This window comes from Euphorbia lathyris, chromosome 10 (assembly GCF_963576675.1).
Source record: "Euphorbia lathyris chromosome 10, ddEupLath1.1, whole genome shotgun sequence".
Taxonomy (NCBI): Eukaryota; Viridiplantae; Streptophyta; class Magnoliopsida; order Malpighiales; family Euphorbiaceae; genus Euphorbia; species Euphorbia lathyris.
In genome coordinates, this window is record NC_088919.1 from 76,077,944 (window position 1) to 76,150,032 (window position 72,089).

The 72,089-nt window shown below is 38.7% G+C and overlaps 1 protein-coding gene, 2 long non-coding RNA genes and 1 pseudogene across 3 annotated transcripts; 3 read left to right on the forward strand and 1 right to left on the reverse strand.

The window, feature by feature from the left end:
* Positions 1–30,689: 30,689 nt before the first annotated feature.
* On the forward strand, positions 30,690–32,552 carry LOC136208467 (uncharacterized). The gene is made up of 3 exons (XR_010677160.1): positions 30,690–31,105; positions 31,314–31,436; positions 31,520–32,552. It is a non-coding gene; the product is annotated as an uncharacterized lncRNA (long non-coding RNA).
* A 9,941-nt stretch (positions 32,553–42,493) lies between these two features.
* Positions 42,494–46,519, forward strand: LOC136209670 (small ribosomal subunit protein uS3m-like). The gene is made up of 2 exons (XM_066001216.1): positions 42,494–45,875; positions 45,961–46,519. Exons 1-2 carry the CDS (start codon positions 44,237–44,239, stop codon positions 46,350–46,352), a joined length of 2,031 nt encoding a protein of 676 aa, XP_065857288.1. The 5' UTR covers positions 42,494–44,236; the 3' UTR covers positions 46,353–46,519.
* A 6,666-nt stretch (positions 46,520–53,185) lies between these two features.
* LOC136208224 (DNA (cytosine-5)-methyltransferase DRM2-like) lies at positions 53,186–55,887 on the forward strand (annotated as a pseudogene).
* Positions 55,888–67,922: 12,035 nt separating this feature from the next.
* Positions 67,923–70,739, reverse strand: LOC136209368 (uncharacterized). Its single transcript, XR_010677508.1, has 4 exons — positions 70,311–70,739; positions 69,339–69,675; positions 68,286–68,390; positions 67,923–68,109 (listed from the first exon to the last, which is right to left on the reverse strand). It is a non-coding gene; the product is annotated as an uncharacterized lncRNA (long non-coding RNA).
* Positions 70,740–72,089: the final 1,350 nt, after the last annotated feature.

Sequence of the window (72,089 nt, forward strand, 5' to 3'; positions counted from 1 at the left end):
GATTGATAGGGGCGTTTTACCCCTATCTTTTAGCGTGATTTACGGTCTAATTTTGGATGAAATAAATAAGTTTAATTACAAAAATAGAGTGTTTTAATAAAATAACGAAATAAAAATAAATTCCGTACTTTCGGTTAATTTTCCTTATTTGTGATTAATTTAGAGAATAAAACGTCAAGCTAACTCAACTCTCGAGAATTGTATTTCAGGTACGAGCAAGGAGTGAAAATCCACCCATATACGCGGGGCGTATCACCCTTCACGCGGGGCGTGGAACACTTAGTCAGAAATAATTGCCTTATCCACAGGCACCACGTGGAATCTAGTCACCAATACGCAGGGCGTATCAACCACCACGCGGGGCGTACGACATATGTCAGAAATGATTAGTCTAATCTTGAAAGTCAGACTGCATGGTCTCCTCGAGTCAACTACTCCTATGTGGGGCGTCCCACCTTACATGCGAGGCGTGTAAGGAAGTTCTCCAACCAAAATGACTCAGAGACTAATTTACGCGAGGCGTGCTTCAGCTACGCGCGGCGTAAAAGACCCAATTCAAGCAATAAAAACTCAGAGACTCAACCACGCGAGGCGCACTCTAGTATACGCAGGGCGTGGTTGAGACAACAAAATCTGGATTTGGTCCACATGCAGGAGATTTCTGACGGAATGGGCAAATACGCAGGGCGTCCCCCACCATACGCGAGGCGTGTTATGGGAAATCTGCAGAAAATCATGTTCCTCCATGCTTGTACCTTGTGAAATTACAAATCTACCCTAGCTTGATGTGTATAAATAGGAGTGACTAGCACTCATCTAAATAACTTTGGAAACTTTTGATCCTAAGCTTTTGATATACAACTCTTTGTGTAAATTAAGCTCTTGTTATATAGTTTTAGATTTTGTTTTTAGGCTTTATATAGCTAAACTCTATCACCTTGAGAGCTTGTTCGATGATTCTGGCATCCAGTCAAGTTACGTTCCATCTCCGTTCACCAAGCTTGAAAGCTCCACCTCCAAGTCCTAAGAGACGGCTTTGAGTCCGGTTAGCTAGTTCCGAGGGTGGATTCTTCCCTTTTTACTTGCTAATTAGCTTGTACTCTTCCTATGTGCTAGGCTTGGTTGTATTTCATGTTTACATTCTCCATATTTATAATTTATGATTCATAATCTCTTTTTCTATATATGTGTTGATGTTTGTTACTTGTTTTGATACTCGTAATTGATTATTGTGTAGGAGAACGCGATTTCCGACGCCATTCGGGCTATCTTTAGGGATTCATATAGGTGTTGCCTTACCGGAAGTGACGCTCCGGAAACCGTAGGAATTGACAAGCCACGGAACTTACGGGCCCTAATTTCTGGTCCCAAGCATTAGACACGCCTTGACTAGGAACCACGTAGTCTAAGTACTTCACGGGTCGGTCACACTACACATAGTCGTCATTGCAAGAGTAAACCATTAACCATATAAATATTGGGAGTCATTGTTTATCGTATTTATAACTTATCGTCATCCATATCATTTCATAGAGTTTTGTTATATAAATTTGCCTAATTCGTAGTTAGGAGTAGTTTGTAGTTGTTCCCCAAACCAACTCAAAGTATTCACCGCTTAGATAACATACAAAACTGAGTCGTTTAATACTTGCAGTTATAAATCCCGTGGATTCGATACCCGGTCTTAACCGGATTATTACTTGATACGACGGGGTACACTTGCCCCTAAGTAGTGGCGTCTAGTAGACATAGAGCATTTAGGAAGATCACATTCATAGTCGTAACGCACTTATCATAATATATATTTCATCGTCATAGAAACTCTACCTAGGCACCGTGCATCAGCGATTATCGGTATAACCGGCATCGGAGACATTCTGAGAATCTTTTGTCATGATTCTTAGAGAAATTTGAGAGTTTAAGAGTTTTGGGATTTAGAAAAATAGAGAGGATTCGAATACCAGAAGTTTCTAAGCGTAAAGAGGCAAAGATGGGAAATTGTCCACTATTTATAGAGATGTCGAATAGATCTGAAGCATTGAGATGACCGTTTGACCTCGAGATACTAAAACGACACATATTCTGGCATTTATGACACATTCGGCGCATGTATTTTCTAATTATAGCACATACATCATCCTAGGAGGCTATTTAATTTTCGTGCAAGCATTTATTACACAACGGATATCTTACTCAGTGTTTAAGAATGCAAAGCTTTTAATGTTCTGAGTAGTCAGCTTTACGCAAAGGAATAATTCGTGTGATTAGTCATTCAGTTTGAGATAACCACACAGCGTGCATATTTACTCGGCATGCAATTTATATTGATTTAGCATAGATAACTCAGCATGCACATATCATAGTTTATACTTGGAATTTACTGGAGAGGATTAAACATACCAATGGCTTCCCTTAGTATGTTAAATTGCTCACGATCCAGTGGCTTTGTGAAGATATCAGCAAGCTGCTCATCCGTTGGGACATAGGTCAGCTTGATCTCCCCTTTGAGTACATGATCTCTGATGAAGTGATGCCTTATGTTGACATGCTTCATCCTGCTGTGCTGGATTGGGTTCTTTGATAGGTCAATGGCACTTTTGTTGTCACATTTGACTTCAATCATTTTAGTCCGAACACCAAAATCTTCAAGCTGTTGCTTAATCCAGAGGACTTGAGCAACACAGCTTCCAGCAGCAATGTACTTGGCTTCAGTGGTTGACAGGGCTACTGACGACTACTTCTTACTGAACCAAGATACAAGACAGCTTCCAAGGAAATGACATCCTCTTGAAGTGCTTTTTCGTTCAAGCTTGTCTCATCCATAGTCAGCGTTAGTGTATCCGAGAAGTGTGAACTCCTGAGTATTAGGATACCATAAACCTGCATTCACTGAGCCTTGCAAATATCTAAGGATTCTTTTTACAGCTATGTAATGAGATTCCTTAGGGTTAGATTGATATCTAGCACAATAACATACTGAGAACTGGATGTCCGGTCTACTCGCTGTTAAGTAAAGTAAAGAGCCTATCATACCTCGGTATAATTTGCTATCTACTGACTTACCACTTTCATCAGCACATAGGATAGTGTCAGTGCCCATGGGAATAGATATTGGCTTACAGTTGTCAAGTTCATATTTCTTCAATATCTCCTTAGCATACTTAGATTGACTTATGAAGATGCCATTTTTCCCTTGTTTGATTTGAAGTCCAAGGAAGAAGTTGAGTTCTCCCATCATTGACATTTCAAACTCAGTCTGCATCTGCTTGCTAAATTCCTTGCACGTGGACTCATTAGTGGCACCAAAAATAATATCATCAACATATATCTGAGCCAGTATGGTATCTTTACCCTTCCTCTTAATGAATAAGGTTGTATCAGCTTTACCTCTGACATAATTTCTAGTCAGCAGGAAACTGGTCAGCCTCTCATACCAAGCATGTGGTGCTTGCTTGAGACCATACAGAGCCTTTTTGAGTTTATAAACGTGGTTTGGAAACTTAGGATCCTTAAACCCTGGAGGCTGATTAACATAGACTTCCTCGTTTATAACTCCATTAAGAAATGCACTCTTAACATCCATTTGAAATAATTTAAAATTCATATAACTTGCATATGCACATAGAATTCTTATAGCCTCTAGCCTTGCCACTGGGGCAAAGGTCTCACCGTAGTCAATACCTTCTTGCTGACTGTAGCCCTGAGCTACGAGTCATGCTTTGTTTCTGACTACGTTTCCTAGCTCATCAAGCTTGTTGCAAACGACCCATCTTGTTCCTATTGTCTTCTGATTTTTGGGCTTTGGCACCAAGTCCCACTTCATTTCTCTTGAACTTATCAAGTTCTTCTTGCATTGCACCCATCCAGTATTCGTCATTCTCAGCTTCTGGGAAGTTCTTTGGTTCCAGAATTGAGACGAATGCTACGTTGCTGAGGTATCTCCTGAGTTGATTTCTTGTCATCAGGGTGTTCTCAGCAGCATCAAGAATAGCACTCTCTGAGTGTCCTCTTGGTATTCTGATCTCCTTTGGTAGAGTGATGTCTTGAGCTGGTTGTGTTTCAACAATCTCTGCAAGTGTAGATTGGTCAGTGAAAACAATTTGAGTTTCGCTTTTACCTTTGGTCACCCCTTGAGGTAGTGACTCAGTGGCTGTCACTTGGTCAGCAGATGCTGAGTATGGATCATCCTCAATCAGCGGCTTGTCTTTTCCTGCAGGGTTAGTTTCATCGAACTCAACATGTACTGACTCTTCTAAGACTTGAGTTCGTTTATAGAAAACTCTGTATGCTTTGCTGTTTGTTGAGTAGCCTAAAAAGATAGCTTCATCAACTTTTGAGTCAAACTTAGCAAAGCTGTCTTTAGTATTTAAAATGAAACATTTACAGCCAAAGGCACGAAAGTATCCAATGTTGGGCTTTCGTCCTTTCCAAAGTTCATAGGGGGTTTTCTTTAATATGTGTTTGACTAGAGCCCTATTAAGTATATAGCACGCTGTGTTGACAGCTTCTCCCCAAAAGTACTTTGGAAGCCTATGCTCACTCAGCATTGTCCTGGCTATTTCAACCAAGGTTCTGTTTTTCCTTTCAACCACCCCATTTTGTTAAGGCATTCTAGGAGCAGAAAAGTTATGGTCAATGCCGTTGGTTTCACAGAATTCAATAAACTGTTGATTTTTGAATTCTCCACCATTATCACTTCGGATGTGAGCTAACTTAAGGTCTTTATCGTTTTCAAGTTTTCTTACTAGTGTTGAAAACATCTCAAAGGTTTCATCCTTGCTACTCAGCAAGATGATCCAAGTGTACCGAGAAAAGTCATCTACAATGACCAAGGAAAATCTTCTGCCACCCAAGCTCAGCGGTTGAACTGGACCGAAGAGATCCAAGTGTAGTAAATCTAATGGACACTGAGTTGAGACGATGTTTTTACTATGAAAAGATTTTCTAGTTTGTTTGCCTTGCTGACAAGCATCACATAATTGATCTTTTTCAAACTTAAGTTCTGGTAGTCCCTCAACTAATTGCTTTCTTGCTAATTTGGCCAGGAGGTTCATGCTCACATGACCAAGTCTCCTGTGCCATAGCCAGGAGTTTTCCTCCTTTGACACTAAGCATATAGTTTTTGAAAACTTCTTTTCTAAGTTCAGCATGAAGACATTATCAATGCGAGGGGCAGTTAAAATCAACTCATTTGTTTTACCCTCAAGTATTTTACATCCAGTGTTGTCAAATATAACTTTTCTCCCATTGTCACATAGTTGAGCTACGCTGAGTAAGTTATATTTGAGTCCGCTGACTAGGGAGACTGACTCAATAGTAGGATTGCCACCAATGGTTCCTGACCCTACTATCTTACCCTTTTTGTTGTCTCCAAAACTTACACTTCCTCCTCGTTTACGCACAAGTGTGATGAACTGAGTTTCATCACCAGTCATATGCCTCGAGCATGCGCTGTCAATATACCATATCTTTGACTTCTCAGCACACCTCAGGCTTACCTGCAATATAGCTAGTTACTTTTAGGTACCCAATTCTTTTTGGGTCATTGCTTGTTAGGTTCAACAGGTAAAGCATCATATTTAAGTTTGTGACGACATACTTGGATAGTGTGTCCATTTTTCCCGCAGAAGTCGCAACTGACCTTCCGTTTGGGATGTCTCACTGACTGGTCAGCACCCCAGTGCTGAGCATGCCAGCACACCTTTGTGGTGTGTCCTTTCTTCCCACAGAAGTCACACTGGACATTCCGCTGAGGATTCCATCTCTGCTGACTAGTACTTCGGCACTGAGTGTTCAGAGGAATATTTCTTTTATTCGGAACCATAAATTGATTCTGAATAGATGTGACGTCCTTTCTCAGTTTCTTAGAATCTGATTGGACCTCCGAGACAAACTTATGCATAACATCTATGTTGCTATGCAAAGTTGAGTTGTCTTGGAGAAGATATCGAAGGTCACTAAGTTTGACCTATTCGACCTCGTCACATCGCCTGCTGAGTGCTCTAACCTTCTTCTTACACTTTTTGACAAGTGTGTAGAGGTCACTCAGGGCATTAATCATTTCATTTCTGAGCAAAGGTAGTGATATTACCTCAGTTGAGTGCGCCTCATCATCAGATGCAATGGAGGGGTCAGCGTGCTCAGAGGTACAAGGCTCAGCAAGCTCATCTGCCATGAAACAGATCTTTGCTGACTCAGTGGAATCAGCTTCAGATGATGAGGACTCATCACTATCACTCCAGGTTGCCACCATTGCCTTCTTGCCGTTCTTCTTTTCCTTTCTCAAGGTAGGACAGCTTGATTTGATATGGCCAGTTTGATGACATTCAAAGCATGTAATGGGCTTTGAGCTGTCCTTCTTGTACTTATTGTCGCTGGACTCAGCTTTGTACTTATCAAACTTCTTGTACGGCTTCTTGGAATATTTATCATTCTTTCTGAATAGCCTTTTCATCTTTCTAGTGAACATTGCCATTTCTTCATCGTCTGTTGAGCTCCCATCAGTGGAGTCAGCTTTCATGACAAGAGATTTTTGCTTCTTGTCTTCAGACTTTTCCTTCACCTCAAAGTTCTTCATTGAGATCTCATGGGTCAGAAGCGAGCCAATGAGTTCATCATATTTGTAGGTGGTTAAGTCTTGAGCTTCCTCAACAGTAGTTTTCTTTGCTTGCCAGCTTTTAGGAAGACTCCTAAGAATCTTCTTGACTTGCTCTTCCTCAGTGAAGATCTTGCCCAGTCTCTTGAGCTCGTTGATTATGTTTGTGAATCTTGAGTTCATGTCAGAGATTCCTTCATCATCGTTCATTTCAAACAGCTCATACAACCTAATGTGCTGGTTCACCTTGGACTCCTTGACCTTGTTGGTTCCTTCGTAGGTGACCTCCAGTTTCTTCCAGATCTCCTGTGCTGACTCACAACCTGAAATTTTGTTGTACTCTGCAGCATCCAACGCACAGTGAAGCATGTTTATAGCCGAAGCGTGATTTTGTAGCTTCTTGAGGTCATCCTCTGTCCATTTAGTCTAAGCTTTAACAACCGTTTGGCCGTCAATGATTTCAACAGGAACAAATGGGCCTTGGACTATAGAAAGCCATGCACTCATATTTATAGCCTGAATGAAATTCTTCATTCTGTTCTTTCAAAAGGTATAGTTAGACCCGAAGAACAGAGGAGGCCGAGTAATGGACAATCCCTCAGGAAGAATCTGAGTTGTCAGATTTCCTGAGAGGAAACGAGTGCTGTTCTCAGCCATAGTGGGGATCAGCTCAAGATAGTTATATCTTGCTCAGTGAGCTTTTAAGCTCTGATACCACTTGTTGGTCCCTTATAACGTAACAAGATTAGTTCCAAAGGGGGGGATAGGAACTATTTAAAAATTTATACGTTAAGGCTGACTTCTTTTCTCAAGAAAAGGTTTAAACAGCGGCATTGAGTGATTCTAAGACACAAGCTTAGTCAACTGGTGACTAAGTCTGTTTCTTTCTTTGAGTCAGGATATAGCACGTTGAGTCTATTCCTGAACTCAGTTTCTCAGTGCACTCAGCTCAGCGTGAGTTTGTTACTTAGTCAGTTTTATAGCAAGCAGTATATAAAGGAGTTTAAAGGTTAGAAATATGTTACTCAGCAGACATATCCTGGTTCGGCCTCTTCGCCTACGTGCAGTCCCCGGAACTCGTTCTGAGCTTTTTGAATCCTCTACTGAGCTCTTTAAAGGTAGAACACGAAACCTTTTACAATAGAAGCTGAGTATACAAGAGTACCTTCCTCTATATCTCTACTCACTCCTATACTACCGCTGAGTACTATAACCGAGTACTCAGCCTCTCCTTTCTATTCTTCTAGAAATGATAAGGTGTTTGTCCTAAACAACAATTGCTAAGACACTTTAGATGAATTGAAATCACTCTAGACTTTTACACGATGATTGGAAATTGGTGTAAGATTTTTGCTTTTCTTTTCTCACAGAACTTCAAGTATGAATCAGGTCAGCGTTTTTACTAGTTGAAGATCTGCATCGAATGAAGCAAATGAGAGGCCTTTTTATAGTGACACTTCAAGCACCGGTAATTTCGAATTTTGAAATAACCGTTGGAGGCAAACGGCTTCCTGTCGTTGTCACTCAGTACGTGCTTAGTGTCGTTGGCCAATGAAATTCTTGCATCTTCTGTCTTCGACAGTGCTCAGCATCTTTTCGTCAGATGAACAGAATGTTTCGACATTTTCGGCAAAGTCTTCCAGACAGCTTCCTGTGTCTTCTGAACTTTACTAAAAGTAGAAATACTTTATCTAGAAGTTGATTCTGTTCTGCCGCTGTCCTGACCGTATTGTCGCTCCACTCAGCAGCTTCCTCTTGAAGCTTTTGTTAGAAGGCTTCTCGATCCTTCTTCATGCTGAGTCGTCGTTTCACTCGATACGGCTGCGCTTTATCTTCTTGGGCCGTGATGTCTTGATGTGTTGACTTGGGCTTGACTTCCACTTATGGGCTTTAAGATTATTTATCTTTATTTCTTATAAGTCAATAAACTCAACATTGAACAAACACATTAGTGTGAATAAATCAAAGCATTTAAATTTAATGTGTTAGAATATTTCTTTATCAATTACTTAAATAATTTTGTCAAATCAAAATCATGTGGAAATGTGTTTCAACAATTGATCTCATGGAATTAGACGCTTCCGCTCAACCAATATTGGAAAGGGTAGCTGGCTGCAAACAATAAATTTAAGTAAGTTCAAAAACTAAATAAAACATTTTTAAAGTGTAGTCGCAGTTAGACTTTTTTTTCTAAAAAATGCAGAGAACTAAAGATCTATTAAGGCTTTTTCTTTTTTCCTCCTCTTTGAGCTTAATTATTTGGTGTAGGATTTGAGATGAGAGTTGGGTTTAGATTGGGTCACTTATTTAAATGGGATATAAAAGATGCTTGAAACCAGGTTAGGATGCAGCACAAGTTATGATAATAAACTCGAGGTGAATGATGAGGCTACCTCTGGGAGATCATGAAGCCACCAAGGACACATATTAATAAGAGGACAAGAAATCCAAATGTACATACCGAGCTGACTGATGTATTGCAACGAATGAAAAGTACTGTTTGAAAAACCTGAAAAAAAATTGAGATGCATCAGTACAAGCTTTAACAGAAAATTCATTGGCCTCAACTTGCAAATTTCACTACACCACAATTTCCCATACTTAAGAAAAACATCAACAATCATCAGCAAATCTATCAATGCCAAAACCAAAACACTTTGAAGCACTTAAATTAGTAGATGAATGGAAAATAAAAATAAATTTATATTTATTCATAGGACTAATCCCACCTCCCCTTATGCGGTTCCTAGGAAAACTAATAAGCATTCCTCATCTGGCTCAAGTAGTGCAACTTTGTTCCTCCCAACATATACCATATTTTATTTCCTGCACTGATCAAGAACAAACTTCTCAACACTCAAAGGAGGTTCTCCTTCATAAGCCCCATCAACTTGATGAATCTTCTCCATCAATTTCGCGCTCGTGTAACTATTTTCAGGCACTTGTGTCCAATGAAAGCCACCATTTATAGCCAATGGAGGCACCAGAACAAGGGGAAACCTCTTATGAATTTGAAGATTATGAATGTATCCCTTTTTCTTTGTTGCACTACTAATATGTTTTGAATCAACATATTAGTGATGCATCAAGGAAAAGGGGATACATTCATAATCGTCGAATTCATAACATGTTTCCTCTTATTCAAATGCCTCCACTGACCATAAATGGTGGCCCACGAGTGCCTGAAATCCGTTACCAGAGCGTGAAATTGACGGAGAAGATTCGTCAAGCTGTTGGGGCTTATGAAAGAGACCCTTCTTTGAGTGTTAAGACGTATGTTCTTGATCAGTGCAGGAAATACAATCTGATATGGGTTGGGAGGAACAAAGTTGCACTACTTGACCCAGATGAGATAGAAATGCTTCTTGGTTTTCCTAAGAACAATGGGAAGTGGGATTAGTCGAACTGATAAATATAAACTACTTGGTAACTCATTCCATTTTATAGTTTAAAAGTTTACAAATACGGTTTATGGGTGTTAGTTAACATAATATTCCTTTAGTTTTCCAATCTAAGTTCAGATGATGTTCCAAATTCATCAAAATTGAAGTTCCATTCATTGAATAGTTGATATCTTTACATTTCCAGATTGAATCTGTTTTATAAATTATTGACATCAATTTATTGAAGTTCACATTATTAATTTCATCAATTTAAAAGTTCAAGGATCAAAGTCTAAATTTGACCAAATATAAGGATACAAATATTATTAGTTATAAACTTGTTTAGATTGACATGATTAATTTTCTATGTGTTACAAGATATTTGCATAGTCGAACCACGTACCGCTTAAAACAAATTTAAAAACTAATATGTCACTTTAAACAAGTTCAAATGTCAATAAATCACTTTAACCAGGTTCAAGGATCAAATAGACCACTTAAAACAAATTCAGGAGCTAATATGTCATTTTAAACAAGTTCATACTTCAGAGGCTAATAAATCACTTTTACTAGATTCAAGGGACGAATAAATGAATTACAACAAATTCATAGAGCTAATTAATATTTGACCAAGTATGGAGACTTCCTTATGCATTAAGTTTCTATCTGGCTCAATAGATGAGGCCCCTCAACTTGACCAGAAAAACAAGTTGACTTCTTAAACTTTAAAGTTGTCTTGTGAGTCTTCTGATTTTGCTTACAATCATATATTGACCTCTAAATTTTCTTAAATTGACATATCGGCCCCCTAAAGTAGTTAGGATAATATGTTAGCTCACTGAACTTGTTTAAAGTGATACATATTTTAAATTGATGAAGTCTCTTCTTGTTGTCCAGTTGCCTATCGACTTTTTTGACAAGTTGATGTGCTTATATTTTAAGCAAGCTCATGAAGATAACAGATTATAATAATCAAGTTTAGGAGGCAAACTAGTCACTTAAGAAAGTTTAAAGATATAGATTGATCTAGTGGAATTAGACGCTTCTGCTCAACCAATATTGGAAAGGGTAACTGGCTGCAAACAATAAATTTAAGTAAGTTCAAAAACTAAATAAAACATTTTTAAAGTGTAGCCGCAGTTAGAATTTTTTTCTAAAAAATGCAGAGAACTAAAGATCTATTAAGACTTTTCCTTTTTCCCCTCTTTGAGCTTAATTATTTGGTGTAGGATTTGAGATGAGAATTGGGTTTAGATTGGGTCACTTATTTAAATGGGATAGAAAAGATGCTTGAAACCAGGTTAGGAAATGCAGCACAAGTCATGAGAATAAACTGGAGGTGAATGATGAGGCTACCTCTGGGAGATCATGAAGCCACCAAAGACACAAAACAATAAGAGGACAAGAAATCCAAATGTACATAGCGAGCTGACTGATGTATTGCAAAGAATGAAAAATACTGTTTGAAAAACCTCAAAAAAAAATATGAGATGCATCAGTACAAGCTTTAACAGAAAATTCATTGGCCTCAACTTGCAAATTTCACTAGCCCACAATTTCCCATACTTAAACAAAACATCAACAAATATCATCAGCAAATCTATCAATGCCAGAACCAAAACACTTTGAAGCACTTAAATTAGTAGATGAATGGAAAATAAAAATAAATTTATATTTATTCATAAGACTAATCCCACCTCCCCTTATGCAGTTCCTAGGAAAACTAATAAGCATTCCTCATCTGGCTCAAGTAGTGCAACTTTGTTCCTCAAAACATATACCAGATTTGATTTCCTGCACTGATCAAGAACAAACTTCTCGACACTCAAAGGAGGTTCTCCTTCATAAGCCCCATCAACTTGATGAATCTTCTCCATCAATTTTGCGCTCGTGTAACTATTTTCAGGCACTTGTGTCCAATGAAAGCCACCATTTATAGCCAATGGAGGCATCAGAACAAGGGGAAACCTCTTATGAATTTGAAGATTATGAATGTATCCCTTTTTCTTTGTTGCACTACTAATATGTTTTGAATCAACATATTAGTGATGCATCAAGGAAAAGGGGATACATTCATAATCGTCGAATTCATAACATGTTTCCTCTTATTCAAATGCCTCCACTGACCATCAATGGTGGCCCACGAGTGCCTGAAATCCGTTACCAGAGCGTGAAATTGACGGAGAAGATTCGTCAAGCTGTTGGGGCTTATGAAAGAGACCCTTCTTTGAGTGTTAAGACATATGTTCTTGATCAGTGCAGGAAATACAACCTGATATGGGTTGGGAGGAACAAAGTTGCACTACTTGACCCAGATGAGATATAAATGCTTCTTGGTTTTCCTAAGAACAATGGGAGGTGGGATTAGTCGTGTTGGGGTTTTGTCTCCTATAGTCAATTATTGCAGGATACAAACTTATTGTAAATGAATTGTTCTTTATATCATTTGTTTTAATGAGATATATGTTTTATAACTATATAAAGGCAATCCCTTTTAAGCACTAAATAAAGTCTAATAAAAGGAAATCCGTAAGTTTGTTTAAAGTGATTATAAAGTGTTCATACAAGCATGAAGTGAGACAAAACTTTATAATAAACTAATAAACTTAAAACCACCCCAAGTCAAGTGATATATTTAGGATTGATGTATCACAGTTGAGACTTGTATGTAACAATGTCTTCTGTCCGACAGAAAGCTGATCTCACAAGCTTCACATATATAGATATCTGGACAGTTACATAGATCCGGTGAAACGTTGTTCATTAGGATTGGGGATCCGACTTGAGATAACAGGATGGGTAGATTCATCCTTGTCAACTGTTCATCTCATTGGTATTAATAGGTATAACTAATCCTCAGACTCAAAGGAATGTTAATTGGTCATCCTGAATTACTGAATGTGAGACTTTTATCCTGTGGTCCCACGATCCTTAACAGAGATGACTCTGGGGTGTGAACTGCAAAGGTTGGGTGTCACAGGAAGTAATTTCAGGGTAGTTATACATTGGATTGAGCATTTATCACTCCCGATTAATGGGAGATACATCCAAGGATCGCTTATGTAAGACTCGACTCTAAACCCTTGCAAGGTGATAGCTTAAGAGTAGAAATTCGGATTTCACTTAACCTATCTTTTTGAGTTGACTCGGCCAATAACAAGTAAAACGAACGTCTCGCTATATGTGACTTGACATTACCCATAGTCATAAGATTCAGTTCAAGGATGTAGTTGATAAAGGATCGTATTATACCGTAACTAATACGGAAGGGTTAACGACAGAATCAACCTGTCTTCTTAACGGACTCCGGGGGAATGATTACGGACTTGCCAATAACATATTCTGTACATCATTCCGTTATGCAAGGGATTAAATATAATTCTTGAAGAAATTAATTTAATAGGTTGCATACGGCCAGAAGTAGTAAGGACCTAATGGATCACACATAAGACTTGAAACCAAAAGAGAGATGGATATGATTAATAGATGGAAGCCCAATTAAGCCCAGTAAGGCCCAAATACAAGGAGGGGGCCGAAATTTATATGTATTAGTAAGGAATTAATTTTATTCCATTAATCCTAATTAGATTAGGATTATGAATTAAATTAATTAAGAGATAATTTAATTAGGAGTTTTAATTAGATTAATATTCTCCTATTATTATCCAATTAGGTTATTTATTATTATCCTAAATATATTAGATATATAGTGAGATAATAATTAGGAATCCTTTTCCGAATTGGATTCTTATTAAGTAACCTATTCCTATCTAACTAGGGTTTAGATACAAGCTAATATATATACCCCTCCCTATAGTGAATTTCGTCTAAGCCTATCCCTCCCCTATAAGTGATTTTTGAAATTGCTATTTTAGAGAGAGAAAAGAATTCTATTCCTAAGTTCGTGAACAAGAATTCATACGGCATTCCATCGATTGATTAATCTTATTCATCCCTCTTTCTCTTTGATCTTGTGTTGGTTTGTTAGAGGCAATCTATTTTGGTTGCATCTCATAAGGGTTGATTCTAACTTAATCTCACCGTGTTCACGAAAGAAGGAAAAACAATCAAAAGGGAGAAATTCGTTTTTCTTCGCCTACATCAGGTCAGTCCACTATTTCGAGGATTCCTGGAGATTGAACCGTCGAATCGTCGCGATGTTTGGACAGTAGCTTCTAGACATATTCTTCCACGTTTCCACCAAAGGGATTGTCTTTCGAAGGTCTGGAAGGTCTGTTTCGGATAGGGGCAGATTGGTAAACAGTTTACATCTCCTTTGAAGTTGTGGGCACTTCGTTTGCAACGGTAGATTGATCATCGAAAGGTATTTCTTCTTATCCCTCTTTATATGAAATAACAATTAACGGATCCTATGGTTAAAAGGAACTAGGCTAAAATTTTTATATTTCCGCTGCTATACCTTAGCCTTAATTTCCTTCAGTGGTATCAGAGCCATCGTTAAATCCGTTATTTCATATATGAAAATATAGAAGTTTTCAATAGGATTGAATAAATATTTATGGTTAGGATTAATTGACAAATAGTATTGATTGATTAATTCTAAAGATAAATAAAGTTTTGATTAATTGTTAATTAAAACTGATTATGCTTATGTTCCTAATTATTTCGGTTGATAATCATTATAACAAAATCTATTAGTTATAGTTAGGTTGATAAAATTAGTTTTATTAATTCTAAATGATAAAACGGAAATGTATTGTAGATTATCCTATTTCTGAAAACCGTTTTAAAATTGTTTTAGAATGTTTTCAGAAATTAATAGTTTTCTGTTTTGATTATCGAATGAATAATTCGTTTAAATGTTTGTTTTTACCAATATGTAAATCAAAGTGTTAAATGAATTAAAATCAAAATAAATGGGACGAGCATAATCAACGTTTTATATGGTTATATTAATCTAATGATTAATATAAAGATACAAAACGATTAGAAGTAAAATTGGATGAAAGTTAATTTGACGAGTTAATGTGATTAACCTAAATATTACATAAGCCGGTTATGTAATCAACCAATTAAATTTATTTAATTGAGTCTATGCATGTTTGGAGTTATGGACATATTTGGACCCTCCTTTTAGTCTTTTGGTATTTTTGAAATAGGGCCTGCGCGTCCTGCCTTTCTACTATGTATTGTAATTTCTCCTCTCATCTGATTCCCTTCAATTCAATTGAAGTTTTCTTATAGTAGTATAGAAATTAAAATGTAATTTCAAGGCGCCAAGGAGAAGTCGGAGGACCTAAAGAGAAATATGTAATAGTTAGTATTTCCTTAGGTTTGGCCTTTTATTCCGTCTCTGGCTCGACGGAATAATTTAGATGATATGTCCATAACGCCAATGTATGTGAATGTATGTATGTCTGATGTATGCTAAAGCAAATCAAGACTAAGTTAGATTATGAGACTTAAATAAAATCCCTCATTAAAAAGTTAAGTAAATAAGTAAGTTATTAAAATCGGTTGCCCCTCCCTAATATTATAATTCAGCCGGCAGTACTGGGGGCCTTTGGGTTGTTGAGTAAACTCAAGCTCGGAGTCTTATGGTAACACCTGAATTATCGAAAATTATTTTTCATGAATATGGGGTAATACTTAAATTAGATTATGATAATTGGATGAGTAAACTCATGTTGTCATAAACTAATGGGCAAAACGGTTGGGATTAATATGAATAACATATTAGTTACTAATGTGGTTAGTAACCCAATAACCTAGGAATCACATTAGAGATGTGATTGATTATATGAATCTACCTAATGAATGAGACTAGCTTGTTGAGTAAACTCAAGGCGAAATCTCAGGAGTTAGGATCCTAGCTCACTAAAGGATTTGTGAAATTCTTCGAATTAATATGGAGGGTTATTAATTTGGCAAAATAGTGGGAGCAATCTGAAATAAATTAAAAGGCCTATAATTTTAGATTGTTAAACTTTAAAGCAAATGAATGACATACGTTTACTCTTTCTCACTCTCAGGTTTTGTTTAAACACACACTCTTAAAATCATGACTAAAACCAATCTGCAAAACATCCTTACCGATAACAAATTGAATGGTTCAAACTTCACCGACTGGTTTCGTAACCTCAAAATTGTTTTGAAGTTCGAGAAAATTGGGTATGTACTTGATACATCGATACCCCCTGTCCCTGAAGATGATGCTCCCATCGAGGAAATTGATGCTTATCAGAAGCACAAGGCTGATGATGATCATGCCGCTTGCATCATACTTGCATCGATGACATCGGAATTACAAAGGCAACATGAGGAGATGAATGCCTATTCCATCATCATGCACCTAAAGGAATTGTTTGGGAAACAAACCAGGTGCGAATGCTACGAGATATCAAAATTGTTATATCGTTGCAGGATGCAAGAGGGCACATCTGTCATGACACATTGTGTCAAGATGATAGGCTATATTACCAAACTTTCTAGTATTGGATTTGTGATGGACAACGAATTAAGTACCGACTTGGTTTTTCAGTCCCTCCCAGAGAGTTATTCACAGTTCATCATGAACTACCAAATGAATGACTTGCAAACCTCTCTTGAAGAGCTTGCAAACATGCTCAAATCAGTTGAGCCCAATATGAAGAAAGACAAGGCCATACCGGCACTTGTAATGGAGGGATCGAAGAAAAGAAAAGGGAACTTTCCCAATTCTAAACATCCCAAGAAAGGTAAGAAAGATGTGTCCAAGGGAAAGGAAGTTAAGAAGCCCAATGGAGAGTGCCACTTCTGTGGTAAAGAAAGGCATTGGAAAGGAAACTATTTGGTGTACCTAGCTACCCTCAAGAAGGGAAAAAGCCAGTACTCCAACATCTGGTATGTTCTATATTTCGATAAAGAACAAACATTGCGATTTTTATAGAGATGAGATTTTCTATTTTTCAGGAAAATCACAAAATGGGATTTATGTGTTAGATTTCTGTTTTCGCAATTGATACCAAAAGACATAAGCTAGATAATTCAACTTGCTTGTGGGATTGTCATATAAACAAGAGACGCATACTAAAAGCTACATTCAGATGGGCTTATAGATCCAATCGATTCCGAATCATTGGAAACATGCGAATCGTATTTAAAAGGTAAAATGACAAAGACACCCTTTAGCAATAAAGGTGAGCGTGTATCAGACACTCTAGGACTTATTCATTCAGATGTATGCGGTCCTATGTCAGTCCAAGCAAGAGGAGGATTCAGATACTTCATTAGCTTCATAGATGATCATACTTGCTACGGTTATATCTACTTGATGAGGCACAAATTAGAAGCCTTTGACAAGTTCAAATGCTTCAAGAATGAAGTGGAAAATCAATTAGGAAAGAAAATAAAAAACACTTCGATCTGATCGAGGTGGCGAATATCTTTCTGATGATTTTCTGAATTATCTAACTGAATGTGGGATATGCTCACAATGGACACCTCCCTATACACCACAACACAATGGTGTATCCGAGAGGAGAAACCGTACCCTATTAGATATGGTACGATCTATGATGAGCATGGCCTTACTTCCAAAGATGTTCTGGGGTTATGCCTTAGAAACTGCCCTCTTCACCCTGAATCGAGTACCAACTAAATCCGCTAGTTCCACGCCATATGAATTGTTCGTTGGTAGGAAACCTGTGTTCTCTTTCATGAGAGTATGGGGTTGTTCAGCATATGTCAAACGCGTTGCGTCCGACAAATTAGATTCTAAATCTGATAAATGTTTCTTCATTGGATACCCTAAGGAAACTATGGGATATTACTTCTGTCATCCAGATGATCAGAAAGTGATCGTATCCAAACACGCAACCTTCTTAGAGAAAGAGTTTCTCGAAGAAACACAAAAGGGAAGCGTGATTGAACTCGATGAAGTTCAAGAGGAAGAAACACCAACTGAAACAACGGAGGCGGTCGAGGTACCCGAAGAAGTCCCATTAGATGAGACTCCAGTGGCACCTATTCGTAGATCACGAAGAGTTCGTGAACTCCCAGTTAGATATTGTTTTCTAGTGGGAGATGATGATGAGGTTCCCGTGTTAGACGACGAACCCGAAAACTACGAAGAGGCTCTTACTAGTCCAGATTCTAAAGCATGGCTTGAGGCCATGGATTCTGAAATGGATTCCATGTATACTAACCAAGTTTGGACTTTGGTTGATCCACCCGAAGGGATAAAACCCATTGGGTGCAGATGGATCTTCAAAAAGAAGACTGACATGGATAGAAAGGTTAGCACCTACAAGGCTAGGTTGGTAGCGAAAGGATATCGTCAAAAACAAGGTGTTGATTATGACGAAACCTTCTCTCCCGTTGCTATATCCAAATCAATCAGAATCATGCTTGCAATTGCCGCTCATTTAGATTATGAGATTTGGCAAATGGATGTGAAAACAACTTTCCTAAACGGAAACCTGCTTGAGGATGTATACATGATGCAACCTGAAGGTTTCATATCAAAGGATGCAAATAAAGTTTGCAAACTTCAGAGGTCCATTTATGGACTCAAGCAAGCATCTAGAAGCTGGAACAAGCGTTTTGACGAAACCATAAAACAATTTGGTTTCGAACAAAATTGCGAAGAAGCTTGCATTTACAAGAAAGCAAGTGGGAGCTCTATAGGATTTCTCATACTATACATGGATGATATACTGTTAATGGGAAATGACATTGCTCTTTTACAGTCAGTGAAAATATGGTTATCCGGTAACTTCTCAATGAAAGACCTCGGTGAAGCAGCCTATATACTTGGTATAAAGATCTACAGGGATAGATCACGTAGACTGCTTGGTCTTTCACAGGCTACATACATTGAAAAGGTGCTAAATCGGTTTAGCATGCTTGAATCGAAACGAGGTAACTTACCCATGGTACATGGAGTAAAGTTAAACAATCATCAATGTCCTAAAACTGATGATGACAAACGACGAATGGCTGTAGTCCCGTACGCCAGCGCGATCGGTTCGATTATGTATGCTATGCTATGCACTAGACCCGATGTAGCGTTCGCGTTATCTGTAACGAGTCGTTACCAAGGGAATCCGGGAGACGAGCACTGGATTGCCGTCAAGAACATTCTTAAGTACTTGAGAAGAACTAAAGATATGTTTATAGTGTACGGTGAAGGAGATCTAAAAATACAAGGATTTTCAGACGCTAGTCATCTCACAGATGAGAATGATTTTAAATCCCAATCAGGATACCTGTTTATCCTAAATGGGGGCGCGGTCAGTTGGAAAAGTTCCAAGCAGGGAAGCGTAGCTTTCTCTACGACCGAGTCAGAGTACATCGCTGCTGCGGAAGCAGCAAAGGAAGCGGTTTGGATTAGAAAGTTCATTACAGAACTAGGTGTGGTGCCTGACATTGTCAATCCCATTACTCTGTACTGTGATAACAATGGAGCCATTGCGCAAGCAAAGGAACCACGGTCTCATAATGCATCCAAGCACTACTTAAAGCGATACCACATCATTAGAGAGATTGTGGCTAGAGGAGATGTGAGAATAGAAAGAGTACCTACAGAGGACAACATTGCAGATCCGTTAACAAAGCCTTTAACCCAGAAAGTACATGATCGTCATTTAACTTCTACTGGGATAAGTTTTAGAAACAATTGGCTTTAGTCCAAGTGGCTGTGGTCCCACGATCCTTAACAGAGATGACTCTGGGGTGTGAACTGCAAAGGTTGGGTGTCACAGGAAGTAATTTCAGGGTAGTTATACATTGGATTGAGCATTTATCACTCCCGATTAATGGGAGATACATCCAAGGATCGCTTGTGGAAGACTCGACTCTAAACCCTTGCAAGGTGATAGTTTAAGAGTAGAAATTCGGATTTCACTTAACCTATCTTTTTGAGTTGACTCGGCCAATAACAAGTAAAACGAACGTCTCGCTATATGTGACTTGACATTACCCATAGTCATAAGATTCAGTTCAAGGATGTAGTTGATAAAGGATCGTATTATACCGTAACTAATACGGAAGGGTTAACGACAGAATCAACCTGTCTTCTTAACGGACTCTGGGAGAATGATTATGGACTTGCCAATAACATACTCTGTACATCATTCCGTTATGCAATGGATTAAATATAATTCTTGAAGAAATTAATTTAATAGGTTGCATACGGCCAGAAGTAGTAAGGACCTAATGAATCACACATAAGACTTGGAACCAAAAGAGAGATGGATATGATTAATAGATGGAAGCCCAATTAAGCCCAGTAAGGCCCAAATACAAGGAGGGGGCCGAAATTTATATGTATTAGTAAGGAATTAATTTTATTCCATTAATCCTAATTAGATTAGGATTATGAATTAAATTAATTAAGAGATAATTTAATTAGGAGTTTTAATTAGATTAATATTCTCCTATTATTATCCAATTAGGTTATTTATTATTATCCTAAATATATTAGATATATAGTGAGATAATAATTAGGAATCCTTTTCCGAATTGGATTCTTATTAAGTAACCTATTCCTATCTAACTAGGGTTTAGATACAAGCTAATATATATACCCCTCCCTATAGTGAATTTCGTCTAAGCCTATCCCTCCCCTATAAGTGATTTTCGAAATTGCTATTTTAGAGAGAGAAAAAGAATTCTATTCCTAAGTTCGTGAACAAGAATTCATACGGCATTCCATCGATTGATTAATCTTATTCATCCCTCTTTCTCTTTGATCTTGTGTTGGTTTGTTAGAGGCAATCTATTTTGGTTGCATCTCATAAGGGTTGATTCTAACTTAATCTCACCGTGTTCACGAAAGAAGGAAAAACAATCAAAAGGGAGAAATTCGTTTTTCTTCACCTACATCAGGTCAGTCCACTATTTCGAGGATTCCCGGAGATTGAACCGTCGGATCGTCGCGATTTTTGGACAGTAGCTTCTAGACATATTCTTCCACGTTTCCACTGAAGGGATTGTCTTTTGGAGGTCTGGAAGGTCTGTTTCGGATAGGGGAAGATTGGTAAACAGTTTACATCTCATTTGAAGTTGTGGGCACTTCGTTTGCAACGGTAGATTGATCATCGAAAGGTATTTCTTCTTATCCCTCTTTATATGAAATAACGATTAACGGATCCTATGGTTAAAAGGAAGTAGGCTAAACTTTTTATATTTCCGCGGCTATACCTTAGCCTTAATTTCCTTCAAGTCGAACTGTTAAATATAAACTACTTGGTAACTCATTCCATTTTATAGTTTAAAAGTTTACAAATACGGTTTATGGGTGTTAGTTAACATAATATTCGTTTAGTTTTCCAATCTAAGTTCAGATGATGTTCCAAATTCATCAAAATTGAAGTTCCATTCATTGAATAGTTGATATCTTTACATTTCCAGATTGAATCTGTTTTATAAAATATTGACATCAATTTATTGAAGTTCACATTATTAATCTCATCAATTTAAAAGTTCAAGGATCAAAGTCTAAATTTGACCAAATATAAGGATAAAAATATTATTAGTTATAAACTTGTTTAGATTGACATGATTAATTTTCTATGTGTTACAAGATATTTGCATAGTCGAACCACGTACCGCTTAAAACAAATTTAAGAACTAATATGTCACTTTAAACAAGTTCAAATGTCAATAAATCACTTTAACCAGGTTCAAGGATCAAATAGACCACTTAAAACAAATTCAGGAGCTAATATGTCATTTTAAACAAGTTCATACTTCAGAGGCTAACAAATCACTTTAACTAGATTCAAGGGACGAATAAATGAATTAAAACAAATTCAGAGAGCTAATTAATATTTGACCAAGTATGGAGACTTCCTTAGGCATTAAGTTTCGATCTGCCTCAATAGATGAGGCTCCTCAACTTGACCAGAAAAACAAGTTGACTTCTTAAACTCTAAAGTTGTCTTGTGAGTCTTCTGATTTTGCTTACAATCATATATTGACCTCTAAATTTTCTTAAATTGACATATGGGCCCCCTAAAGTAGTTAGGGTAATATGTTAGCTCACTGAACTTGTTTAAAGTTGATGGCTAGTGGAGAAATTCTGATCAGCTCCCGTCCTTGTGGGGGCGTCGTTGGGTTCGACGGGGGGAAGCTCCGATGCCAAAGTCATTAAGGAAGAACAAGAGAACAAACTGAATTGACAGAGGGTAAGTGAATGTGTACCTTGATAGCCTGAGACATAGGCTATATATAGTCATGAAGTTGTAACTTCTAGCAACTAGAAAGTCTCCATTAATGTCCCATTAATGGCGGTTACAGGTTACCCTTAAGTTGGCGGTTAGCTAATTGATAGCTCATTAATGGTCTTTATTGCCGGATCGGCCCAGCCGTTCTAATGGCGGATTGAGTGTTTATGGAGATTCGCCCGCGAGTCTCTCGTGGTGAGTCCTTGGAGATCTGCCCGCCGGATATCTTTGTTTCAATACGCCGTGGCATTCCCGTATTAGGTGACCAACACATGGCGTCCTTTAGGCGAATATCCCTTTTGATCATTGGGATAATATCACAATGTTATCAGAAGCCCCCCTAAAGTTCCCTTAAAGTCCTTTAGGGCTTTTGAGCTTCTTTACGCGCCGTCATGATTACATGCATTAATGAACACTCTGTTCGATGCCAACCGTGGAGTGACACGTGTAGCAGGCGCACCGTCCGAGGAGAGAGAAGATGCCTTCTTCATTTTTCCTTTTCTCTTTCTTCCTCATTCGTTCTTCCTCTCCGTTTTCCTTTGCGATTTCTTTGCAGAGCTTCTTCAGAGTTTCAGAATCCTTTAAGCTTTAACTTTTCATGTAAGTTCACCTTTTTATTCTATATATTGTGTTTTTTGAATGTTTAGAAGCTCTTCTTCATCCTCTGGGTCAACCTCTGAACTTTTTAATTTAACCTTTCCCTTTGAAATTGTAATTAGTTGGACCTCTTCTTCGTCGGAAAATTCTCTTTCCTCCGAAGGTAAGGTTAACTCCGATTTAGCTGAGTTGCTCGACTCGGCGTGTAATCGTGGTCGAACTCGTTTAGGTAGTTGTAGTCAAAACCTCCCGGATCCTATCACCGGTATTGCTCCGGCCATAGATTCTAGGGGATTTTCCTGGATGGTGGCCTCTTCTTCCGTTCCGCCCAGGAAAAAGGCACCTCGTGCGGAGTCTACCTCCTCTCGCATGAGTGCCGCGGATCTAGCAGACCTGGCGAGTAGATTCCCATGGATAAATAACTACGAGACCCAACTGGCGGATGCTCATCAACGACCCGCCTGTCCGCCAAGCGGATTCTTGTCTGTGTACAGTAGTCACGTTGAAAGAGGATTCCGACTGCCTCTTCCCAAGATGATGGCGGACATCCTTGCTTACTTTGATATTACCGTTAGCCAATTACATCCAAATGGTTGGTTAGATATTGCTTTAGATTGTTACCTTGCCTCGAACTTAGGGGTAATCTACACTCCTCGTGTCTTTCGAGCTTTTCATAAATCGTCGAAGCGAAAGTCTGAGTCTTTCCTCACCTTTGCAAAGTTTGGAGTGTATTCGCCATTTAGTGGCAAAATGTCCAACGACCATTGTTGGGACGAAAAATTCATCTACGTAAAGATAAACGAGGGCGAATCTTTAGGCTTCCCTACATACTGGAATCCCAAGCCTTTGCATATGGTGGGAGATATGCGCATACTGACGAATAGTGATGAGGTAGTTGCGGAGCTCATGAAGAGTGTCAAGGCGGAGGCCTGGACATACGCTGACGCTTTAGACTTTATGATAAATGAGCCGGAAAGAGTAAAATAAAATTGGGGTACGGGGGGGAATCCATGATATTCCTCTGATTTTCCGAGAAGGGGACAAGTTTATTTACTCGAAGATTTCCCAGTTGGATCAAGGTAACTTTGTGTTTTCTTTCTTTGAACCTTGATCGCTTTATTGTTCTCTTTGGCAGGGGTTTATCTAAGGCCAATCACGCTCTTGCAGAGAAACGTAGGAAGTTGAAGGAAGATGAGGCTCGCAAGAAAGATCAGGCGGCGGATCCCCAAAAGGGTGCAGGGAAACGTCTGGCTGATACAGCGGCCGATCCGCCTCTGAAAAGGAGGAAGCCTGCAGCTTCTGGCGGTCAGAAGTTTATGGCGGATGCGATGAAATCCGATGCGTCTTCGATGGAAGGGGAACAGGCAAGTTGTTTTTTCTTTAATCTTTTTGCCATACTTTGGATCTAAGTTTTGATCATCTCATCTTTATGCAGATGGCGAAGCCTGACCTAGGCAGTTATTGGTTCGCCAAGTATGGTACTAGGGGATCCTTGAGAAACGAAGCTATTATCAATGACCTAGAAGAGGCCCTAGATCAGCTGGGCGAGGTACAGAAGAATCAAAACCAGATCCCTGGATCAGCCCATGTTCAAATGGGAAAGATTGAGTTTCTAACGGTTAGTTCCTTCTATCCTTTAGCTATAAGTGATCTCCTTTTAGCACTTTTTGAATGAACCGTTTTGGCTTAACAGATGTATACTCGCTTACGCGCCATGGAAGCAGAGCTCCTTCAAGGCGTAGCGGATAAGGCTACTATAGAAAAGTTGGAGAAAGAAGTTGCTGACGCCAACGCGAAAGCCGCATCCGCCCTTGCTCTCAAGGATGCCGAGATCCAAAAGCTAAAGGAAAAAATTAAAACAGATGCTAAGGAACATGAGGATGCTTTAGGAGATGCAGAGTACATGGCTGGGGAGCAAGCTTTCTATTACGGCGAACTGATCATGGCGTATTTCCAGCTGGCGTACCCCGAGATCGATTTTACAGATCCGCAGTTCGCCGTTCCGGAACCAGATGATGTTTTCAAATATAACAAAATCCCGGGGGATCAAGGACTACCTTCGTGATTACGTTCAAAAATGGATGAAGGGACCTGTCGAAGAAAGCAAGCCTTCCGCCAATGTCAAACTAGTGGATCTCGAGGAAGTACCTCCAAAGGCGGGTGAGGAGCTGATAACCGATGGCGCCCTACTTCCTGAGGGTACACCTTCTGTGGAAAAGGAAGTCTCCTTGGTGGGCGTATCTGGAGCTGTTGAGAAGGAAGCTTCTCAAACAGGTGTCTCAGGCGAGAAGAATGTTAAGGAGAATGCTCCTATTAATGTTTAGTTTTGTTGTTTCTAAAACTTAAGTACAATTGTTTAATCCTTACGGTTGCTATTTATTTTACCTTTACGTTTGCGTAAGTAAATATATATAAGCTTTTAGGATTTATTTTGGAGTAGGTGGCCAGCCATACTCCATTGTGCGAACCTTTGTGAAGGTTTGAAGCTATTTTATTCCTTTAGAGGAAGTAAAGCTGCCTTTAGGGATCAACTTGCTACCTATCTTTGAGGTGAAGCGATCCGCCTTTAGGACTTATGAACCCGTCTTTGGGAAGGGTGCAAGAGAGTGTAAAGACCTTGCGTCCAAGGAATGTTTTAACTCCATCTCGAATGGTGAGCATCTACAGATGGATCCGCCCATGAGATTGTTCTCCTATCTTTGAGGAGAAAAAGTAGCTACGAGATAGCAGTACTTTTTAATGTGGGAAGCGTTGATGCCCCCCTTCTTTTTGAGACTGGAATATTTATATTGCTGCAAGAAAATACTTAAAAAGAATATGGACAATAGAACAATTGCTTTTGATTGATAGAAGATACGTTTTATTACAACAAGCGGGTCTCGTATGTGAGCCTCATCAAAACCTTTAATAAGAAAAACCTCATGGGAAAAAAGCTTATTAAAGGAAAAAGAGTACTCAAGACCTTGTTTACATTCTATTTTCTGGCGAAGTATTTGCGGAGATTTTGGAGATTCCAAGTGCGCGGCAATGTGTTTCCTTCTATGTCTTGAATCTTAAAGGTGGTGAACCAAATCTTGTCCACTATTCGATATGGACCGGTCCAGGTGAGCCCTAGCTTGCCCTTCCCTTCTCTAGATTGGATTTTGTCAGCCTTACGGAGCACGAGATCTCCTACATTCAGGTCTACAAGTTTGGCGTTCTTGTCATGATAAACCGCGATCCGCTGCTTATAGGCCGCCATACGTACATATGCCTTGTCTCTCCTATCCTCCAATTGATCAAGGCTTTCTTTCAATCTCTGACTGTTTTCATCCTCGCAATAGAATGCAATTCTGTCACTTGGAACCAATATCTCGACAGGGATTACAGCTTCCACACCATGAGAGAGGGCGAATGGGGTTTCGCCCGTGGCCGTTCGAGGAGTAGTACGATACGCCCATAAGACGCTTGTTAACTGATCCGCCCATTTCTTATCATGCTCACCCAGTCTTTTCTTTATTCCTTTTACGATTGTCCGATTCGTGACTTCGGTCATACCGTTGGATTGTGGGTAATATATGGAGGCGAACCTGTTTAGAATGCCCAATTTTTCACAGAAAGCTTTGAACTCACCACAGTTGAATTGCGTTCCATTGTCAGTGATGATCGTGTGTGGAACTCTGTATCTTCCCACAATATTATCTTTGACGAACTCAACCATTCGTTCAGCATTGATGGAGGACACAGCTTCAGCCTCTACCCATTTAGTGAAATGATCTACTGCCACTACCACGTACTTCCTCTGTCTGCGAGTTGGGGGAAATAGTCCAACAATGTCAATTCCCCAGACAGCAAAGGGTCTACCTTCGATGATGGGCCTCTGGAGATGTTTGGCAGTATGAGATTCATTCGCATGAATCTGACAATGATGGCAAGATTCCACCAGTTTCTGCGCATCAAGTTCCGTTGTGGGCCAATAAAATCCTGCTAGCCTAGACTTTTTCAAGATGGAAGCGGATGCCTCATGGGCTCCACATGTTCCCTCGTGCAGCTCTTTGAGAACCCGTTGTCCCTCTTCTGGCAAAATGCATTTTAACCAAGGGTGGCTAAAAGATTTTCTGTAGAGGCAATCATTTATCATGGAGAAATAGGCCGCTTTCCTGACTATCCGCCGAGCTTCCTCTTTGTCCATAGGTAGTGCTCCGTCTAACAGATACTGGCGGATGGCCGACCTCCAATCACCTTCTACTGCCGTGAGTAGGGATACTTCCTCTGAGGCGAAGGCTGGAGCTGCTTTAACTTCGAAGGGACATTGTGGATCCGCCCAGTTCTCCTTGCTAGATGATCCGCTTCAGTGTTTGATCCGCGAGGTACATGGATCAACTCCCATTTAGTTTCTTTGGCTTCAAGGTGATCCAGCAATTTTTTAACTTCGGCAACGTATTTGGCCAAAACGTCATCCTTTACCTCGTAATTTTTGATCACTTGGTTGACCATCAACTTGGAGTGACTATAGATCACGATCCTCTCGGGAGTGATTTCTTTCAGCAGACGCAGTCCCAATATTAAGGCCTCGTACTCCGCTGCATTGTTGGTTGCAATAAAATCCAATTTTGCTGCATATCGTAGTTTTATATATTGGGGACCTGTGATTACGATGCCTATACCAGCTCCATCTGCCGAGGAGGCTCCATCTGTATACATCGTCCATTCTTTGACTCGAGATTTTGGGAGATTCATCCCTTCTTCAGTGAATTCATTCACAAAATCTGCCAAGACTTGACTCTTTAAGGCTGACCTACTCTCGTATCGTACATCAAATTCTCCAAGGCGGATTGCCCACTCCATTAATCTCCCTGAAGTTTCCGGCTTTTGCAATACCTTCCTCATTGGTATATTTGTTCGAACTATAACAGTATGAGCCTGGAAGTAAGGCCTAAGGCGGATTGCCGTGGTGACAACAGCCAATGCCATTTTATCTAGCTTGGAATATCTGGTTTCAGCATCCTTTAATACTTTGCTCACGTAATAGATTGGATACTGCTGGCCATCCTCTTCCCTTATCATGACCGTGCAAACAGCTTTATTTGTAACCGAGAAATACATGTAAAGATTCTCACCTTTTAGGGGTCGGCTCATCAAGGGCGGTTCCGTGAGAAACCGTTTGATTCCCTCGAAAGCTTTTTCACAATCCTCAGTCCATTCAAACGCCTTTTGCTTCTTGATCACCTCATAAAAGGGCTGACATCTACGGGCCGAACATGAGATAAACCTGCCTAAGGCTACGATTCGCCCGTTAAGGCATTGCACTTCCCTGATATTCCGTGGCGCTTGCATCTCCAGAACGGCCTTAATCTTATCGGGATTTGGGCTCACTCCTTTCTGGCTAATCATGAATCCCAAGAACTTTCCATACGTTGCACCAAAGGTACATTTTTCTGGGTTCAGTTTAATATTGTGACGCCGGAGTACGCCCAGTACCTCCCTTACATCATCTGCATGTTTTTCCACAGTAGTACTCTTGATGATCATGTCATCTACATAGACGGAGTAATTATCACCTTTGCTTTCCGCAAATATTTTATTCATCATCCGTTGATAGGTTGCACCTGCGTTCTTAAGCCCAAAGGGCATAACTTTGAAGCAATAAGTGGTCTGGTGAGTCACGAACGAGGTCTTGATTCTATCTGAAGGCTCCATTGGGATTTGGTGATAACTCGACTTTACGTCTGTGAAGGAGTACATGGCGTGTCCTGCGATTCCATCTACGAGGATATCAATACACGACAAAGGGTAGTTGTCTTTGGGACAAGCTTTGTTGAGATCTGTAAAATCAATATACATGCGGTATGATCCGCCCGCTTTCTTAACTAGAACTACATTCGCCAGCCATTATGTATAAAGTACTTCTTCAATGGCATCCGCCCGCTAGAGCTTGGTGATTTCTTCCTCTATCACATTCTGCCTTTCAAGGCCATGGTTTCTCCGTTTTTGGGCAACCGGTACCGCATCTTTGTCGATGTTGAGTTTGTGAGTGATCACATCTGGACTAATCACGGGAAGGATCTCATCTTTCCATGCAAAGACGTCTTCTGCCTCATGGAGAACCTTGGTGATTGCTTCTTTAATTTCTCCCTTGAGCCCTTTAGCCATTCGTACATGTTTTTCATCCGCCATGAGGTACATCTCTGTTTCGCCCAAGGCCATTGTGACCAGTTCTTCCCCGTCGTCATCCTTAGACTGTGGGCGAATCATTAGTGATGCTGAATACGTCTCCTGAGCCACTTATTGACTTCCTCTGATCATTACACCTCCCTTGGCCGTGGCGATGTAAAGAGTCAGGTGGCGTATAGAGATAAGAGCTGCCGCCTTAGAAATAAAGGGCCGCCCAAGGATGATATTGTAAGCTAACTGGCCATCCAGGATGGAGAATTCCGGATCGCCCTTCCAGACTTGATCTTCGTCAGCTAATTCACAGTCTAATGTTACCTGGCCCTTTGTTTGAATGGTGTGTCCTGTGACTCCTAGGATTTCCACTATAGTGGTTTCCACTTGGATTGGGTCGACCATAAGCTTAGCAAATGCTCCTCTTGTGATGACATTGCATGAACTCCCGGTATCGATCGTCACTCTTTTCATCTCCCAGCCTTCCACCATCATAGTAATGACCAAGGCATCCGCATGAGGAGAGATCTCTGGGCCAACATCTGCAAAAGGGCGATTAAGTGATGCCTTGTCAAGAGCAGTGGTCTTTGCCTTTTTCAGTACAGGTTGGTACCCCGGTCCGCCTGCTATGACATTGATGGTCCCTTTTCCTTTCTTCTTCGGATCATCCTTGGATCTATCACCATCTCCCTTCTTAGCATCATTTTGGACGAACCGATCCAATTTGCCTCTCTCGATGAGACGTTCTATTTCTCTGGATAACTCCCAACATGCGTCTGTGTCATGGCCATTTTTCCTGTGGTATTTGCAATAATTTTTGGGATTTTTACCAGTGTTGGTGTACTCCCCCCCTTTTGGTTCGGGGTATGAAATGCTCCGTTTATGCTGACTGTTCTCGATCCACATGAGCACTTCACTCTTAGAGGCATTGAGTGGCGTAAATGATGAAACAAATGTCGATTTGCTCTTAAAGCCTCTTCGCCGACCTCTAGAGGATGAATCTTGGTACTTATCTTTCTCTTTCTCCTGACGGCGAGATTCGCCTTTATCCTTTTTGAGCGGAGAAACTGATTCTCGGCGGATATCATCCACCTCCATGAAGTCTTTGCAGCGTTCCATCAATTCTGCCATGCTGCCACTAGTACAGAAATGCTCACTTGTGTCGCAACTCTTGTGTCGCGCTTGAAGAGAAAGCGACACAACAGAGTAACTAGTGTCGCGCGTTCTTTAAACGCGACACAACTAAGTATTCTGTATCATCACTTGTGTCATGCTTGAAGACCGTGCGTCACAAACGAGTTACTTCTTGTATCGCCTGTCTTGCAGTGCGACACAAGAGTAAGCTTGTGACGCGCCTTTACCAAAACGACATAAGGAGTGTGTTATCTTTGTGACACGCTTTTATAAAAGCGGCACAAGTAGTGTGTTATCTTTGTGTCGCTCCTTTTTAAAAGTGCAATACAGCTAATACGAACTAGTATTTGAATATAAATATTTTTTCTTCATATTTTTTAAAATACTAAAAAATTAAAAAAAGGATGAAAATCAAATATCATGTATATATAGATAAACTTAAAAATATCTCATATAAATTAATTAAAAATAAAATGAACCGAAAAATATATACTTAAAATAGAAAAATGAAGAATTGAACCCCTAACCTATCAAAATATTATCAAATCTCTTAACCACCTGAACCATTGTATTTCTTGTCAAGCATTTACTAATTATAACAAATATAAAACATTTAAATATAAGAATTTTATCTAATTAATAAAACCAGAACTCTTTTATCGCAGGCTTTCTCTGCTTCCTTATTTCTAGGTTTTATTTTCTCCACCCAGTCAACTCCATAGCCGCCAACCTCCACCTTGCACCGCCACCTCGCACACCGCCGTTCGTATCTCCGGTCATTCCACTTCTCAAGGCACCGAAAACAGGGAGCGACTTCTCCACCGTCGCCTCCACCTCCTCCACCTCTCTATCTCCACCTCTTCTGCACAAAATCTAAAGGTTTAAATCTTATAAACAGAGATGCAGATCAAAATCTAAAGGTTTGATGTGCTCATGAGGGATGTCGGATCGGAGGAACACCTAATTTCCAATCCGTTGAGGATTTTAGAGATTTGATTGATTGAGAATTACTGTTTCAGGATCTAGGGTTTTGTCTTCACGGTGGGATTGCTGATTCTAAACGAGGCATTGCATCTGGGAGGGTAATTAATTACTAATTAATCATCTCTTAAACCCAATTTCAATTATACCAAATTTTATGTCTCTTTTAAATTCTTGTAAGCACTTGTTTTGTTACTGATGTGATATCCGTTCGTCAGGTAGTTACTGGTTGATTTGTTTTTCTGGCTTTTAATTATGCATTCACATATATTTGGTACATAAAAATGTGATTCTCCAACCTCTGTTTAGGCTGCCCTGCATGTATGGAAAACTATTGTCGCAAATACTCTTAAGACACTCAAGGAAATAATGCCAGTCTTGATGAACACTCTGATATCTTCTCTTGCATCACCGTCTTCTGAAAGGCGGCAGGTTTGTTCTTCCAATTCTCTGCTGTGGGATCGGCTAATTGTTTGTTCATGAAATCCAAGGAATAAAAATTGGGTGTCATATAGGTTGTTGGGCGTGCACTTGGTGAACTTGTTCGGAAGCTTGGTGAAAGAGTTCTTCCTTTGATTATCCCAATCTTATCCAAGGGGCTGAAGAATTTCACAGATTATTCTGTTATAGATAAAGATAAGTGAGGACTTTATTTATGGGGAACCAATGAAAATTTGACATCTAGTAGAAAATCATTATGGATAAACCTAGCTTCATGTAGGAATCCTTAGGCATCACAAGAAAGAAAGATGCACTATTCGTACACTTTAGTTTGCATTGTTTCTGTCAATTTCACTTCAAAAGTAAAGATGCAACAATGTGTCTCAAACTGCTGCAAGTGAACTAACATGCTTAAGAGCCCAATGCTCCGTATGAATGAACCCCCTAAAAAGAAAATTTATCCAACTAAAGTCAATCTTCTGGTAGTCATTCATTCAACTAAACTTCTTTAACAGAAAACGAACTATCCATTTGCCTTCATAGTTTGATGGAAGTTTTCAATTTTCATAGTTTCTGTCAACACTCTGTACAAGGTGCTCCTTTAATTTTCGAGAATCTGCAGGCTTAGCATTCAACACTCTGTACAAGGTGCTCCTTTACCATCCACTACATTGGAAGATTATTTGTTTAAATATGAATTGTAAGATGAAAACACTTAAGTTGTTATTTTTTAGAGTGCTGGTTTGCAAGCAATAGATGAGATAGTTCCCACTCTCCTGCTTGCTTTGTGAATAATTGTTGCTTTGTTTTTCTAAATTCAGACTGTTCATTTGCTTGAGGATTAGTTCTTTGTCCTGTACAAAATAACCATATTGTTCAATGGTTTTCCTACTATTTGTGGATCCTATAGGAAGTTCAAACTTTGGCAAAGGAGGCTGCAGAAACAGTGGTGTTAGTCATAGATGAGGGTATTGGATATGGACTCGTTTCAAGTCTAATTCCATTTATGTAACTTGCAATCTTTGATTCCATTTGTGTAATTATGCAACAGTCAAGAAACAGAAATAAGCAAATATAGAACAAAAACTATTTGTTGAAGAAATTAAGCTGTGATTATATTTTGAATATGTATGTATTTATGCAATGTGGTACTTGTAGTTTTATGTGCATGTTCTATAATATCACGTAGAATCAAGTAAATTTTGATTATAAAATTTTATACTAGATGCTAGAAAATTTTGTAATTTTTTTTTTAAAAAATATCAATATTTTGCGTCGCGCCTGAGAAAGGAGCGATACAAAGTGTACCAGATTAATCAGTGAGCTTGTGTCGCGCACTCTAGAAGTGTGTCACAAGAGTTATCGCTCTATTGTATCGCGCGCATGACAAGTGCGACACAACAGATGAGTAGCTTGTGTCGCTCTCAAGAGCGATGCAAAGTTCTTGTGTCGCACCCCTGTTGTGTCGCACAAAAGTGCGACACAACAACCTGAAAAAGTGCGACACAAGTAAGCATTTCTGTACTAGTGTGCTGGGCTTTACCAGAGATTCCACTGCCATGGAGATATCCACATCAACAATTTGTATACACAATTTGTTAAAATTGTTTACATACTCTCGAAGGGATTCGTTCGCCTTCTGCTTTAATTCAAAAAGCTTTCGTGACTTGACCACTAGAGGGATACATCCGGCGAATTTAGCACAAAACTCTCTGCTTAGTTGATCCCAACTGTCTATCGATCCAGGAGGTAAAGATTGGAACCAGTCATAAGTGGGACCTCCTAACGTGGTGATAAACATCTTGCATAGCACCGGTTCCGTTGCACGGTTTAGGCGAAGCAGTATGCGATATTTTCTGGCATGGGCCTCTGGGTTGTCAGCACCCGTGTATATTGGGAGATTAGGTATTTTAAAATGCCTATCCGTTTCCTCCGCTTCGATCCTAGCCGTAAAGGGCGAATCACGATTGGCGAATGGATTATGTCGAGCATCCTCCTCATTCATGCGGAGCACCGCAGCTCGAACTCTGTCATCAAAATTCTCCGGACCCGCCCTTGGACGTCCTCTCCGTGGAGATCTACTTGGAGAAGATGAAGAGCTGGATCCAGAAGATGGATCCGATGGTGAACGTCCGCCTCCGCTTCCACGTCTGCCCCCACCTCCACCTCCTCCTCCTCCTCCCTGTCCGCCCGGAGGAGCTTGACCGTTACCCCCTCCATGGCCTCCTGAAGGAAGGTGCCTATCATCCCCTTGGTGTGGCGGTGGCGGTGGCCTATCCGAACGTGGTGTCTCTATTGGCCTTTTGCTTTGTCTACGTCCAGTAGATGGGGGTGATCTACCCTTGCGGGAGGATTTCGGTCTCCGAGGCGAAGGTGATTTGGACCGCCTACGTTTCTCTTTTCTACGCTTTTTGTGCCTTCGCCCTTCTGATCCACCCAAAGAGAGATTAGACCGTGGCCGCCTTGGGACACTTGATCCGCCTAGGTTTATCCCCTGGCTTACAGACCCACCAGGAAGAGTTTGATCGTTCCTCTGACTTCCTCATACGCCAGCAGGGAATAATTCCCGATTGAGCGGTCGATCCCAAAGCGCTGCCGTGGAAGTTACCATGGATTCTGTATTATGAGCTTGGAGAAATGAAGAATTGAGGGCGTTTGATCCTATAGTCGCCTGGGGCCATGAAGATACCGTAGACGTGGGTGTCATGATCCAAAACGGAGGAATGATCATGAATGACCGTAGGCGATTACCCATCTCAGGGCCAAGCTCCCTTCCTATTGCTTCTGCATACATGTTGATGAATGCGTCTGGTGGCACACTACCTTCAGCTTGTGTTGTGGGAGCATTTGAATCAACGCGACTAGCACTAGTTACAGGTTGGCTTGATGGTGTTACTAATGGTGTTTCTTCCCCGATGTGGGGTTCGGTTCCCCATTTGCCATGTCCTTTTAAAGTGAACGAAAAACCTTTTATTTGATTAAGGATTCCACGTTCACCGCACCAATTGATGACTAGTGGAGAAATTCTGATCAGCTCCCGTCCCTGTGGGGGCGTCGTTGGGTTCGACGGCGGGAAGCTCCGATGCCAAGGTCAGTAAGGAAGAACAAGAGAACAAACTGAATTGACAGAGGGTAAGTGAATGTGTACCTTGATAGCCTGAGACATAGGCTATATATAGTCATGAAGTTGTAACTTCTAGCAACTAGAAAGTCTCCATTAATGTTCCATTAATGGCGGTTACAGGTTACCCTTAAGTTGGCGGTTAGCTAATTGATAGCTCATTAATGGTCTTTATTGTCGGATCGGCCCAGCCGTTCTAATGGCGGATTGAGTGTTTATGGAGATTCGCCCCATAGGTTCGCCCGCGAGTCTCTCGTGGTGAGTCCTTGGAGATCTGCCCGCCGGATCTCTTTGTTTCAATACGCCGTGCCATTCCCGTATTAGGTGACCAACACGTGGCGTCCTTTAGGCGAATATCCCTTTTGATCCTTGGGATAATATCACAATGTTATCAAAAGTGATACATGTTTTAACTTACGAAGCCTCTTCTTGTTGTCCAGTTGCCTATCGACTTTTTTGACAAGTTGATGTGCTTATATTTTAATCAAGCTCATGAGATAACAGATTATAATAATCAAGTTTAGGAGGCAAACTAGTCACTTAAGAAAGTTTAAAGATATAGATTGATCTAGTGGAATTAGACGCTTCCGCTCAACCAATATTGGAAAGGGTAGCTGGCTGCAAACAATAAATTTAAGTAAGTTCAAAAACTAAATAAAACATTTTTAAAGTGTAGCCGCAGTTAGACTTTTTTTTTTCTAAAAAATGCAGAGAACTAAAGATCTATTAAGGCTTTTTCTTTTTTCCTCCTCTTTGAGCTTAATTATGTGGTGTAGGATTTGAGATGAGAGTTGGGTTTAGATTGGGTCACTTATTTAAATGGGATATAAAAGATGCTTGAAACCAGGTTAGGATGCAGCACAAGTTATGAGAATAAACTCGAGGTGAATGATGAGGCTACCTCTGGGAGATCATGAAGCCACCAAGGACACAAAACAATAAGAGGACAAGAAATCCAAATGTACATAGCGAGCTAACTGATGTATTGCAAAGAATGAAAAGTACTGTTTGAAAAACCTGAAAAAAATTGAGATGCATCAGTACAAGCTTTAACAGAATATTCATTGGCCTCAACCTGCAAATTTCACTAGCCCCCAATTTCCCACACTTAAACAAAACATCAACAAATATCATCAGCAAATCTATCAATGCCAGTACCAAAACACTTTGAAGCACTTAAATTAGTAGATGAATAGAAAATAAAAATAAATTTATATTTATTCATAGGACTAATCCCACCTCCCCTTATGCGGTTCCTAGGAAAACTAATAAGCATTCCTCATCTGGCTCAAGTAGTGCAACTTTGTTCCTCCCAACATATACCATATTTTATTTCGTGCACCGATCAAGAACAAACTTCTCGACACTCAAAGAAGGTTCTCCTTCATAAGCCCCATCAACTTGATGAATCTTCTCCATCAATTTCTCGCTCGTGTAACTATTTTCAGGCACTTGTGTCCAATGAAAGCCACCATTTATAGCCAATGGAGGCATCAGAACAAGGGGAAACCTCTTATGAATTTGAAGATTATGAATGTATCCCTTTTTCTTTGTTGCACTACTAATATGTTTTGAATCAACATATTAGTGATGCATCAAGGAAAAGGGGATACATTCATAATCGTCGACTTCATAACGTGTTTCCTCTTGTTCAAATGCCTCCACTGACCATAAATGGTGGCATACGAGTGCCTGAAATCGGTTACCAGAGCGTGAAATTGACGGAGAAGATTCATCAAGCTATTGGGGCTTATGAAAGAGACCCTTCTTTGATTGTTAAGACGTATGTTCTTGATCAGTGCAGGAAATACAACCTGATATGGGTTGGGAGGAACAAAGTTGCACTACTTGACCTAGATGAGATAGAAATGCTTCTTGGTTTTCCTAAGAACAATGGGAGGTGGGATTAGTCGAACTGATAAATATAAACTACTTGGTAACTCATTCACATTTTATAGTTTAAAAGTTTACAAATACGGTTTATGGGTGTTAGTTAACATAATATTCCTTTAGTTTTCCAATCTAAGTTCAGATGATGTTCCAAATTCATCAAAATTGAAGTTCCATTCATTGAATAGTTGATATCTTTACATATCCATATTGAATCTGTTTTATAAAATCTTGATATCAATTTATTGAAGTTCACATTATTAATCTCATCAATATAAAAGTTCAAGGATCAAAGTCAAAATTTGACCAAGTATAAGGATAAAAATATTATTAGTTATAAACTTGTTTAGATTGACATGATTAATTTTCTATGTGTTACAAGATATTTGCATAGTCGAACCACGTACCACTTAAAACAAATTTATGAACTAATATGTCACTTTAAACAAGTTTAAATGTCAATAAATCACTTTAACCAAGTTCAAGGATCAAATAGACCACTTAAAACAAATTCAGGAGCTAATATGTCATTTGAAACAAGTTCATACTTCAGAGGCTAATAAATCACTTTAACTAGATTCAAGGGACGAATAAATGAATTAAAACAAATTCAGAGAGCTAATTAATATTTGACCAAGTATGGAGACTTCCTTAGGCATTAAGTTTATATCTGCCTCAATAGATGAGGCTCCTCAACTTGACTAGAAAAACAAGTTGACTTCTTAAAATTTAAAGTTGTCTTGTGATTCTTCTGATTTTGCTCACAATCATATACTGACCTCTAAATTTTCTTAAATTGACATATCGGTCCCCTAAAGTAGTTAGGGTAATATGTTAGCTCACTGAACTTGTTTAAAGTGATACATGTTTTAACTTACGAAGCCTCTTCTTGTTGTCCAGTTGCCTATCGACTTTTTTGACAAGTTGATGTTCTTATATTTTAATCAAGCTCATGAAGATAACAGATTATAATAATCAAGTTTAGGAGGTAGACTAGTCACTTAAGAAAGTTTAAAGATATAGATTGATCTAGTGGAATTAGACGCTTCCGCTCAACCAATATTGGAAAGGGTAGCTGGCTGCAAACAATAAATTTAAGTAAGTTCAAAAACTAAATAAAACATTTTTAAAGTGTAGCCGCAGTTAGACTTTTTTTTCTAAAAAATGTAGAGAACTAAAGATCTATAAAGGCTTTTTCTTTTTCCTCCTCTTTGAGCTTAATTATGTGGTGTAGGATTTGAGATGAGAGTTGGGTTTAGATTGGGTCACTTATTTAAATGAGATATAAAAGATGCTTGAAACCAGGTTAGGATGCAGCACAAGTTATGAGAATAAAGTCAAGGTGAATGATGAGGCTACCTCTGGGAGATCATGAAGCCACAAAGGACACAGAACAATAAGAGGACAAGAAATCCAAATGTACATAGCGAGCTGACTGATGTATTGCAAAGAATGAAAAGTACTGTTTGAAAAACCTGAAAAAAAATTTGAGATGCATCAGTACAAGCTTTAACAGAAAATTCATTGGCCTCAAGTTGCAAATTTCACTAGCCCACAATTTCCCATAATAAAACAAAACATCAACAAATATCATCAGCAAATCTATCAATGCCAGTACCAAAACACTTTGAAGCACTTAAATTAGTAGATGAATGGAAAATAAAAATAAATTTATATTTATTCATAGGACTAATCCCACCTCCCCTTATGCGGTTCCTAGGAAAACTAATAAGCATTCCTCATCTGGCTCAAGTAGTGCTACTTTGTTCCTCCCAACATACACCAGATTTTATTTCCTGCACTGATCAAGAACAAACTTCTCAACACTCAAAGGATGTTCTCCTTCATAAGCCCCATCAACTTGATGAATCTTCTCTATCAATTTCGCGCTCGTGTAACTATTTTCAGACACTTGTGTCCAATGAAAGCCACCATTTATAGCCAATGGAGGGATCAGAACAAGGGGAAACCTCTTATGAATTTGAAGATTATGAATGTATCCATTTTTCTTTGTTGCAATACTAATATGTTTTGAATCAACATATTAGTGATGCATCAAGGAAAAGGGGATACATTCATAATCGTTGAATTCATAACATGTTTCCTCTTGTTCAAATGCCTCCACTGACCATAAATGGTGGCCTACGAGTGCCTGAAATCCGTTACCAGAGCGTGAAATTGACGGAGAAGATTCGTCAAGCTGTTGGGGCTTATGTAAGAGACCCTTCTTTGAGTGTTAAGACGTATGTTCTTGATCAGTACAGGAAATACAACCTGATATGGGTTGGGAGGAACAAAGTTGCACTACTTGACCTAGATGAGATAGAAATGCTTCTTGGTTTTCCTAAGAACAATGGGAGGTGGGATTAGTCGAACTGATAAATATAAACTACTTGGTAACTCATTCACATTTTATAGTTTAAAAGTTTACAAATACGGTTTATGGGTGTTAGTTAACATAATATTCCTTTAGTTTTCCAATCTAAGTTCAGATGATGTTCCAAATTCATCAAAATTGAAGTTCCATTCATTGAATAGTTGATATCTTTACATATCCATATTGAATCTGTTTTATAAAATCTTGATATCAATTTATTGAAGTTCACATTATTAATCTGATCAATATAAAAGTTCAAGGATCAAAGTCAAAATTTGACCAAATATAAGGATAAAAATATTATTAGTTATAAACTTGTTTAGATTGACATGATTAATTTTCTATGTGTTACAAGATAATTGCATAGTCGAACCACGTACCACTTAAAACAAATTTAAGAACTAATATGTCACTTTAAACAAGTTTAAATGTCAATAAATCACTTTAACCAAGTTCAAGGATCAAATAGACCACTTAAAACAAATTCAGGAGCTAATATGTCATTTGAAACAAGTTCATACTTCAGAGGCTAATAAATCACTTTAACTAGATTCAAGGGACGAATAAATGAATTAAAACAAATTCAGAGAGCTAATTAATATTTGACCAAGTACGGAGACTTCCTTATGCATTAAGTTTCTATCTGCCTCAATAGATGAGGCTCCTCAACTTGACCAGAATAACAAGTTGACTTCTTAAACTTTAAAGTTGTCTTGTGAGTCTTCTGATTTTGCTTACAATCATATATTGACCTCTAAATTTTCTTAAATTGACATATCGGCCCCCTAAAGTAGTTAGGGTAATATGTTAGCTCACTGAACTTGTTTAAAGTGATACATGTTTTAACTTACGAAGCCTCTTCTTATTGTCTAGTTGCCTATCGACTTTTTTGACAAGTTGATGTGCTTATATTTTAATCAAGCTCATGAAGATAACAGATTATAATAATCAAGTTTAGGAGGCAAACTAGTCACTTAAGAAAGTTTAAAAATATAGATTGATCTAGTGGAATTAGACGCTTCCGCTCAACCAATATTGAAAAGGGTATGTAACCCCCTCACTAGGATCACATGATATCTCACACAATATCAGTTATAGACATGCTTTCAATTCTCAATTATATAAACTTCGATCTCATATAAACTTTACATATTATACATAAGAGAAGGCATTTACAATTTACAATACACGTTTAAGTCATTATCCTACATAGAGGATTTACAAAACAAAAGTACATCACAAGACTCCAAAATGCCTAGATGAGAATGGACTGACACTGCCGGTGCGACTTTAAGCAAGAAGAACTCCACCTAACCTGTAAAATCTGTTGCCAAAGGGTGAGGTGCCTACTCAATAAACATATTACGCATATATGTATATACAAAAGTAACGTAAAGAGCACAAATCAAAATATATCATCAGTACCAAGTTAGAATTTTCAATAGAAAGATATTCACTTGTTTCACTTAGTATAATAATACTTATTTTAGAAAGGCCTTGCTATACTTAGACAATATATATAAAATGGTCATTGGGCCCAATCTGTATCCCGGCTCACTAAATTCGGAATACAATCATCTACGCTACGGAGGAGTTACACTCAACTCACGTACTCATATATCTCAACACATGTGCTTCCGGCTCACAATATTCGGATAGCACTCTCAACTTGGACCATTTCATATATCCATCTAAGCAAGCTCATATTCATTAAAGAATACCGTCCCCGAAATTCACTTACCAGATACTTCAAATAGGTAAGGATATTGTGTCCTCATATTTTCTTCTACCTCCCAAGTTGCCTCATCAAGTGTTTGATTATGACTCCATCTCACCTTAACCATCGGAATTTCACGGTTTCTGAGGCGTTTTATTTCTCGTCCCAAAATCTCTAAAGGTTGCTCACGAATAGTCAAGTCTGTGTTCACTATTGCAATCTCAGGTTCAGGAATCATATGACTTGGGTCTGATCTATATCTTCTTAATACTGACACGTGAAATACATCATGTATTAAAGACAATTCCGGTGGTAAAGCTAACCTATAAGCCAATGGTCCAACTCTCTCAATGATCTCATAAGGCCCGATGTATCTTGGATTCAACTTCCCTCTTCTGCCAAAACGAACTATTCCTTTCCATTGGGATATTTTTAAAAATACTTTATCTCCAACTTTATATTCCATCTCCCTTCGGTGCTGATCCACATGCGCATGCGCATGCTTTATTTCTCGGTGGTAAAGCTAACCTATAAGAGTTTTCTTATTTCTCGGTGGACGAGCATGCGCATGCTTTATTCGTTTACCCAGGGGCCGCTGAAGTCCAAGCAAAGTCTGAGTTCCTGAAACAGGAATTGTTGGCGTTGGTCCAGTCGTGGCGGCGGAAGCAATGAAGCCAGGCGTAGTTGCCGAAGGCCCAACACTAGATTTCAAACTTGAAGAGCGGGTTCTCTGAGAAACGGCCGCTGCAAAATGAGAAGGAGTAAGTCTTGAAGAAATTGGTTATGTTACCAGATGAAACGGCACTCTTTTGGCCAGGTAAATCAAGGGAGTAAGGTTCCAAGAGTTCATACCTTGAGAAACAGAGAACTGCGCTTTATCCTTCCGATGACTTGGAAGTAATATGTTCTTATTATCTTCCAAGCAATCTCTTCGCAGTCTGCGACTTTGAAATCTCATTACTACCGATCAAGCTGAACCTTCCTATGGTATGCCAACCCCTAGATTGGACGAGTGCCCTCCCTGGTGATATACTACCTAGAACCCAACCCGTGGAACCCATTATTCTAAGATAAAACAGCAGATAATGACTGTCCCTTCTTTGCTTTGCGGATCTAGCCTACCAGTCACATAATGAGTTAGCTGCGGATCTCCGTACAGCTTAGATAAGAAATCTCATGACTATCAGCCATGAAGCCTATTCAGCAGGATAGGAGAAGCATGCTGTCTTCGGGAGAAGTTTCTTTGGGATAGGACAAAGCCCACGGGAGCCGGACTGAGAGCAAAGATAGACGTTCAGTTTCTATTGAGGAAGATCTTTTTATTCAAAATTCATTTTTAGAGTAAGATTCTTATGGAGTCTATTCCACTCACTACTTTTAGTCCCATGGCTGATGATTCAATTCATATGCACACCGCTTATTCAACATCACCAGGAACGAAGGAAAGAAGGTAAGGAAGATGTCGCGGATCGGTTGTATAACGCATATCCGCTGCTCATCCTTTAGCTGCACATTTTAGCCAAATAAAGATAGCTAATTCTTAGAGCTTCTACGCTACGCACCTGAAACCTGAAAGCTTAGTAAGGAAGCCTCTAGGCTGATTGACCATTAATTCAGTAACAGTGAAAATTAGCTCTCCGGCGGCAAGGAATGAGAACGGAACCTATTGACAGGCACACTTCTCCTTCCGCACACAGTCGATGCTTCTTTTCGTGCAGCAAAGAAAGAGGAAAGGTTGGTCATAAATTTTGAGAGTTTGCGAATACACGGAAACGAAGACTTTCGAGAACAAATATTGGACCGGGAAGAAAAGGGGCTAAAAGTAAAGTCTAAGCGCATATGGCACGAAAAGGAAATCCGATTTCGATCAGACTTGATCTGAATCGTAGTTCAGATTCAAGTCGGTTCATTGAGGGCGACCGCGAAAGTCATCGAATGGGTCAGTCTTTTCCTTTGTCCTTTTTAAATTAAAAAAAGAAAAAAAGCGTGGAAGGACGTTGCAGATGTCCGGGATGGACACGACTTCTTCTAACGCTAGAAGACCACAGGAATATACCCGGTACCAGAGCATGTCGTGAAAGAAGTACACTGGGCGGGCGTGCTTCGACCGTGTCTCCGTGCCACAGTTGAATGTAGATATCATAAACGCGAGGTGCAGGATACCAGGCCGAGAAACCCGGGCAACCACCCCCTATGTGCCGATCGCTAGCGCATCCAGGGCCCCGGCGCCCAGCTCAAATGGGGAGGTCTAGCCTGATCTGAGAAGTGCTAATTCGGTTCGGATAGACTTCATTCAAGAACGCAGCCGCCCCAATAAGAAAACAAGTGCTAAGTTTCAGATCAGTGAATAAACCGAAACGAAAGAAGAGACGTTTATCGCTCGGCGCCTAAAGCGCACTATGCTCCGCTTCAACAAATGAGAGTTTTCGGTGGAACCGGTGAACCACGCGAGCTGGTTAGATGCGTGGGACAGAGGGCTCATAGTACCTGCTAGCGCGGCTATGCAGTGGAAGGGAAGGAGCCTAAATCGACCCCCTTCTTTCTTTTTTTTTTCTTTGAAAAAAAAAAGCAGTACAAAGAGATTAGACTCTCAGATGAGACTAAGCAGCCACCAACCGTTCCGTTCCGACGCGTCCCTGCCCTATCTTGATTAAGACCGAAAACCTATCTAAAATGGAGCCTAGTTTAAGCTGTCAAACCACAAATGAAAAAATGGAAAATCAAATTAAGAATAACCCACTAGTAGGGAAGAGATATGGATGGAGTGGAGTCTCGCTCAGTAAAGAGAGTTGTAGATTCGTAGAATAAGAGCCTTTACTTTCGATTTTTTGAGTAAAGCGCTAACGCTGCAATCTTTCTAAAGTAAGAAGTGCGAAACTTTACTTTGAGAAAGAAGGTGCTTGTTGCCGCTTTATTAGTAAGTAAGCTTCTTTTATATCATATCAATAAAGGCGAAAGCTTTTCTTTCTAATTCTAATAAAATAAAAAATTGGAATGGGGAAATAAGGTAACTAAGGCAAGGCGCGTTAGCGCTTTAGTTTGATTTACAGGGCGTTTCGTTTAGGCTTTACTAAATTTTTTCTCAGGGTGCGCAGTTCAGGTTTTTATCCCTATACAAAACAAAGCACGTTTCCTTTCGACAACTGCCTCTTCCTGCTGCGAGGGCGTTGCACGAAACCAAACCAACCGCTCCCCACCCGATCAAGTACCAGTTGCTTCGCTGATAGGCCCACTTAGGTTCGGAGGCATTGTCCCTCAGTTCTTACCAACCTCCGGTGCGTAATCGACATGTTGCTAGCTTCAACTCGGTTGAATAAGAATCATTGATTCCCTCTGCTGCCCATTTTTTATTCATTCAGGGTGCTCGGCCGGTGCTCCTTTATCAAACCAGAACAACTCTGAACGTTAGGGAAGCCCCCTTAATTAAAGGCGGGAAGACCACCTGAGCGAACCGACCGAAGAGACTTGACTTATCCGAACCGAACGATAGCGGCTTAAAGCTAAGCCTATCACGAGCAGCGTCGCTGCGCGGGGAGGAGCATTTCAAAGTAAGTATGGGGCAAAGGATCAAGCGCTTTGACTTTGTCCCCCCGGATCCACCACAGGTGGGGTTGGTTTGAGTGAGAGCCGTGTGATGGGTGACTATCCAGCACGGTTCGGGGAGCACTTTTAGTCTGCGCTGGTGAATGGAAGCCCCCCCGCAAGAAAGAAGCGGCTCTTTCCACGGCGGAGTCACCATTGACTCTATTTATTATTATGGTAAATCAGTGTATCAAGATGTCAATCTGAGATCTTATTTCGGTTCGATACGTCCACCTACGAGACTCACCTTTGGCTTTCGTCTCGGTAGGTGTATTATTCTACATTTTCCCAAAAGAACATTCATTAATTTCTTTCTTCCCCGTCGACCGAAACGACGCGAAAAAACCAGACCCGGTAAGGAGAAGGGACGGTGGTGGACATTCGGGAAAGTCGGGCCGATCAGGTGTCTTCATTCAAGCGACAATAGAGAGGAAGAACGAAACGAAGTAAGAGGCCGGGGGGCAGGGAAAAGAGTCGAGTCGATCAGGCTCGACGACCGGGAGAAGGAAAAAGAAATCAGGATTTGGCCGAAAAAGAAGCAACGCTATGGATACCATGACCGATCACCATCGATAAAGAAAAATCTTTCTAAAGAACTTCGGGTCAGCGGGGCCTTCAAGCATCTGAAATACGCCGGGGTTGTAAATGACATAGCGTTCCTGATAGAAAATGACAACTCCTTCAGAGAAACAAAGTTATTCAAGTTATTTTTCCCAAAGACAAAGAAAAAGAAGTCCAACCCAAAGACAAAGAAAAAGAAGTCCAAGTCCCGCTCTGACGGCCCGACGAGTCATCTACTTAAAAGGACCCTCCCTGCAGTGTGCCTCTCCTTGAATTATTCGGTCATGCAATATTTATTGAATACAAAGAACCAAATTCATTTCGACCCCGTCGTAGTTCTCAATCATTTCGTGGCACCGGGCGTGGCTGAACCATCTACGATGGGGGGAGCGAATGCACAGGGAAAAAGTTTAGATAAGAGAATACGTTCTCGCATCGCTTTTTTTGTAGAAAGCTCGACCAGCGAAAAAAAGTGTTTGTCCGAAGCCAAAAAGAGGTTGACTCACTTCATTCGCTTGGCGAATGATCTTCGTTTCGCGGGAACAACAAAAACCACCATCTCACTTTTTCCTTTCTTCGGTGCTACCTTTTTCTTTCCAAGGGATGGAGTGTATAATAACCTTATTTTTGGGGATGCCCGGGAAAAACTCCTAGAGAAATTAAGGATCAAATGTTGGAACCTCATGGGTAAGAATAAGGTAATGGAATTGATAGAGAAATTCATAAACCTAGGTGGGATAGGAGAATTGATAAAGGGAATAGAGATGATGATAGAGATCATACTGAGAAACAGAACAATTCCGTACGGGTACAACTCTTATTTGAACGAAATGAAAAAAATGCGATCTTTGTTGTCTAATAGAACAAACACTAATACCTTAATTGAGTCGGTCAAGATTAAATCTGTTTATCAATGTGCTTCTCTGATTGCTCAAGACATCTCTTTTCAACTGAGGAACAAAACAAGATCATTTCGTTCCATTTTTAGTAAAATAGTGAAGGATATTCCATTAGTAATGAAAAAAGGGGTAGAGGGGATCCGTATATCTTGCTCAGGTCGATTAGAAGGCGCAGAAATAGCTAGAACTGAATGCGGAAAGTATGGAAAAACATCTTGTAATGTATTTAACCAGAAAATCGATTATGCTTTTGCAGAAGTATCTACTCGTTACGGAATCTTAGGTGTCAAAGTGTGGATTTCATATAGTAAAAAAAAAGGGGGACATGCTATATCCGAAACGTACTAAATATAGTAAATATCGTAAAGGCAGATGTAGTAGGGGTTGCAAACTGGACGGTACACAACTTGGTTTTGGAAGATATGGCACTAAAAGTTGTAAAGCTGGTCGTCTTTCATATCGAGCCATTGAAGCAGCGCGTCGGGCTATAATAGGACAATTCCATCGTGCTATGAGCGGACAATTCCGAAGAAATGGTAAGATATGGGTAAGAGTTCTCGCGGATCTCCCTATTACCGGGAAACCTACAGAAGTCAGAATGGGAAGAGGAAAAGGAAATCCTACGGGTTGGATTGCTCGTGTGTCCACGGGACAAATCCCATTTGAAATGGATGGTGTGAGTTTGTCAAATGCTCGACAAGCCGCTACATTAGCGGCGCATAAACCATGTTCGTCAACCAAGTTTGTTCAATGGTCGTAACGTAATTGGTTAGTGGGTAAAAACCGGGCCGGGATTCAAAAGAAAGAATTAGGCGAAGTGTTTGTTCCTGAACGACGGAAGTGGAAAGACACTAAGGGAGAGGGGATATACTCCTTTTTTTTGTAATCGCCGAAATAGTACGATGATGGCCCTTTTTGGGACAGGCGTACGACCCCAAAACGACACAGTTTTAAAAGCCGGGCCTGGTTTAGAAAGTGATAGTAGTAAGAATAAATAAGAAAGAGAAGAGCTAAAATTCAGGTAATTAAATTTTGGGAGAAAGGAAGAAAAGTATGTATATATCTGGGGGGCTATATGTATGTAGAAAGAGATCAGTCTCTATCCATCCGGATACTCACGTAGGCTACCAAGTAAGTAAATTCACCTAATGTCTAAATAACAATGAAGTAAGAGCAAGCCAACAAGCTCAAACATAAACAGTTAGTTGGCAAGCTAGCTGCATTTCTTGTGAGTCGACCCGCGCACGGGCAAGCAGCGGAGGTAAGATCGACGCAAGGGCCGCATACGTACATCAACCGCATGTGTATAGTGCGGTTAGCAGGTGAGGGCAGCATTGTTTTTCCTAGTCTCTGTTAGCAGCGAGCCTACTCTACTGAGTTACCGGGGTCGGGCTGAGGCAGCCCACGGGGCCTGCATGGCGCAGCAGCCTAACCCCAATCCCAGGTGGGAACTCTTAGGAGCCGGTCACTGAGGTTGGTAAACTCTGGGCGCCTACCGTACTTGTTCCTCTATCCATCCCCTCTCCCTGTAGGGCTGAGGGCGGAATTCTGTCTTTCGGGAGGAGGGCGGCCAACCAACGAAGAGCTGGCTTACGGAGCTTACTCATCCAAGGGGCGAAGGGGGGAAAGAGAAGGCAATTACTTATATGTTTTTTCCCTTGCGTCGTTAATTTCTCTTATTTACTTGTAAACTATCATCCTACTTCTCTGGCCACGGAAAGATAAATATCAGGCTATTAGATGGAAGGTCCACTTCGATTCCAACCTGTCTTCTAACCATCATCTGGTTCACTGTGCTGACGACCTCTGAGACTTGGGGTCGGGTGTACTCTCGCTGAGCTGATGGGGCGGGTCTACTTTCTGGGGAAGCTTTAACGGGTATTAGTTAATCCTGCTGCTTCGTGCCTAGAGAGCAGTCCCCAACAGCTCAAAGGAATTCACGATGGTGCAAAATCCGGAACCCTTTTTCGCTTTTCGGAAAGAAATCTAACACATGTTCAGCTTAGTCTAAATGAAAAAAAAAAAACGTCCCTGAATGCGAGGTGAAAGATAGCTCAGTCACAATATCGCATGGATGACTCCCCTCGTAGCGTCGCTTACTATTAGTGGATGAGTGCATCATTAGCCAGCCGGATTGGCCAGTTCAGTTCCCCGTTGTCCTTCCGCCTCTAGGACGAGTACCGATCTTACGCAAACAAAATTGAGGTCTAGATAGTGTAGTTGCGATAGTAGGTAATTGCTTATTCCTAACCTTACGCAGTTACTCCCTAGCCGAATGTTAAGTTTAATTTCTTCATTTGAATGAATTTCAACATTAATATTCAATTTTGCGGCATCTGCCTATGAAACTCTTCTGTGTCGGCGTCTACTCATTCGAATGCTTCAGCGGGGAATTCGGCTTCTTATGATGTCTTATTCAGTTTCGGCTTCTGATTCGGCGGTTGAGGTTAAAGGCATTTTACAAAGCATTATGCCTTCTAAATCGAGTCTTCTCATTCCGGGGTGAACAAGCAGCCCCTTTGTTACACCCAAAAGAAAAGGGCAAGAAAGTCATTCGATTCAAGAGACCACTTTGAATGAGCAGATGTCTCACGAAAAACGCAAGACAAGCAATGCTCATCCACTTACTTTATTTAATGATAATGAGGGCAAAAGGGAAGAAGGCAAGCCAGCAGAGTCTTTCCACTAGTCGGAACTAGAACTCAGAAACTTGATCCAGGGACCTATAAATCAAAGAGAAAATGCATTCACAGTAAATAAGATCATCGTAAGAACCAGTGGAAGCTGGACCATCTCTAATTTCAACTCCCTGCAGATATTGAAAAATGGTGGAAAGGAAAGCTTTACTTTCAAATTGCACAAGCCAACTAAGGACTCTTTCATCTGGAATCTTAGCCGGTCCAGTAAGAGAACTACTAGTTCTGCCTACACACTTGCTTATGCTTTGAAGTCCAAAAATATATCTGCTCTCTTCCAGGAGTCACTAAGGCTGTATTTTAAATTTAAATATACCTTCTCAAAAATCAAGTTTTTTCTTTAAATTTAAAAATGGCCATGACTGCTTACAAACCAAGAAGCTCCTTTTGAAAAGGAAAATACGTACTGTACTGAAGAGCAGTGTCCCCATTTCCCACAAGAAATTACCTTAAACATCCTAAGAGACTGTACTCGAGCCCAACAGGTATGGCAAGCTCTACATGCACATCATCTAATTAATCATTATGAACTTGAGGTTATGGCTCAAAACAAATTGCACTTCATCTGTCCTCTTACAAAAGAAACTTCCCTAGAAGACTTTTTTTTGCTTGTTGGCTACTGTGCTGTGGATTCAAAGCAAAGGAATGAACACGCATTTAACAATATTTATTCAGTCACCAAGCGGAATACCACTTTTGAAAAGGAAATCAACAATGCTCCAAACCAAAATTTACCAAGATTGTCAAATGCTTTATAAGGTTGGATCAAACTCAACTCAGATGGATTATCGGAAGGCAATCCGGGACCAGGCGGAGCAGGAGGAGTCTTACGTATTAGGCCAATGGATAAGGAAAGCACGTCCCCTGGACTACTAGTGTTTACGCGGAACTCATAGCACTGCGCGAAGGATTACAAATGACATTTCAATATGAATATTCAACAACTGGAAATTAACCTGGACTCTCCAGTAGTGATCAACATGATAAACAAGACTGAAGAATGCTCACGCTATCAACATATCATCGATGATTGGCAGATGCTTGCTCATCTAGATAGGTAAAAAAAACATAGATTATTCACAGCTTCAGGGAAAGAAACTCAGTTCCTTGCTAAATCGAAGAGAGCAGAAGGCACCTTGCCTAACATTATAGTAGAAGGGGCTGAAACCACAAAAATCTTCTTTGTGAAATTGAAGAAGAAATGGGCGGGCTGCTTAGACTCTTTCCCGAAGAGAGCTCCAACCAAGATTATAGACGCTAACATAACAGGGGCTGGAGACATATCTTTAAGAACCAAGAACGGGGTATTAGCATTAGCAGAAGGAGGAGAGCAAAGAGATGAGCACTTTTCAAGCAGCTTTCCTTAACGAAGTCATCTATGTTACCAATGCACGCTTCAAAGAAAGCAAAGAGGGATGCTCGCTAGCAGCTCAAGGGGATTGAGGGCTAAGTCAAGCGCTGAAGGGAAGGTTTCAGGTTCGTTCCTCTTATCCTAGGGATTTCGAGATGTCATTTCATTGTTGAGATAAGAAGCGGGCTTGCAGCTGGCCTACGATTGGAGGCTGCTGAAAGAAAAGGAAAAATTGTGCTAAAAAGGGACTGCTACGGGCATTGATCCTTCTTTTCCTTTCTCCTGTTGAATGTAGTTACCTACTGACTGGCGGCAATCGGGACGGAGAGAAGACTAGCTATAAAACTCCGGAAGGCGCTAACAAACCGACTCTGCTTCCCTACTGAGTATACCTTCCCGAATTGCGAATATGCTTTGCTGAGATGGAAGGCTATTTGAAAGCTTATTAGAAGCATTTTCTTTCTAAAACAAAACCTTTACTGGATTTCTTCCCTTTCGTCCACCCGGCAATAAAAACGGCTTTTGCTACTATAACCTTCCCAACCACGATTTTTTTTTTGAGCCATTTCATCTCGAAATAAGAAACTTTATTGATATTAGGTCTCAAACACAAACAAAAATAGAATAAATAAAAAAAATCAGTAAATAGAAATAGATAAATAGTGGGTTCCATCGTTTTTATGGTTACTTCTTAAACGGTGAGGTCTTCTCTATACACCGGAGCCCCCCTCCTGCATTTAATCATTTAATCAATGCTATTGTTAACGTGTACAGTTCACATTCTTTTGCTCTACCCATGAATTATCCAGTAATAGGTCTTTCACAAGGAGATCTATCTATCATAGTAACGGTATTTAATTATGACGATTAGCTAATTCGTTGACCCTGTTAGTCCGCTCTTGCAAGAGTAGGGGCATAAACTTTCGGCCTTTTAACTTTTAATTTAATAAGATTTTCCCTGCTTAATGGATAATCATTTGTTACCAATGGGAAATTCTTTCGTGTTTTAAATTGAAAATTGAGGTGATTGAATTTGCACCAATGAAACCATAAATTTGATACACAATAGACGAATATGATAGATCTTTTTTTTAGATAATGAGGGGGGTTCTTCTATTCTATCCTATTCATCCGTACTGACACAGATAGTGGATAAATTTTTCCTTTCTTTTGTCCAAGTTCATGATCTAAACAAGTCGCACATACACCCTAGTACATGTTCCTCGGTGCTGAGGACATCCTCCAAGAGCGGGGGATTTGGTAACATTTCTAATTGGCTGTCTTGTGTTTCTAATAAGTTGTTTAATAGTTGGCATCTCGAATCGTATGCATAATAAATCACTTTAACTAGATTCAAGGGACGAATAAATGAATTAAAAAAAATTCAGAAAGCTAATTAATATTTGACCAAGTATGGAGACTTCCTTATGCATTAAGTTTCTATCTGCCTCAATAGATGAGGCCCCTCAACTTGACCAGAAAAACAAGTTGACTTCTTAAACTTTAAAGTTGTCTTGTGAGTCTTCTGATTTTGCTTACAATCATATATTGACCTCTAAATTTTCTTAAATTGACATATCGCCCCCCTAAAGTAGTTAGGGTAATATGTTAGCTCATTTGAACTTGTTTAAAGTGATACATGTTTTAACTTGACGAAGCCTCTTCTAGTTGTCCAGTTCCCTATCGACTTTTTTGACAAGTTGATGTGCTTATATTTTAAGCAAGCTCATGAAGATAACAGATTATAATAATCAAGTTTAGGAGGCAAACTACTCACTTAAGAAAGTTTAAAGATATAGATTGATCTAGTGGAATTAGACGCTTCCGCTCAACCAATATTGGAAAGGGTAGCTGGCTGCAAACAATAAATTTAAGTAAGTTCAAAAACTAAATAAAACATTTTTAAAGTGTAGCCGCAGTTAGACTTTTTTTTTTAAATGTAGAGAACTAAAGATCTATTAAGGCTTTTTATTTTCCCCCCTCTTTGAGCTTAATTATTTGGTGTAGGATTTGAGAAGAGAATTGGGTTTAGATTGGGTCACTTATTTAAATGGGATATAAAAGATGCTTGAAACCAGGTTAGGCAATGCAGCACAAGTTCTGAGAATAAACTGGAGGTGAAACAAATGGTTTTAAAAATCCGACCGGCTATCTAGAGATTCCTTCATCATCACCTCCATTATATTGTTTTCCGTGGAAAATGTGCTCTAGATCTCATGGTTTTAAAAGCCCGACCCGCTATCAAACCGGTGGAACAAATGGTTTAAGGGTCAATAGGTTCAACCGGTTTATTCAGACTGGTTGAACCGGACGACGTAATAAATATTATATATATATTAATGAATATATAATAAAAAAAATCAATTTGACATAACAAAATTATATTTCTAAATATTACTTTAATTCAACATAATTATTTGAGATTCAATTTTAAAGAATGAACTAAAATTGGGTTTGTATAAAAAAAATATTCATTTCGCTTGATTTGCATGCCTTATTTATATGCCACATTCTCATTTCTCAGCTTTCACTATTTTTGATGTGGGACATAAAAATAGTGTGCAAGTGAAACCATCGAGCAACGACTGCCCCTCATATCCCTTAAACTAGAGATACCATATTTATCCCTCTTGGGAATAAGTCTTTCGATACGGATAAATGGTACGTAATTGTATCAATCTGAAATAAGTTTTAAATTTTAAAACCATATGTTAGATTGCAGAACAAGAGGAATATTGGGGTAAATGACACCCATAGACTGCATTTGTAAACTTTTAAACTATAAAAATGTCTTTGCAAATGCGTAGATCTTACCGCGAATAAGTTACCAAACGATTTATATCTATCTGTTCGACCAACCCCACCTCCCCTAGTGTGGTTACTATGAAAACTACTAAGCATTTTTATCTCATCTCGCTAAAGTAGTGCAACTTTGTTCCTCCCAACCTACCAGATTGTATTTCCTACACTGATCAAGAACAAACTTCTTGACACTCAAAGGAGGTTCTCCTTCAGAAGCCCCAACAACTTGATGAATATTCTCTGTCAATTTCATGCTCTTGTAACTGTTTTCAGACACTTGTGTCCCATGAAAGCAACCATTTATATTCACTAGAGGCATTGGAACAAGGGGAAACTTGTTATGAATTTGAAGATTGTGAAAATGTATGCCTTTTTCTATGTTGCAGCACTAATATGTTTTTAATCAAAAAATTATGGCTTCACTTCATATAAGAAACTTACATTGTTTGTCAAACTCCTTTAAGAGCAAGTGCCACATTCTCATCATAAAAATACGGCGGCCAAATTGCCACTTCTGAAAGTGTTCTACAGTTCACGACAGCTGAATCAGTTGGTAGTCCGAATTCAATCATCGGTGGGAGCCTTTCATCTCATCATCCCTATGTACTAGCTTGAGCTTCTTCTTCTCCTTAGAGTGCTTGATCCTTGTTGAATTTGACAGTCAAAGATCAAACACTCTAAGTAGAAGAAGAAACTGAAGCTAGTACATATAGAAATGATGAAATGGTATGACTACCATTTCTAATGATCGCATTTGGCCTACCCACTGATTCAGCTATCATAACTCTTAGAACACTTTCAAAAGTGGAAATCGGGTCACCATATATTTATTATGAGAATGTGGCACTTGCTCTTAAAAGAGTTTGATAAACAATGTCAGGTTTCTTATATGAAGTGAGATCATAATTTGTTGATTCAAAACATATTAGTGATTTATCAAGGAAAAAAAAGGATACATTCACAATCTTCCAATTCATAGCATGTTTCTCTTGTTCAAATGCATCCACTGACCATAAATGGTGGCCTTTATGGGACACGAGTGCCTAAAAATGGTTACCGGAGCGTGAAATTAACGGAGAAAATTCGTCAAGTTGTTAGGGCTTATGAAGGAGAACCTCCTTTGAGTGCTAAGACGTTTGTTCTTGACCAGTGCAAGAAATACAATCTGGTATGGGTTGGGAGGAACAAAGTTGCACTACTTGACCCAGATGAGTTACAAATGCTTTTTGGTTTTCCTAAGAATAATGGGAGGTGGGATTACTCAAACTGATAAATATAAATCACTTGATAACTCATTCTCGGTAAGATTATGCATTTGCAAAGACATTTTTATAGTTTAAAAGTTTATAAATACGGTTTATGGGTGTTAGTTACCCTAATATTCCTCTTGTTCTTTAATTAACATATGGTTTTTAAATTGAAAAATTGTTTCCGATTGATACAGTTGCGTACCATTTATATGTACTGAAAGACTTGTTCCCAAGAGGCATAAATATGTTGTCTCTATTCTCAGGGATACGTGAGGGAGAAGTTTCTCTTCACCGGCTAGATATTAGACTAAAGAATGTAGTGTCAATTGAGAAGTCAAATGTCAATAGAAACATGGTGAGGTGTTGGTGGGAGCAAACCAACCAGACCAGGAATTTGATAGACTTAGAAGATGTCCAAGATCTAAAGGAAGATAAAATTAGTGCAACCAATTCAATCATTTTGAGGATTCGATCTGATAGTAGATGGAAGTACATGTAACAATCTTGCTGGTAGCAATCGATTTCATCATGATAGTTTAGAGGGTAAAGAATCATATCCTTTTCTTAGCCTATGGGTAATACTTCGTAAATCGATATTATTCTAACTCCTTGGCACTCCGTTTATTTGGTTTAGTCCGTAGGTATGAGTGTTGACACACTCAGCCACCCGGAAGGGTCTTTCCCATTTTCTTTCCATATTTCCTTTTTGTTCTTCGGTCTAGATACCTTGATGCTATGGAGGACTAGGTCACCATCCTATAATTCTCTACGCCTTATTACATTCTTGTCATAGGCTGCTTTCATTCTTTTTATGTAGGCCCCAATTTTGATTGATGTTTAGTCTCTCCTTTCTTTAGCAAAGAAATATGATATATTTTTTTTGAAAAAAATGAATTATTTTATAATTAGAAAATAATTAATTTAATTTAAGAGAGGAGATAATTAGGAAAGAAATAGGATTTATCTTTAAAAAATAATGTTTTATTAGGTTAAACCTCTAAATAGTACTAATTTAAAAAAATTAATTTAATTGTTTTATTTTTTTCATAAGGATGATTTAGAATAAACGAAACAATTCAAGATAACTTTCATCTCATGGTTGTTTGGGTATCGATAGTTATAAAAAAAATTATTTTCTATTCGTTTTAATCTCTAATGTAATAAACTTTATTTTTATTCGATGCTACCCTAATCTAATAACTTTATCCTTTTTCACTTTTAATCCAAATCTGATAATTTACTTTTCTAATTCATTTTAATCTTTAACAAAATAATATTATTTTTATTCATTTTGATCCTTAATTAATAAATTAGCTTTCCTTTTTATTCATTTTAACTTTTTATTTAATAATTTTTATTTTATTCATTTTAGTCCCTAATTTGGAACTTTCATTTTAGTTCCTAATTTGGAACTTCCATTTTGTTCATTTTTAATGCAGCTAATCTAACCAAATAGATGCAGCTTTCAAGCAAAATGAACAATTGCAGTCAGCACTCAAATTACTATGTGAGGAATCAGATGCTTGCTTAGCTTCGTCATCAACCGATAAGCTCTTCTCATCCCCAATTTTAGTTTTACCAAATTGTAAATTCTCATCTACAAATTCCGATTGAGATCCTAAATCTTCTAAAATAGGAAAGTGATGAAATGTCCTTTTCACAGGTCCATTAGTGATGAAATTGTCCCCACTTATGGTGAAGATCCTATAATACAAGCAGCAAATTAGTCAATCTCAACAGATTGGAAACCATAAACCTAGAAAGAAACAACTTAAAGAGAAACAACTTATCAGTAATCAAGCGATGGAAGCATATATATATAGGACATTTTGACCCAATCCCAAATTTTTAGGAGGCATGAACCATGTGTACAAGTTTTCAAATTAATTTGAGCAAAGGGAGTTGTTTATTGGCAAGTTTTGTGTTAATTTTTAGCCACACAGAAGTTTTTTCTTGCATCTATAACACATAAAAACATGTCTACAAATATAAGTATTTTTATGCGGATGTTGCGATGATGTTCCATCCAATGCTGATACTTGGGATGGGTCATTGTAATGCACTAATTAACTTTTTCACCTGTTTTAATTAAATTAATGAAGATTTTTTTGAAACTATTTAAAATATTATTATTTATAATGCTAATTACAGGTATCAGATATCTCATTTGCACTGAACAGTGAAAAGATAGATTAAGAATATGACAGAAAATAAAAGGGGAGAATAGATATTTTGATGTCAATATGTAAAATAGGTGTTTATGTGATTTTCATGTTTGAAAACATGCACATAATTAGAAATGGTTAATAAAAATATTAAGTACTGGGAGTTTGGAATTAGGATGTAAAGGTTTTCTTACCTGAAAATTCTTTTGGTAAGCACTGTGAATCTTCGGAGACTGATGAAAAAAAGAATGCATTAGAGGAAAACATCCCTAAATGTGTTTATATAGTCACTCAACCAATATGGTTTGACTATTCTTCAGAAAATAATGTTATTTTAACAATTACATGCAGTCAAAGATTGCATATTTATATTAATTAAAAGAATTTGAATATAAGTGGAAATACATTGATCAGGAAATAATTAATTATTTTGAAAAAGGAAATAAATAATTTAATTGGAGAGAAGAGAGGAGAGAACATTAAAAAGGAGATTTGTATTTTTTTAAATGTGCTGTTTTAATTAAAAAATAATTAATTTAATTTAAGAGAGAGCAGAGAAAATTAGCAAAGAAATATGATATATTTTTTTCGAAAAAAAATTAATTATTTTTTAATTAGAAAACAATTAATTTAATTTAAGAGAGGCGATAATTAGGAAAGAAATAGGATTTGTTTTTACTAGGTTAAACATATAAATAGTACTAATTTAAAAAATCAATTTAGTTGTTTTATTTTTTTTCATAACGATGATTTAGAATAAACGAAACAATTCAACATAACTTTTATCTCATGGTCGTTTGGGTACCGATAGTTAAAAAAACTTTATTTTATATCTGTTTTAATCTCTAATGTAATAAACTTTATTTTTATTCGTTGTTACCCCTACTCTAATAACTTTATCCTTCTTCACTTTTAATCCAAATCTAATAATTTACTTTTCTAATTCATTTTAATTTCTAACATAATAATATTATTTTTATTCACTTTGATCCTTAATTAATAAGTTAGCTTTCCTTTTTATTCATTTTTACTTTTAATTTAATACTTTTTATTTTATTCATTTTAGTCCTTAATTTGGAACTTTCATTTTTTCATTTTAGTCCCTATTTTCGGACTTTATATTTTATTCACTTTAATCCTTAATATGATGTTTTTCTCTTTCTTTCAATTTCTTATCCAAATAAACTTTTCTTCGAGAGAGAAAACGCGACTAGAGAACAAGGTGAGGGAGCGTTCGAGTGAGAGGGGTCCGGCAGGCGGTGGGGGGGTGCGGCAGAAAGCGGGGAGGCAGGATCGGGAGGTGGGGAAGGCGGGGGAGTCGGATCCATGGTCGGATGGAGATAGGGAGGAAGGCCGGGGGAGATCGATGGTTCGGGGGGATGGGGTGAGCGGATCTCGTCCGGATTTGGGTGTTATTAAGGCGGTGAGCCTGGGGGAATAGCGGCAGTGCAGGGAGAGGGTGATGCCAATTGCGGCATCCAGGGAGGGTTAGGGGTGCGTGATGGATCGGACAAGGCAACGGTGTCGGGGGTTATGGGGGGCGCGGCTGGGGCAGAGCTGGCGGTAGGTGCCAGGCGGTGCCAGGCAGAAAGGGGGAGCCGCTCGGCTCTATGGATCGGAAGAGCGGGGCTATTGCCCAGGCAGGTGGTGGGGATTCTGTGGGCACCGGCCTGGCAATGACGGGCAGTGGTGCCTCAGTCAGGGGAAATGAGGATATTAGGGTTAGCCAAAATTTTGGAGGCACGGCTGCCTCGGGGAACCCGGATATTAAAATTGTTTCTCCTAGGCAATTTGGCGACTTGGAAAACAAAAGTAAATCTGTAACTGGTATTGGGAGAGGTTCGTGGAAGGATACAGTTATGGGTGTGGTTGAGGAAGAGCCGTGTTTAGAGGAAGTGTTTATGGAGGAAATTTCGGAAGATGTGTATTTTGAGTCAGATGAAGAGGATGAGGATCCAGATGATCCGTCATGTCCAGTAATCAGGCTCTCATCAGCTGATAAGCGTGCGCTTAGGGATAAGTGGAGAATTTCACTAATTGTAACGGTGCTAGGGAAAAGAATAAGCTTTAACTACTTCGCTCAGAGGATCTAAACCTAGTGGGCAAGGAAAGGGAAAGTCAGTATTACTGACTTGGAAAATGACTACGATGTCATTAAATTTACTCGAGTTGAGGATTACAAAGCCGTGATCAATGGGGGTCCATACATTATTTCAAATCATGTGCTGGACTTAAGGCCTTGGGTCCCTAATTTTAATCCTCATGATTGCTCAGTAAACAGGATTTTGACATGGGTGAGGTTCCCGGGCCTACCTATCAAGTATTATAGTGAAAGTTTTCTTAAGAAGATAGGCGGGTTTGTTGGGAAGGTTCACCATGTGGACAAAACTACCATAGGGGCTATTAGAGGCAAATTTGCAAGGGTTTGTATTGATATAGATCTTGCAAAACCTCTGTTGTCAAAATTCTGTGTTCATAACAAGGTGTACTTTATTGAGTATGAAGGTTTACATAATATCTGTTTTGATTGTGGTATGTATAGTGATGCGCGGCGCCTAGGTAGAGTTTCTACGACGACGAAATATATATTATGATAAGTGCGTTATGACTATGGATGTGATCTTCCTAAATGCTTTATCTCTACTAGACACCACTACTTAGGGGCAAGTGTACCCCGTCGTATCAAGTAATAATCCGGTTAAGATCGGGTATCGAATCCACGGGATTTATAACTGCAAGTATTAAACGACTCGGTTTTGTATATTATGTAAGCGGTGAATACTTTGAGTTGATTCGGGGAACAACTACAAACTACTCCTAACTACGAGTGAGGCAAATTTATATAACAAAACTCTACGAAATGATATGGATGGCGATAAGTTATAAATACGATAAACAATGACTCCCAATATATATACGGTTAATGGATTACTCTTGTAATGACGACTACGTGTAGTGTGACCGACCCGTGAAGTACTTAGACTACGTGGTTCCTAGTCAAGGCGTGTCTAATGCTTGGGACCAGAAATTAGGGCCCGTAAGTTCTGTGGCTTGTCAATTCCTACGGTTTCCGGAGCGTCACTTCCGGTAAGGCAACACCTATATGAATCCTTAAAGATAGCCCGAATGGCATCGGAAATTGCGTTCTCCTACACAATAATCAATTACGAGTATCAAAATAAGTAACAAACATCAACACATATATATAAAAAGAGATTATGAATCATAAATTATAAATATGGAGAATGTAAACATGAAATACAACCAAGCCTAGTACATAGGAAGAGTACAAGCTAATTAGAAAGTGAAAAGGGAAGAATCCACCCTCGGAACTAGCTAACCGGACTCAAAGCCGTCTCTTAGGACTTGGAGGTGGAGCTTTCGAGCTTGGTGAACGGAGACGGAACGGAACTTTGACGGGATGCCGGAATCAACGAACAAGCTCTCAAGATGATAGAGTTTAGCTATATAAAGCCTAAAAACAAAATCTAAAACTATATAACAAGATCTTAATTTACACAAAGAGTTTGTATATCAAAAGCTTAGGATCAAAAGTTTCCAAAGTTATCTAAATGAGTGCTAGTCACTCCTATTTATACACATCAAACTAGGGGCAGAGTTGTAATTTCACAAGAAACAAGCATGGAGGAACATGATTTTCTGCAGATTTCCTATAACACGCCTCGCGTATGGTGGGAGACGCCCTGCGTATTTGCCCATTCCGTCAGAAATCTCCTGCATGTGGACCAAATCCAGATTTTGTTGTCTCAACCACGCCCTGCGTATACTGGAGTGCGCCTCGAGTGGTTGAGTCTCTGAGTTTTTATTGCTTGAATTAGGTCTTTTACGCCGTGCGTAGCTGAAGCACGCCTCGCGTAAATGAGTCTCTGAGTCTTTTTGGTTGGAGAACTTCCTTACATGCCTCACGTGTAAGGTGGGACGCCCCGCGTAGGAGTAGTTGACTCGAGGAGACCATGTAGTCTGACTTTCAGGATTAGGCTAATCATTTTTTACACATATCGTACGCCTCGCGTGGTGGTTGATACGCCCCGCGTATCGGTGACTAGATCCCACATGGTGCCTGTGGATAAGGCAATTATTTCTGACTAAGTGTTCCACGTCCCGCGTGAAGGGTGATACGCCCCACGTATATGGGTGGATTTTCACTCCTTGCTTGTACCTGAAATACAATTCTCGAGAGCCGAGTTAGGTTGATGTTTTATTCTCTAAATTAATCAAAAATAAGGAAAATTAACCGAAAGTACGGAATTTATTTTTATTTCGTTATTTTATTAAAACACTATATTTTTGTAATTAAACTTATTTATTTCATCCAAAATTAGACCGTAAATCACGAGAAAATATAGGGGTAAATTGCCCCTATCATATGGTCATACTCAGGAGGGATGCCCTAAGAAGGAAAGGGTGATAGAGGAGGTAGTTGAGGGTGTTATCGGAAAAGCTGAAGGGATCCAAGGTGATGGAGGGAAGTTTGGGCCTTGGATGGTGGCTAAGAGGCCTGCTAGACGAAGGACACATCCCTCAGTTGTTCAAAATCGTCCCCCTGACCTTAACACTAACATAAAGTATATCTTGCAAAATCCTACTCATTGGGGCCCTAACTATTGAGGAAGTCCAAGATTCTGACCAGGTTGATGAGCATATTGAGCAAAGCATGCCAGGATTAGAATCTGCTGAACCATCAAGTATGGTGGTGGAAAATGTTAATCCCCTGTTTGTCTCCAAAGGTGATTCCCAGGTGGGGACCCAGGCTTTGGCATCTCAAGGGAAGAAGAAGATTAATGAGGTTAGTATTCCTAATCAGTATGGTGATCCTGGTATTGGGAAGACTATGGGGGTGAATAAAACTAGTATGAAAAAGCTAAAGGGGAAGCAAAAAAGTGTCCATAACACTATGGCTTTACCTGATAAGAGAGGACCTGCGGGTACCTCGGAGAGGCTCTTAGGAGCCCCTAATAAATACCTGGCTTAGGTTTGTGGGTGTGGTCAGTTGTCCTCCTTTCTATGGATTTGTTGCTTTGGAATGTTAGAGGTGCGGCTAGCAAGGCTACCCGTATCCATGTTAAAGCAGATGAGGTGGTTAAAAAATTTAGAAACTGGAACTGTGTTAGATCGGAGGCTACTGGCCGGGCTGGTGGGATTTGGCTTTTCTGGAAGCCAGATCGCGTTCATTTCGATATTATTAGTATGGATAAACAGTTTATTCATAGTAAAGTGAGTGTTTCTGGTAATAACCCCTTTTTCATTACCCTGGTGTATGCTGATCCGGTCCTGGCCAATCGGAAACGGCTTTGGGAGGTTCTTCATTCGATGAGTGTTAACATATCTAAATATTGGTTTGTGGCTGGTGACTTTAATGATATTGGCCTTATGAGTGATCAGAGAGGGGGATCGCATCACTATGTTAACCGTTGCCTCAATCACAAGAATAGCATGGATTTATGTGGGCTTTCTGATCTGGGGGCCTCTGGTCATAAGTTCACTTGGAAGCGCAACAGTACCTTCGTCCGATTGGATAAAGTTTATGTGAATGTTTCAGCTCAATCTACTTTCCCTGAAGGTTCTGTGTTGAATCTCCCGTTCCGTCATTCGGATCAATGTCCTATCTTATTTAGGCTGTTCAGAGGTAATCGGCCTAGGGGGGAGAGACCTTTCCGGTATCAGGTGGCTTGGGATACTCACCCGAAGTTTAAGGAATTCGTTCAAGATAATTGGAAGCCTCACTCAAATGTCCTTCAAGCTATTGAGGGGTTCAGAAAGAATGTGCGTGGGTGGAATAAAAATGTCTTGGGGCATATTATTAGGAGGAAGAATAATTTATTGAGTAGAATCGAGGGCATTCAGCGTAGGTTGAAGGTGAGGTTCGATCACAGTTTGGATGGCTTTCTCAGAATCCTTCAGAAAGAGTTGGAAGATGTGCTTCGGCAGGAGGAGCTTCTTTGGTTTCAAAAGTCTAGGAAAGCCTGGATCAAAGATGGAGATCGGAATACCAGGTATTTTCATCTTTCCACTGTCATTAGAAGACAGAGGAATAAGATTGATGCTATCAAGAACTCTAGTGGTGAGTGGATTTATGAGGACGAAGATATTCGGCACTTGGCCCTGGACTTCTACAGGGACCTTTTTAATGAGGAACCTGTTGATCTAGGTAAGGCTCATTCTGTTGCTACCTTTCCCATGATAGGAGAGGATAAAATTCTGGAAGCCTTCCACCCTATTTCCCTGAAAGATATTGATCAAGCTATTCTTAGTATTGGGGCTTCCAAAGCTCCTAGGATTGATGGTCTGCCTGCTGGTTTTTACCATAAACACTGGGAGGTTGTGAAGGAAGGTGTGTACAACTTCATAAATGGTGTTTTTAATGGTTCTCAGGATATCGGGCTGATAAACAGAACCCTTCTGGTTCTGATTCCTAAAGTTGAGAAGCCTTCTTCTTTCTTACATATGAGGCCTATCAGTCTTTGTAATGTTCTTTATAAGACTATTACAAAGATGGTGGCAAATAGAATCTGTTGCATTCTTCCTGAGATCATTAGTCAGAATCAGAGAAGTTTTGTACCGGGTAGACAAATGATGGATAATGTAGTGATTGCTCAAGAGATGGTCCACACTATGAAGATCAGAAAGGGGAAGAAAGGTATTGTGGCTCTTAAGTTGGATCTGGAGAAGGCCTATGATCGCATTAACTGGAGTTTTCTGATGGAGAGTCTAGAGAGAGCAAGGATCCCTGCCAATTGGAGAAGGTTAATAAAGGTCTGTATTGCTTCTCCTGTGTTTCAAGTTTTGATAAATGGGGATATGACAGAGGAGTTCTCTCCGGGCCATGGTATTCGTCAAGGGGCCCCAATGAGTCCTTTCTTATTTGTTATTGCAATGGAAAGGTTGTCTCACCTGATCCAAGATGCTGTTGATAAAGGGAAATTCCACCCAGTGGCTATCAATAAGTTTTGTCCCCAGATTACTCATTTGTTCTTTGCAGATGATGTTCTGATCTTTCTGGAAGGTAATGAGGAGCAATTAAGTATTATTATGGATATTCTAGATTGTTTCTGTGTGGCCTCTGGTCAGAAACTCAATGTCCAGAACTCCAGAATGATGTGCTCTAAGAATATGAACCAGAGAACCTACAAAAGGATGAGTGATCTGTCGGGTATCCCTTTGGCTTGTTCTTTTGGGAAGTATCTGGGTATTCCCCTCCATAGTGATAGAGTGTCAAAAGTGTCTTTTAAAGATACTTTGGATAAAGCTAATATGAAGTGTGCCACATGGAAAGCTAAGACTATCTCTGGCGGGTCGTCTTACCTTGATTCAATCTGTTAATTGTGTGACTCCCAATCACATTATGCAGGCTTGTCATCTTCCAGAGCCTGTCCTCAAGGATCTGGATAAAATTAATCGTAGGTTCCTGTGCGGAGAAGCTGGGGAGGGGAGGAAGATCCACCTCGTTCCTTGGAATGAGGTCTGTCAGCCTAAGGATATGGGAGGTCTCGGCATTAGGAAAGCCAAAGATAATAATAAAGTCTTATTAATGAAGCTTCTGTGGCGTATGTGGCAGATTCCTTCTGCTCTATGGGTCCAACTTTTATGTGGGAAATATCGGAAGGATAAGGTGTTCGGGGGTCCTAAGGAAAGAGTGGTTAATTGTTCCTTTCTTTGGAAAGGCATTAGTGCTGTTTTTTCTGAGTTTTGTTCAGGGATTGGATGGAATGTGGGTAATGGTAGGTCCATTAGCTTCTGGAAAGATATATGGATAGAGAAAAAGCCTTTATTGGAAGCTTGTACTTCTTTGCCGCCTTTGGATATTCAGGACTGAAAAATTGCAGATGTGGTGGATTCTGAGGGTGAGTGGATTTGGTCTAAATTTGATTCCTACCTCAGTCTGGAATCGCTCCTTACTATTAGAGGTGTTCAGATTAGTAGTAACATTGAAGACAAGGATAGGTACTGTTGGTCTTTGACGAACAATGGGGCCTATTCTTGTAAATCAGCTTTTTAGGGTTTATATCAGGAGTTAGATACCTCATCCCCAGGGGTGTGGAAGACGATTTGGGCCTTAAAAGTGTCGTACCGTATTAGAAGCTTCTTGTGGCTTGGGGTTAAAAATAGGTTGCTTACTAATTCTGATAGGAAAAGGAGGCATCTGGTGGAGTCTGGAGCTTGTGGCAGATGCAGAGATAATGAAGAGACTTTGTGACATGCTCTCAGAGACTGTGAGAAAAGTAAAGAGATTTGGAGGAGAATTCTCCCTAGGAATATGCTCGCTTCTTTTTTAGCCCACTCTGAGAGTGATTGGTTTGTGGATGGGATTAAAGGGAAGCTTCTGGCTGAATTGAATCAGGGTGCTCTGTTATTTATTGTGGTTTGCCATCAGATTTGGAGATAGAGAAATGAAGAGATTTTTGGAGGTAAAATGGAGTCTCTGCCAAATGTTTTAGAGTTCTTTTCCAAAAAGATTAGCTCCTTGGTTGAGAGCTTTGTGGAGGATCCCTTGGCTAGGTCTGTTCAGAGGAAGGAGGTTCATCTGTTAGGCTGGAGGAGGCCGAGCGAAGGAGTAGTTAAGCTTAACACTGATGGTTCTTGTCTAAGGGACGGGAGAATTGCCGCATGAGGGATTATTAGAGATGATGGTGGCAGATGGGTTTCTGGCTTCTCTCATAATTTGGGTATTGGGTCGTCCTTCTCTGCAGAGCTTTGGAGAATTTTATCTGGCCTGAAGTTAGATAAGAATCTGGGGTGAAGAAGCTTCTGGTGGAGTCTGATAACCTGGAAGCGGTTAAAATGATTTCTGAGAATAATGCTATGTACCGAAATAGTCAAAACTTAATCAAAGGCATTAGAAAGATTGGCTTCTCTTTTGATTCTCTTAGCTTTGCTCATATTTATAGGGATCAAAATCGTGTTGCGGACCGGCTTGCGATGGAAGGGCATTCTAGAATGTTGGGCCTCTCTACCTTTTCTTCTCCTCCGGCCTTCATTTCTTCTTTGATCTTGGAGGATGTGGTGGGGTCAGTTTTTCTAGGCTGATCCCGGGTTGAGCGGCTTTTTGTTGTTTGTTTTATTTTTCATTTCCTACCAAAAAAAAAAAAAATTAATATTATTGATTTAATTGGTTTATTTTTTTTTTCGTAACAATGATTTGGACTAAACGAAATAATTCAAGATAACTTTCATCTCATGATCGTTTGGGTACCAATAGTTATAAAAAAAATATTTTCTATTCGTGTTAATCTCTAATGTAATAAACTTTATTTTTGTATCTACAAAAAAAATTAAACTTTATTTTCATTCGATGTTACCACTAATCTAATAACTTTATCCTTCTTCACTTTTAATCCAAATCTAATAATTTACTTTTCTAATTCATTTTAATCTCTAACATAATAATATTATTTTTATTCACGTTGATCCTTAATTTAAATTTAATACTTTTTATTTTATTCATTTTAGTCCCTAATTTGGAACTTTCATTTTAGTCCCTATCTTTGGACTTTATATTTTATTCACTTTTTTTTTGAAACTATATTTTATTCACTTTAGTACTTAATATGATGTTTTCCTCTTTCTTTTATTTTGTTATCCAAATAAACTTTTCAATTTATTCAGTATAGTCCTTTGTCCAAATTTAAACCAATTCATTTTTGTACATTTATATTTGAATGTGATATTAATAATATTATAAATTAATATTATTGATTTAATTGGTCTATTTTTTCATAAAAATGATTTGGAATAAACGAAACAATTCAAGATAACTTTCATTCCCGGTCGTTTGGATACCAATAGTTATAAAAAAAAACTTTTATTTTCTATTCGTTTTAATCCCTACCATAATAAAATTTATTTTTATTCTTTGTTATCCCTATGCTAATAACTTTATTTTTATTCACTTTTAATCCAAATCTAATAATTTACTTTTCTAATTCATTTTAATTTCTAATTCTTGAATAAGTTATTTTCATGATATAGAGAATGTAGCGAGGAGGAGGGCCCCTAGGTTAGGGCATCCCAACTAGGTTGACACCCGAATATAGAGAATATTATATCAAATTTTTAGTATTTTTAAAAGTTTAAGCAATAGAAAGTAGTACTTGCCATCATTCTAGTTTTTTTTCTCTAATTTTTATATGAAAAATGGATCCATTAACATTGAAATTAATATATATGCAAAAGTATTTTTTAGAATAGTAAACTTAAAGGTGCTTTCTATGCTTACTTTGTTTTTAACAAAGTAAGTTTTACTTTGTTTTTACTACCATTGATTGAAAGAGTACATATCATTATTTTGGTTTATATATCTTCTAGATGAAAGAATACATATATCAGAGGCAATTGTTGTTAACAAAACAGTGTTTCTATTAAGTTTTCATTTCTTTTATTTTAATTTCCGGTTAACTAGTTTTAATTTTTACATTTTATATATTTTTTAAAAAAATTCAATATTAAAATACTAGAAAAAATAACAATATGACTAATTAATACACAAAAGAATAGACCATCTGGAAAAGGACCGACAACTAATTAATAAAGCCATAGGAAACCTGTCGAGCAAATTGACAATGGGCATAATAATCTCTAATGATTGGCCAATAAGAGCAGTTCAGGCGGCAAAGTTGAGAAACTCCAAAGCATGTACTGAACCTTACAATTGGACATATGATTGTAGTCTAATTTCCGTTAAATCCCCTAATTTTTATCTTCATACAATAGAAGATACTCTGCAATTTTGCAATTTTGTTTTTATTAAAATAGAATTGGTGATGGATGAAATTAATTTAAATACCAAATGACACCTCCTTTCACGAACAGTAGTGTTCCTTTGTGAACAGTCATATCCGTTCCTAAATAGTCCTATTCGTTAGTGAATGGACACCACAAAAACCATAAAACACCACAACACAATAATATTTAGAAAACACTACAAAACCCTAACCTTTAAGAACCGAAAAACCTTTCTATAATTATCCATTCTTTCTTAAACAGTACAAGACTTCCCAAATAGTCGCTTTGTTTTTCTGTTTTATATATAATCAGCGTGTCTCTGCCAAATACTAGAAAATCTCAAGTCAGTGGCCATGGCATAGTTTTCTGCGGATTTAATCACTGAAATTCTTAAATGTTTGCCTGTTAAGTCAGTTCTGCGGTTTGGATGTGTTTCTAAATCTTTATGCTCTGTCATAGATAATCCTAATTATTTGAATTCATATCTCTCTAAGTATTCTGAGAACATCAATCGTCGCAAGGTGATTTTACAACTTACATCATTGAAGAATGAGCCAAGAAGATTTCATGTAATTGATATGAATGGTGGTGGGGAACAAGAGATTCTACTCGAAAAACCAAACTTAGATATATGGACAAACATCTATGGCAACTGCAATGGTTTGCTTCTTATATATGGAGGTTGTTGCAAGATTGCTTTATGGAATCCATCCACTCGGAAGTATATGAATCTTCCGGATTGCCCTTCCGAAGCCATAAGAAATTACAGAATATTTGGATTAGGTTTGGGTTATGATAACTCTATTCACTACAAGAAAAACGGTAATTAGCAACCAAAAATCTGGTTGCTAAATCGGTCTCTAATACTGTTTAGCAACCAGAATTGCAAATTTAGCAACCAAATTGAATCGGTTGGTAATTGCAAGGTTGCTAAAACTTTGATACCATATCAGGCTTCTTGGTTGCAACGTTTGCAACCACCATTTTGGTAGCTAATATGGTGGCAAAGTTAGAAACGATTATTTGCAACCATATGTCGGTTGTAAATCAATGAACAATTTTGCAGATCTATGATGGTTACAAATTAACAATTGGTCACAAATAATCCAGTTGGTAAATTTTGTGACGGATCAATTGCCTAGCAAAAAATATACCAGGATCAGACTTTTTATCGCCAGCAAAAATTTATGGGCAACTTTGTATATTTATATTTCTACAATTTTACTAAACTAACATTATATAACCATTTAAGAAATTCAATAATAAAACAGAAATATAAATTAAATAAAACTTATTAATAAGTAATAATTGAAGTTATACATTGGTTAAAAAAAATAAGTCATTGGTTCAAAAAAACAGTTATACATAAACTAAACTAAATATAAATAATTGTTGCTTGTATCCATACAAGGTAAATGTTGAGAAATCAGTCTCCTGGGTAGGCACATGATCAACCTGAGGATGCATATTCATCATGCATGATTTGGGAAGCATAACGGTTGAATTTTCTCACCTGAACGAAAACCAAATGAACCAAAAAAAAGACAAAATTAGAGGGTCCAGAGTTATAGGACTTGTAATTAGATACAATTTTTCGAACTACAAAATTTTTAAAACTCCTCATAAGTGCACTCTGGTTTTTATGCAGTGAATTTAAGTGTTATATGAATTTTTTCTCTCAATACTTACATCATAGAGTGTATCAACAATCTTCATTAGACCGGTAAAATTAGAGGATCGGAGTAGCTGTATTCAACATCAAGAGGGTCACAAGAGCAGTGCCATCTACCTGAACTGAACCCAAGGAAGAATGCAAAACAGTAGAATAAGTAACATTAGGAACATTTTTTTGGGTTAGCAATCGAAATATCAGTCACTAAGTAGGTGATTGGTAAAGATTGACAAGTGGTTTTTAATGCACGAATCACAAAGTTCAGCAAACATCTAATTGTTTTGACCAAAAAAAATTAACATGGTCAATATTATAGTAAAAACATCTAGGCCTGTAGATGCATTTTTCTAAAATGGATGTGAATTCCTGTGACATCATATATCCTGGACATACATCAAGTTCAAAGTATGAAATTTAATAACATATTTGTTCACACATTGAGTAACAAGTCATTAAATCTAATGATTGATCAACATCAAATATTCTCAAATTCGGGAAAACATTTCAAGCAATATAAATGATGAAATTATGATCATCGATCAATAGCAAATATTCTCAGATGAGACATCATTATAGTTCAAAAGGCCAGTCAGTTTTAACTTGCCCGTGGTTGTGTTCCATTAATCCTAACAATATTGCTCTAATGCTAGGTTAGAAATATCAATAAATAATAATACATAAATGGAAATCTCTGCTAAATAGCTAGTCAATCCTTTTTGGTCATTAAGTAAAATAGAAACATAGCCCTGTTTGTGAATTTAAAAACTATAAAATGCCCTCTGCAACTTGTTTAGTGTTCAATTAACTCAAGTTTAGTCATTCATATGAATTTAAATATCATCACTTGCTCCACTTTTAAATAGGAGAAGGTGTTGTTAAGAATATCATTCCAAACATAACTAATTTGCAACTGTCTGCCAGATTGAAAAACGAGAAAAAGAAACTCTCCAAACAAGGCAAGGCAAAAGCAGCTGTCTGCCAGATTGAAAAATGAGAAAAAGAAACTCTCGCTATCAACCAAATAGTAAATAGCTAAAGTGAATATAGTAGTGTATCAACTGAAAATGTACCTTTCCCGAACCAGTAATGGCACTTCCACAAATATCACGACCAGTGAGTGCCAATGGTATATAAGCCGCCTTCAGAAATAAATCCTTATCAGCCAGTAAGCAAAGAAGAAATGCAGCATGTTTCATAAGAAAATAGAATTGGAGGCAATATTGAAACTTGTATAGGAGTAGGCTTAGCGTAACCTAAAGCCTCACAGGCCCGAAGCAAAGGGCGAGACAAATTGAGCTCCATAAAGGAATTCGCATGGAAAGAAGTCCCTTCTGACGGTGCGAAAAACGGTTTGCTTTCATTAACATTACTCGCCTCATAATCATCCTCTTCTGGTCTGTAATCTTCCTGCAAAATTAAGAAAAAAAATAATAATAACAAAAACTCTGATTATGAAATCTTCGCAACCTAGGAACGCAGATTATGAACCCAAAATCAGAAACAATTATCTATTAACCCCACAATCAGAAACAATTATCTATTAACCCAAAAAGCATAACTAATTTGCAGGTAACAGCAAAAGCACAATGAAAACAACTTACCATAGACGAAACTAAAAGCACTTGCAGGTTCAAAGACAAACCCCACAATCAGAAACAATTATCTATTAACCCAAAAAGCATAACTAATTTGCAGGTAACAGCAAAAGCACAATGAAAACTACTTACCATAGACGAAACTAAAAACACTTCAAACAAAATGAATGCTTCAATGCCAACATCAAACACTTCAAGTGCTAATACAGCTTATTTAAAATACCAGAAACCCTATAAATAAGCAATTAAGAGTCAATGAAACGGACAAAATAAGAGCTAGACTGATACTGACATCCCTCATAGCTTCCATTAAAGAGAATGGGAAGCTCTAGAACTCGGAAAAAACGATTGACTATCCAAATCAGCTAATTTACGATAAGAAACAGAATCAAGCCGAGAGACTCGCCAATTTCAATATCAATTTCAATAAAAAAAATAAAAACTTACCAATTTTCAGCTGTTGTGTCCAACCACGATCGACTAATAGGTTCTTCTAGTTAAGGAGCACCGGTTGCACATATCCTTCTAATTTCCATAGACATTGCGATTAAGTGAAGCTAGGTTCCCATGAGGAGCACAACCCTTATAACAGGTTGGGGTTTGAGATACCCAAAAAGGGCTCATCGGAGGATGACCAGATGGTCAGTTAAAAAGTTACCCGTGTTTCAAAAGGGGATAAATGGGAGATATCGGGATAGTTCGAAACCCATCAAAAGGAGAAAAGCTTCAGAAGCAGAAGCCATCGTCGACGACTTGAAGAATCACCATTGTTGAAGGATGCAAATCGCAACTGCAAGTGGGAAGAATAAGAGGCAGCAACTCACAGTTAGGTTTTCAGATTTGAGAGGGGGAAGAAGTCGATCTGGAGGAAAAAGAGAGAGCGGCGGAAACAAGTGGGAGAGAAGTTAGGTTTCTATATTAGATGATTTAGGTTTCAATCTCAAACCGTAGGATCAGATCAATGGTCAAGATTTAATCATGTTAGTGAAAATATCATTTTGCCCCTTTTTCTATTATATAAATTATAATTTTTTACACTTGAACTTTGATATGTTTACACTTTGATATCTCAAATTTGGGGATAAGGTGTAAAAATACCTGTAACGTCTAAAATGGTCCGAGACCTCTAACCTTGGCAACCGAGAGAAATTTTACCCTTAATATTTGTAAGTTGTGTCAATTTTAGGACATTATTATAAATTACACATATTTTCTTCATTATTCTACAACAATTGTATATCAATTGGTTCTAAAAAAAGATTTCATATTTTTTGTGATTTAATAATAGAATTGGAGTTTAATATTTATAAATTCGACGAAATATTTTTTTGTCCATCTCTTAGAAAATACGGTATATTTTTATAATTTTGTTATGTCTAATCATATGTTTATGAATTGTTACTAATAAATGATAAAATGACGTACACGTGAAGTGTAGATAATAAGATTCATTACCGACAAGACAATTTGATGAATTATTTATCAAATTGACCCAACTTGTCAACTTTATAGGTAAATTTGATCTTCATTACCAATGTTAGGGGTAAAATTGAACCATTTTGAACGATATGGGTAAAATTGCTCATGGATGTCATCGTTAAGCGTATTTTTGCACCTTATCCCCTCGAATTTAATTTTTCACTTAAAAACTATTACTTTAAATATTAAAATACAATTTTATATTTTTCTTTTGCTTAAAAATATATCGCTGACATCTCTTTCTCTCTCCTTTCTTTCCTATTTAATTTTAGTCCAAATATAATTCAAATATCCAAGTATATATTATATATAAAAGTCCCTAAATGGCCCTACAAATTTGCAACCACAAAATATATTTTGAGACCATTCGGTTGCAAAGTTTGCAACCACAAGAGCTTTGAAACCGTGTTCAAGTCTCAAATGTATTTCACAAATGAGATTCTCAACTTTGCAACCGCAGCAGTGCTTTGCAACCGATTTCCATTCGGTTGCAAATATCGGTCTCTAATTACAGTTTTTCTTGTAGTGATTAATGATTACAAGGTTGTGCTTATATTATCTACATTGACCGAAACTCATGTTTGGATTTTTGGGATGAGAATGAAGACTTGGACAAGGATTGAAGATTGTCCAGATTGTGTAGGATTTTACTCTAGGGTTGGATACTTCGCAGATGATAGTCTGCACTGGTTAGGCTCAGGTGACCGTGATATTTTGGTATTTGATGTGAAAAAAGAGAAGTTCTCG

Coding starts and splice junctions, on each gene's coding strand:
- LOC136209670 (XM_066001216.1), top strand. CDS start 44,237: ATGGAAGCCCCCCCGCAAGAAAGAAGCGGCTCTTTCCACGGCGGAGTC. Junction 45,876..45,960: donor TACTCGTTACGGAATCTTAG/GTGTCAAAGTGT, acceptor AATATCGTAAAG/GCAGATGTAGTAGGGGTTGC.